A 72,089-nucleotide genomic window follows, 5' to 3' on the forward strand; every position below is an offset into this window, starting at 1 on the left:
TACAGCAGCTCAACAGCCCTGGGTCTTCTTTGTGACACTAATGCACCAAATATTTTCAGTTCGTGAAAGCTCTGGAGAGCCCTGGAGAAGCTATGCTATTGTAATAGGTGCATCACGCAGTGGCTACAGCTGTATATTCTATAAGAAACATGTCCTGTTTAAAAACTACTCAGTCTTTCTCCCCGCCTGCTTCCTAATTCACCAATCCCTTTGTGCCAAGGAAGCTTCTCTGCTTCATATTAGTCCAAGGTTCATGTAAGCCTCTTCTGACACAGCTCTGCCCCTGCTAACCTCCCAGCAGCAGCAGGTTGAAGGAAGGGCTTAGGAGACAAGCTTGATGATATAAGATGGCTTCTGTTTTGTGAGAAGGATAACCCTTCTGAAATGACACGAACACTGCAGAACTCTTTGATTTACAGGATAAATATGTGCTGGTGATGTGCCTCACTTCGCAGGAACAGGACAGAGGCAGAAGGCCAATTAACTTTAAGTCACGGATAACTATAAGAAATATGCACTTCACTGTATTTCTGCATTCTCAACGCACAAAGAGCCCAAGCAGCACTAGACTGAACATCTGCACTGGGGTTTTTTAGCAGCGACCACACCAGACGGATTCCATCAAGCTGGTCAATGATTCTGAAGAAAGAGAAAGACATGAAAGTGTTGTGAGAAAAGAGGGAATGAAAGAAAAGAATGAACAAGCAAATATAGAAAATCTTAAAAAGTGTTACATTGTGATTTCATTTAGATCTTTCACTAAAGCTAATTCTCTGCTTGAAAGATATATGATAATATCTTTTTAATCATGTTTATTTCTCAGAGCCCCTGCTGTATCAGCCCAGCCAGCACCAGGCTCAATCCAAATACAACCAAACAGGATCAAAGCGTCAATCGATTTCAGCAGTGGCTTTTCATCGCAACTTGCCTTCAGTTTATCTAGGTTTCTTTCCAGGGTCTGAAACCCTTCTACTGTGTGCTCACTCAAATCATTCTCCATGGAAAAAGATCAGTGATGCTAGGGCCAGAGGTTAACTCACATACATCTATGTGTAGTGTTTCATACATGGATTTATAAATAGAACCCGAGACAAATTTACACTTTACATTGGTGGCTTGTTTTTAAACCAGAACCAAAAAGAGGAGCACTTTCCAAATCAAACAGAGCCAGAGACAGGTCGTTCTATATTTCATTCAGTCTGAGTGAAGTTTACTTAAGCGTGAGCTGTATTTCATGTAGTATACATGCCTGTTTTCAAAACTGCAGTCAAGGTCTGAGAACTCAAAGAATTACGCCACAGTGCACCCGTTGTCTGGTATAAATAACATGTAACGTGTTCCCCATGTGTGCTTCCACCAACAAGGCCGACATTGAATGTTGTCATAATTACTTAAACACTCCCTAATCACAGTATCTCCGTGACTGGCAACGAGTGAACACTCATCAGGGACGTCCCTTGCGCCATCTGTCTTCCGTTTGCACATAAATCAGTCTAGAGGGATCATAACATCAGATTCGAGTCTGCTGGGCCTCTTAAATCCGGCCCCAAAACAAAAGTGAAGCGTCATATCGACCGCCAAAACTGCTCCGTCTTCCCATGAAGCAGGTATGAAATAGATTAGCAATGAAGTTGCAGCCGACAGTGATGGATTAGAGGAGAAGACCACAAACCTTGGAGGCATTAAAACAACGTGTGTTCGCTCTTGTAGCTACACAAGATTCAGGAAGTGTTATGTCATTAACCACACATTGCCTACTGGTTGAGAATGAAAACAAACATGTGAGTATTTCATGGAAAACTTGAAAGTAATCAATGTTTGTTCTGGGTCTTCTGTAGTTATGGATGACCTAAACGACAATGATGATGAGAAAATGATTGTGATGATCAACCAAAGGGGGGTTTAGAGAAAAAGTTTCTTTAGTTATAATGAATTCATGTTAACTGACAGGATTGTTGTAGCTAACTGTGTGGTATCATTCATATATCATCGTAAGTGTTAGCTAGCCAAACACTGTTTATCATTGGTAATCTGAAAAACAGTGCTAGCTGTGTTGGGTTGAAGCAAGAAATGGCCAAATGTGAGTTATGTTAATTGCTCAGCAAACTGCCGTACACATTCACACATGTCTCAAAATAAACTATAGCTGCAGAACATAAAAAGGTGGCTGCTGAAATAAAGAAATGTCTGTTTACAGCTAAGTGTGAAGGCAGAAAGGTTCCACACTTTGGCCTAAATATGATCATCGTGAGAAAACATGGAGAGCGTGATGAACAAATGTAACACATTTTTCCCCATTGTGTGAGACTTATCACAGTAACTGGCTATATTTTATCGTGCTGACAATTTTTTTATTGAGCTCCTTGGTTTTTGACTCCAAACAAATGTAATAGGTTCACACAACAGCATTAACAGCCAACTAACAATGGGAATTCTGACATTAGGCTGCATTTGTGTCCACTGCTAATTAAGACGGGTATTGTAGTCCTTAACAGCCTCGTAAAAGCAATGAGGCACAGATGGAAGCTCCGCAAAGCTCGGCGGTATTGAGGGTGAGGTTAAATGAGCAGAGAATAAAGAGTGCTCTGGCCTCTGCTTCACTGTGTTTTCTCACTCATGTAGTCTTGGACAGGGCAGGGTTTAGGTATGTTAGTCTGACCAGCTCAGCTCCTAACAGTGACCGCAGGCCTATAGTAAAACACTAGGAATTAAACCGCAACCATATTTAACACAGCAGGTACAATAAACAAAGCTTTTAAAATCTGTCATTAAGCCGGGGATAAAAGGGTAACCTACCTGCATAATTACAAATTTTAAAAACAGGAGATTTCTTGAAGCATCAATGCATGACCAGTTAATGATACCGTGTTTAGATCCTAGACTTGATGTCATTCTTTTGTAAAACCGTATGACATCGATGCAAGGTTGGGAATATGTATGTTTGGACCTAATTTAGTAATAACAGTGAGTCAGACATATCACATTTTAAGAGACACCTCATATGAGGCTGTTTGTCTTGTCTGTAAATTATACTGCAAACTTTAAAGATCATGTTAGCTAATTGGATGTACAGAGAGAGACATAGCCTTACAACATATTATCCTAACCAATCACAGTGGCTGGTGAGATTGCCTAAAGTGGATGCATAAATCAGTATGTCATGTTTAAAACATGGCATCACCCTTAAGATAAAAAGGAAGACCAGTTCATGTGATGTTATCGAAGTCACGTATTGGGGACCTTGTTTTCTCTGCCAAGAGCCATGTCTTTTTCTCTTTTTCTCCTTTGTGGTTGACAAGCAGCAGCTGTGGTGAAACAGGTCTGAGTTGGAGCAGCAATGAGCAGATGGTCAGCTGCAGTGAGAAAGAGAAACTGTGGTTCTGCAGTCACAGAGCAGCGCTTGACTGTAGGAGGACGTAAATCAGAGTTGCAGTATTGGGTAATGCCAGCAGCCAAGATTTGATGAAATGTAATCATGCAAAAAAGCAAACTTAAATATCTTTTAATAAGGGTTGCAGGCTTCCTTCGGACCCAATGAGTATTTCTAAAGCTGGGTACTCCTTCCTCAGACATCTCAAGAGTAAAATTTTAATCTGTGCTGGTGCATGATCCAATTGTGCTTAAGCTTCGGGAATGAAATCATGGCCAGACATTCTCCTTAACGATTTTCTGATAGGGAGCAGAATTCATGGTTTCACTGAGTATAGCAAGTCGCCCAGGTGCTGAAGGAGCAAAGCAGGCCCTGACATTACACTATCATCTTCTCTGTTCTGTTGGTTGTTATGAGTTTCTTTGGATGGTGGCATGATGTGTTGTTGTTGGGTTTTTTTTAGATTTTTTAGACTACTTCACTTTATTTGACAGGCTTGATTCTTCAATCACCTTCTAATACGTTTAATAGTTGCTGAGAAATTTCTAGACCACAGTGTGAAGTGGTTTAACCAACGGGGTGGCTGTAGCTCAGGTGGCAGAGCAGCTCAGCCACTAATCAGAAGATCGGTAGTTCGATCCCACGCTGCCTCCTGGCTGCATGCCAAATATCCTTGGGCAAGATACTAACCCCATGTTTGCCTACTGGTGGTGGTCAGAGGGCCTGGTGGCGCCAGTGCCCGGCAGCCTCGCCTCTGTCAGTGCGCCCCAGGGCAGCTGTGGCTACAATGTAGCTTGCCATTGCCAGTGCGTGAATGTGTGTGTGTGAATGGGTGAATGACTGAATATAGTGTAAAGTGCTTTGGGGTCCTTAAGGACTGAGTAAAGTGTTACCCCACACAAGGCATGCATGCCTAGGCTTAATTGCATCTGCAAACCACATTGCAACCCACCTCATCTTTGCTCCTTTGTAACTGCTGTTTTTGACTAAATCAACATAAAGAGCTCTCAGCCACACTACGTCCTATATCTTACTGTAACTCAGCAGTACAGACAGCTTTCCCATGGTTCCTCACAGTTGTCCCTTGTACATTATTTGCATAACCAAAGCTTTGCTGCGGCTTGGAAACACTTCCTCCCTCTTTTGCTGTGATTTTTCCTGTTTGCCACTGCTATAGAGTGGTAAACTATAGTAAACATTTAAAAGGGATATAATGCGGTTGCAAAAACCTCAACAAACCTCTGATGTACAGTTAAGTTCTACGACTGTTTTTATTCACAGTTACGGTTGCTGGCATCGTGGCCTGTAAGCTATTGTAGATGGCCAAGGTCATTTGGTTTTGGTCAGGGTCCACTGACAGACAGCCTATTCCTGCAAGTGAAAACACAGCTAATGAACAGAAGAGCTGCCAAAGATAACTTCAGTGAAATTCACCATAACAAAAAACAATGGTTTTCCTGTGCCATTGCTGAAGTGTCTTCTGCACTTGACTACAGTAGAATTGTCTTGTAATCACAGACATAGCTTTTGATAAATGAACAGTAGGCTGTGTCTGTTTCTGTTAACCCAATCCCAGCTGAAGTAATCACGTGATGGCAAGAGCAACATTACACAAAACTGCCCGAAGCGGCTTTTACTGCAAGGACTGGAAGTTTATCTGAAGACGCAGGAATCACAGTGGAGCTTCTGTGGAGCAGATTTTCTTTTTTTATGATTGATTGTTTGCCTTTTCCTGTTTTCATTCATTTGTTCTAGTCATAACCAAGTGACCAAGTCTAACCAAGTGGAGAAAGATGAAATTGTGCTTTATAGATGTTTTATAGAGTTTTTAGGCAGGCTGAAGTGAAAGTAAGATATTACAGGAATGATGAACTTAGAAAGAGAAAGTTATCTGCTGAGATTGAAATTAACAGATAAATCAATCTATTTTTTAAAAAAAATGTTGTAGAGCATTGAATGACTTAGGTGAGCATAGAGTGTCTGTGAGGTAAGGAGAAGAATCATTTAGCCAGGCAATTATGGTCTGCTCATCACAGGGCTGGAACAGAGGTAAGATGGAGGGGTAGTCAGTAATTGGAAGCGAACCCCACAATCTTGACCCCGAGCATTACTGCTCTGGCAAACACAGTCCGCAACTTGGCAGTTGTGACTTTCCATTGCAAAGTTATTCCCTCACCCTTTTGTTGAGGCTTTTTACAGGATTTTTGTGTGTCCATAACACCTCAGCATACAGACTCAAGGAGCCACATCTGGATGCATCCATAAATCTGCACAAAATAATGTTGCAGTGTTTCCAAGCAGGCTTTCTACTAAGGTTTTCCTCATACATATAGCTTTGACCCAGGCATCGTGGTACTCCTATGAATAACATGAGGTTATGGCAATGTGGCTTTTTTCCAAACGCACTTACATTATGAACTTAATTATATTTCAGGACATCAATCATCTTTCATTTTGATCCATCATTAATCAAGAAAATGGCTAATAAGTGCTGCTCCTTGTCTTGATTGCAAGTCCTCCCTGCCTCATTCTCTACTGTCCAGAGCATGCAAAGCATCAGTCACAGTGTTGTATCCAGGTGTGTGGCAGACGGCGTGAGAACCCCATCTCAAGACTCTGGAGACAGACGTGCACTGGAGTGTAGCTTTATTGCTGAGTTACATATGCTTAGAATCCTACACAAACTGGGGCATTACTACGAACAGAACACAGAGAGTGACAGGAAGACCAACAACAATGTGACAAAGAACTAAGTAAACTGAGGGCTTAAATAAACACAATGGGCAATCAGGGAGACACAAGGTAACACAGGTGAACCAAATCAGACTAACGAGAAAGGGAAATAGAACTGAACATAATGCACACAGTACAAGAGACTGTCACAATAAAACAGGAAGCTTATGGCTCAGGCACAGGAAGATGGGGAAAGAAACATTGAGACGAGACTGACTAAATATCGAGAGCAAGGGACGCAGAGAGCAGAGAGAGAGACAGAGGGTGACATAACACAGACGAGACCAAGACAACCAGGAGGCAAAAGGGAGCTGACTTAATGAAAAAGTAGCTAAGAGTGCTGTTGTTTGCAGTGGGCCACAGGCTCTGTTTCCTCTGACTATGAACTTAATGAAAGAAAAGAGAAGAAAACAGACTCTGCCTCTCATTATTGCTGTAACAAAACATATTCCAAAATGATTTTCATTTCAGTACGCCACTCAGCCTCTGATTGATTCTGAAATGAGCAAATGCCCCTAAAACCCTGTTACCATTAACAGCCTTTCCTTTTTGACAGTAATGGCTTTGTCGCTTCATTCCAAGCTTTTGCCTGACCTAGACATTTTAAGTGATTCAAATAAGCCTGAGAGAGTACGAAAAAACAGATCCACTTACAGATTCAAGTGGGCATTAAAAACATTTGCTGTGCATCACGCTGGTTTCCTCCCGAAGAGGTGGCCAATTTCACCTTCATTCATATCCAACTGTGCATGTCATCCAAAAAACAAAATATAACACAACACACACGGGAACCAAACCACAAAATGAGAGAACTCTATTCATATTACGGCCTGTTGATACTCTTACTAAGATACCTTTGTGACATGTTAAATTTAGAGTGAGGGCAACCAAAGTGTTTTTTAGTGTTTGTAAATGAAGTGTCACTAAATGTGCTTTACATAAGATTAATGGCATCATTATAATTACTTCTATTATTGTTATTATCAGTAGCGGGATAACTGTTTTACATAGTAACAGTGTGACAAGTCATTAAGTATGGCAGAGAGCCTGTACTGGCAGCAAGTGTATTAAGCTGCCACATTACTCATGGCAGTTAGGATGTTTTATCACCATGCCAAGCTGCAGTTAGCCTGGTTCCCAATTTTAGTTGTTTTTTTAAAGCCTTATTTGTTAAGAAATGACTAAGACGTCCGGTGAAAGCCTTATTTTGTTCCATGAAGAGGGAACTTCTCTCTTTAGCAGTTATGCTTCTATCATTAAGTATAAAGTGTGTGTTAAGGAGATACTGATTTGTCCATCTTGTTCTAAAAGGATAATATTCTCGTAGTTTTGCTTCAAGTGAAGGTATTCATGCTAACTCAGTGTGGCAGCAGACACTCCAGTTTCAGTTGGGAGGACTTAACCTAGACTTTAAATGCAGGATATCATTGTGTCAGTTATGATATATGAAGTGCAGAAAGCCTTGTGAGTGCTACTGAACCCTTTTTCTTGTTATTTTTAGAATTCCACTGAAATCGGAACTACACATAAGAAAAAAGGGATTTTCACATAATCTTACCTCTGGAAAAAGACTTCAACTTCGTATAGTACTTTTTTTTTATCATAGCAATTATTAAAACAGACTAGTTTATCAGCTCCTTTGCTAAACTGAAAGGACTTGATTCTGAATTGATTAATGTGGTAGCAAGGTGTTAAGTCACTGCTTGCTGTATATTATAGTCCCACACTCACAGTGACTAAGAGAATAAATAAAACTAAATTGTTCTTTTAAGAGAGTACTAGTGGAAATGTGTTGAGCTGCCAGGGCATGCTCTGAGGACATTGTTTATTTAAGAGGGAAAATTACTGATTTAAAAATCATCTGACACTAAAGTGCAAGTCCAAAACCATCGCACAAATGTCATTACTATAGGAACCAGGCTAGATGACAATTAAACAAACCCCTGCCTATCAAGACAAATGATTAAAGGCCCTGTCAGCCTGCATCTACTGACATTAGAAAATCAGAGAAAGTCAGTCTGCAGCTGATTCTTTCAGTATGCCCATTTTTGGTTCATTTCTAAAAGGCCCTAACCAACACATCACTTATGTCTATAAAATCAGCACGCACGCTTGATCCTTTGTTAGCAGCGGAAAAGACTGAAATCTAAACGCAAAGACTTACATAAAAGATCAGAGCGGATAGAATCCATACAAAAACTTTACATTTTATACAAATAATGACTTCAAGGAGAGACAATAGTAAAGGAGAGATATGACAACAGCATGCGAGTGGAAAAAGTGACACAGCTAGTCGTGAATGAGTGAAAGCCCCCATAAAAATAACATGTGGTGATGGTATAACATCCTTGATGCACGCAAGTTGGTGCTCTATATCCATCGCTGCTATTGATGTATTCACAGACTGCTGTTAATAACATCTTCCTGGCAAACATATGATCCAAAAGTAATGGGCACATGTGGATAATGCAATGGTTTACTGCTATCAACCAGCTTTTCCACTGAGGGTCATCAAGTGATTTGTCAAAGTCATACTAATTGTTGTCACTGCTTAGGTTTCCTTGATCATGCCTAAAGTCTGAATGTCAGTCCTGTAGCTCTCCTGTAGTTAGACAAAAATAAACAGATCACATAACCATGAATGATACCACCGGTCTTAAGTTTTGAACTTAATCTTGACTTTTATTATCATTATCGCAGCTCAGCTCATATATATTTGTTAATCTTATATCACTGGTTGTTTTAGTTTCACTGTCTAGACTGTTAGATGTGTAGCATTTAATAGAAGAAAAGTGTACAAGCATAATGAAATCACAATAGTTTAAACTTTTAAGGTGCCAAAAGGCACCTTATCTGATTGTAATGTGAAAACTTGAAACATCCATCACACACTGGGAGCACTTTTCAATTAACTTTACATATAAGCAGAATTAATGAAATAAAAAACAAAACGGGGATTTCTTGTGAAATAACCTGTCAGACAGGAGTTATTATTTAAAGCCGAGTATTTTAATATGTCTCAAAAATGTGTTTAGATGGGGATCAATAAAACTTCATGGAAAGACCGTATCCAACAATCATGGAATCATCGTCTCTTAATACTGCCTGCACTTACTAATTCAAGCAAAGACAGAAATGGAAGATTCCAGATCTGTGCTCTCCTTCCGGGAGTCAGAGCTATTATACACAAGCTGCTGACTCATGCTTCTGATGTACTTGATGTCAGAAGCATGTCCGTCTGACAGACAATTTCACCACTTAATACATACTTAATCTGAACATTGAGTGTGTTTGTATCTTTATCTTTTTCTTTTCTTTCTTATAAAGTGTCTTATTGTGTGCTCTGTTCAATCATCTCAAAGAAAGTCAATGAACAAAACAGCAAACGCAATGTCAGATGAAATTCTGTCAAACTACCACTGGAGAACAGAATTTACAGGAGATGCACCAAGTTTTGTTTTCAGAGTCGCGCTTGTTGCTGCACCTGCTGCACTACCCCCAAATCAGCTAATACCAGAGTGATGGCCTAGTCTCTACAGCAAGCCAGGACTATGAAGATTCTCAGCATGTCATCATCCAAGTTAGCTGACTGATGCTATAGTAGTGTTTGCTGATGGTAGGTTCAAACAATGCCATGCTCCATACAAGTTAATGATAGGCAGGCAAAGAAGCAAAAGTATTGCTTTTGATGTGGAACTGCTACTGACTGCAAAAGAAAAACAACCTCTTCTAGAGTAGGTCATGATTACACCTGCACTTTGGTCCAAAGTGAAATTCAGACAGATTTACTTGGGGCACATTGGTTCACATCTAAATTATTGAGCACTTGAGTCGTACAGAGATTCTGTTAAATGTTAAAGTCACACATGCAGCTTAGGTCTTTACATTATTTTTTGATGACACTGCAACTCAGGAGTATAAAGGGATTAGGAACATTAAGTTCTGGGCATAGAATCCATGTCAGTAGGATCAGCTCATTGTTGGTTCTGGACTTTCAATAAATGTATGTGCAATAAAAAAATCAAGGGAAATGGTTAGCCTTCTCATTTCCTTTGCAGTATATGTTTTAACACTTTTAATAGATGGTTAATTCAATATAGAATCACACTATTGTGCAGAGTATGACTTGACAAATTGTTATCAATCATAGGCCCCTCTCACCTCTGATGCATATTCCTGTAGGTTGCCAGTCACTGGAATAAGCATTTTCTGAAGTGGAGACTTGAGCTGGGGTCCCAGCAGAGGGATACCCCCAGCCTTGCAAATGGTTCATAATGCTAAAGCCCCACAACAGGCCACCTCTATATCGTCCTCCTGGTTGGGAATCAGGCTGGCTAAATTAGGAAGGCAGTCCACCTGATTGGAGATATAGACGCCCCTAAACTTACATGTAGATAGACAGTTAAAGCCGAGTAAGATCTCTACATGGAAACTCAGTGAGACTGATATAAATTCAGGAACTAAACTGAAAAGTTTGTCTGCAAGATTTGGGTAATAATTGATGGTTCCAGATGGAAATAGCAAGTTTTTGGCCCTGATTACAGGTGTAATTAAAGTTCTATTACCACTGGGTCTGAGAGGATGAAAACACCAGAGATGCTAGGAGTGGAAAACTGTCAGGATAGATGTTGATGTTAGGTCTGAAAAGCCCAGTGTGACCATTTATGGCCATCATTCTGTGTTCTAATCCATAGTTCCTGGCCAGCAAGACAGACCAGGCAAAGCTATTACGGACTGCACAGTTCAAAGGTGGTCTTGTAGCATAGCGTGAAATTAATCTGCCTCCGTGAGCAACTTGCACATGAGAACATCCGATTTGGGGCTGAGGAAAATATACAAGGCATGGTGGCTTTAATCAAAGGTCCCTCCATCAACAAACATAAATGCAGGTTAGAGGATGTAGGAGACATTCTATCTGGTACCCAGCACCCACTTTCTAATTTAAAAAAACTGGATGACCACTATCGGGCATTTACTATGTGAAAAGGGAACATAATTCTTTGATTCAAGGAAGCTAAAACAACAACAAAATTTTTTTACCCTTTGAACTATGTTAATATATAGATTTCATCAGAATAAAACACATATTTTCACAAAAGTGTCCAAGTTTTCTGAAGTTAGTACAAAAAAGTACTACATCATAAATAAGCTGACCTGTGTTTTCAAGGAAAATCTGCCACTGTTGGACATTTTTCGTTATTACCAGTACAGAAAGATCAGGCTCAAATCTGCAGTGTTTTTTCCTGCTGCATTCCTCACCATGGGATTGTAGAGCTTGAGCCATGTCACACTCTGAACTTACATTTTACTCTGCTTACACTCACCAGTTTATTGATACCACCATATAACCTGACATTTCTTCTTGCTCTGCGGAACTTGGCCACGTTAGCGATGGTCTCGGCAGCTAAGGCCTTCAGTTCCTTGACTGGTGAGTCCAGGATCTTCACTATGCTCTGCACGCCTCTCATGTCAACAATAACCCGATGGATTAGAGATCCAATCTAATCACAAGAACACACATTAATATTAAATATGACTAGTTAAAAGTTAGGCAGCACGGTGGCACAGTGGTTAGCACTGTTGCCGCACAGCAAGAAGGTCCTGAGTTCAATTCCACCATCAGGCCGGGGTCTTTCTGTGTGGAGTTTGCATGTTCTCCCCGTGTTTGCATGGGTTCCCTCCGGGTACTCCGGCTTCTTCCCACCGTCCAAAGACATGCAGTTTGTGGGGATAGGTTAATTGGATAATCCAAATTGTCACTAGGTGTGAATGGTTGTCTGTCCCTGTGTGTTGGCCCTGCGACAGACTGGCGACCTGTCCAGGGTGTACCCCGCCTCTCGCCCTATGACAGCTGGGATAGGCTCCAGCGCCCCAGCGAAAAGGATAAGCGGAAGCGAATGGATGGATAGTTAAAAATTAAATTTGTTTTATGACAGAGAAACTTTTTAAGCAGCCAAATATTCATTTCCACTAAAAGTAGATAAAATGTTGCAGTACAACCCAGTTGAAAAGCACCAACCCACACATCTCATTAGGAATGCTATAGAATAATTGCTACCCCATTTTTTAAACAGCATGCTTTCTACCTTGCACTCATGTTTCTGAAACTAAAACACAGGCTGGCACACATGGCCAGCTCTGTTCATGCCAGCAGGCCATGCAGGTCCAACTTTGCCATGGCAACTCACTTTGCATTTGTGTTCATCTGTATCCAGCAAGTTAAGGAGGACTTTAAGGCCACCTGTGTCCTGGATAGCCATTTAGATTAGATTAGATTAGATTAGATAGAACTTTATTAATCCCTCGGGTGGGTTCCTCTGGGAAATTCGATTTCCAAAAAAAGCACAGCACCGACAGAAGTTTGGCATGACTCCTGCATCAAATTAGTCCATCATGGCACAAAGAGTGTCAACAGTCTGGTCACCATCCTGAAACAATAATTTCAAACACAAATGAATTAAAAAGTAGGAGAGGAGGAAATAACTGAACATTAAGAAAAGCCTCCCTCCATTCCCTCGGACTTCTCCTTCCTCTTACACTCATTGTGTTGTTTCTCTTTATAATGCTACTCCTGCTGTTTTGTTTATGCCATGGTCTTGTTCTGTATGTGTTTAGCGTTGTCGTGGTTAACACTGATGGAATGAAATAATTTGCTAACAAAGAGCACGGTGCTTTGGTTTCATGCAAAAAAGGACAGTATTAACACTGAAACCCTGACACTAATTTTAAGTTAGAATTCAAAAGTTGTGTGTTTTGTCAGTTGCTATATACACACAAATCAATTTAGACCAGTGATTAGCAACTTAGTAACTACAACACTACTCAGTCAACAAGTGGTTTGAGGGAGGAAAGTCTGGTCTTTGATTTAAATTCAAGCCCCTCGACAAATATGGGAGAGGAAATGGAACTGATTAGATTTTATTGCCACTTAACTTCAATGTGTTCACAAAAAACAGAAAAAAAGAAAAAAGAAGAAAGAAACAATACGGACTTAAAATAGTGCATGTGTGGTCAAATGCTGTCATGCGCCGCAGTTGCAGAACCTTAATTTTATTTTATTGTTTTTTCCTTAAATTTAGAGTCCAAATACTAGTTTTTGTTGGTTTTTTCATATACTCTTTACATAAATCCACATAATGTCCTAGCTGTGGATGGATGATGACAGCATTACAGCACTTGAAATACCAGCGTTACAGTTCTTGCTTTGTGATGGTTAAATGCAGGCAGTGGTGGTGTTTTTGCTTGTTTATGACTGTGTTTAGTCTGAATCACATGCAGTTATGTAACAAACTTGGTTCACATACGTTTCCCATCATGACATTGAGTGTTCACAGCAAAAAATGCAAAAGTTTTATTCAGCTTTGACATTCATTTCAATTCAGCTTTATTTATATATCATCAAATCACATCAACAGTTGCCTCAAGGCGCTTTATATTGTAAGGTAAAGACCCTACAACAATGCAGAGAAAACCCCAGCAGCCAGATGAGCCCGAGTGGGAATAAACAATCCCTTTTAACCAAAAGAAACCTCTGACAGAACCAGGCTCAGGGAGGCTTAGGGTTGGGGGTCAGGCATGTCACTGAAACGTCCAGTCTAAAATATTCTGGCAAGTGAACCATCAAATATTGCTCCCTTTATTGCACTGATTAAAACATGGCACTGATAGATTCTCCTATAGTAACTTCAAGGCTGCCTCTATGATTCCAAGGCAAACTTTGCACAAACAACTGTGAGACTTCACGAGTTATTTCACACAAAAACAGGACATGAATCTATCATGTTCTGCTAACAGCTACCCATATATGTAGAAAACAGCCAGCGAGTTTTAAGCAGCTGTTGGAGGGGCTGGCTGATCTGGTCAGGCCTATAGCATGGTCTCAAGTAGTGTTTGATCATATCTCGCTCACAAAGCAGTACTCAGCAGGATAACAGGCACATGTGTTCCCCATATCATGACGCGAGCCTAAATGTGAACCATTTGTCCATTAACAGCAGTGGATCTACTGCTTCCTTTGTCTCCTTCACTCTCACTCTTCAAAGGGTTCGGCGGGCGAGTTTCGTACCTTGTAAAAACAACAAAAAAAGCTGTGTTTAGGAGTGATAGCTGGGAGAAAAACAGATCATGTGCTTTCAGTCTTGGTAGCTTTGGTCTTGAAGTTTTGTCGACATTCTTTAAAATACCGACAACATCTGACAATCTTTTATGGTGAAAGATCTTTGACTTTCTCCAAGCGTGATACAGGCAGATGCTCAAGATGGAACAAATTCAACCACCATTCGACCTCAGAACAAGAAATTCAAAGTAGTTCCAGCAAGTTTAATATCTGTTTCATGAGGCCTGGTGAGTGTTTGCATGTTTGGAGGGGGCAAAGACAAGTGAGTCAACAATGTGTAACAACAGCCGTCACGCAAATTCTGCTACATGATTCACCAGTAGGCTGCAAAGGTCTTTAATATCAAAGACTAGAAGCCATAGGCGATTTAAGACCCTTTTTTTTTTTTTTTTTTATCAGAGCACCCCTAAAGATAACTATTAAGAGTATTAACAATAGTTTATTTTAGTATTATTTTCTGTAATTATCTTCAAATGTTAGACTTTCCTAATTTTCCTATTAACGACAGTACAGGATAGATTGATATCATGTTAAAGTCTCTCACACAAAAGGTGTTGGTGTTTTAGCAGCATCTTTTATCATTACCCTAATAACTTTCATTGTTGCTGCAGAAAGAAGATGCTGAGGTAATTTCATGACACACATCAGTGGTGCTTATTTAAAATTATAAAGCTGTAGCTTCCATTTTACCCACATTCATTGATGATGAGGATTTCACAAATGTAAGAAGTGTGTTGTCCTGTGGTCAACTTTCTCTTATAAAAATTATTATAACATTATATTTTTACTTATACTTCTTCTAAATATAGCATATTGATATGGATGCTATCATTTTATAGGATTCCTACCACTCTGAACATGGCTCAAAGAGGCTGGCTGCCACTACATTGATGTGTCCGACTACAAATCTGTTTACATGATGCTCTGTGCTGAGTCTGCATAATAATGGGAGAGGTTGTATGAATTCCAAAACAGTTTGTGTTGTGGAAGGGTGATTTTCCAGTGTCTATACTGAATAATGTTACTTTAAGTGCTTAATGATTTGGTGGACTGCCTCTATGTGATTACCAGACTGAAATAACATTGTGCATGTTTCTCAGCTGCTTTGCTACAAATAGTTATTTAACTTCTTTAAGGACTGAGCCTTTGAGTAAACACAAAATTGCAGTTTTTAAATGATGATTTCATTTATAAAGAGAAAAAAGCTATCCAAACCTACCTGGCATTATGTAAGTAATCAACATCTAATACTAACAAGAGGTTGTGCCACCCTTGGCAGTAAGAACTGCAATCAAACATTTGTGATAAATGGCAAACCGGCAAGTCTTTCACATCGCTGTGGAGGAATTTTGGTCCACTCTTCTTTGCAGACTAGATTTAATTCAGTCATGTAGAGTTTTCAGGCATGAACGACCTGTTTACGGCTATGCCAAAGCATTTCTATTGGATTCAAGTCTGGATTGGACCACTCCAAAACCTTCAATTTGTGTTTTGAGCCATTCAGAGATGGACTTGCGGGTGTATTGTTGGGTCATTGTTCGGCTGCATAACCCAAATTCTCTTGAGCTTTGAGACACAAACCGATGATCCAACGTTTTCCTTCATAATTTTCTGGTAGAGAGGAGAATTCATGGTTCCATCAATAGCGTAAAATTGTACAGGTCCTGAAGCAGCAAAGCAGCCCCAGACTATCATGCTACCACTTCCATGTTTGAATGTTGGTATGATGTAGTTTTTATGAAGTGCTGTTAGTTTTATGCCACATGTCACGGGACATAAACCATTCAAAAAGTTCTGTCTGATCAGACCACAGAATATTTTCCCAGAAGTCTCAAGATGTTTTTGTTAAATGTGAGATGAGCCTTTCAGCTGTTTTGGCTTGGAACATTTTGCCCAGTGTCTTTGTCTTTGCTGAATCATGAATGCTGATCTTGACTGAAACCAGTGAGGCCTGAAGTTTTTCACATGCCGTTCTGTTTTTTTTTTTTTTTTTTTTTTGTATTAGTCATCAATGCACTCTTACAGCAATGTTGTGTGAAATACTTTGTCAGATAGGCCTGGGTCCCTTTAAACTTTTTTTTCCCTTAATAAATTAAATCTTTATTTAAAAACTGTATTTTGTATTTAGACAGGTTACGTGTTTGTAATATGCAAATATGCAAAGAAGAAAATAAAATCCCCCCCCCCCCCCCCCCCCAAAAAAAAAAAAAAAACAAACTCAGAGAGCGGCAAACACTTTATCAAAGCACGATATCATGTGAATTACTTCTGATAGTATCATTACTGTGAATCCTTTTAGCTGCATTAATTATGGAAAAGAAAGAAAAAAGTGCCTTTTTTAGTTTGCACAGCTCTTTGGTCAACCTGGCAATGAACTTGCCTTGACATTGAGTTGTTTAAAGCCATACAGTGAGGCTAGGGAAAAATCATTAAAAAAAAATCATAAATCAAATAAATTCATACTACATATACTGTACAGCTTAGTTAATGTATTAAAATACCAGGGACAGATACATCCCAACCACTTTCCTATTAAGAACACTTTGGATTTGTCACCATGTAATTAATAAGCTTCATTAATAATCATATAGCAATAATTGTAATAATAATAATAATGTCTGATGAATTGCAGTAGAAAATGGGTTAAGAAGGGATTAAGCAGTAGAGGATCCAATTGCATTCACAAGCTCCAATGGTGAACTTGATATCAGCCACATAAAGATGCTTTACACATTTTTTCTCTTCCTTTACTGCAGGTGTCTCGGCCTTGAGCTACTAAATAGCTGCAGCCTCCACAGTACTGAATGGAGGTCTTATTCTAGTCTGGTTTCCTCTGGAGCAGCAGACTAGATACTGCAGACACAGACTGCCCTGGCTGAGCCTCTCTCGGTCTATAAATCACAGCACTGAGTATGTGGGAGCTGGGATGGGGTTAACAGTGCTGTCAATGATAGCCTGTTGACCTCAGGCATTTAGACATTTTGTGTATGTGTGTATGTTTGTGTACTAGTGTGTGTGTGTGTGTGTGTGTGTGGGGGGGGGGCTCAGTGGGATATTTCCTTTCAGCAGGGGTTAACATGCATATTAAGCATGGTGCTCAAATACATAGGAATGTTTCAGCAATGCCTGATTGGAGACAGGGGGACTTGGGCCACTCAGAGTGTTTCATACCAATTATTGTAACACAAAATGATTCAGACTTAGCAGTTTTCATACCTCTGTGCAGTCTACAGCAGACATAGAGAGAACAAACCCATCCCTTTCATGGGAAGAGTACTAAAAGGACAGAATGACTGATTACACGTTGTTTCTTGACTCATATTTGATCTCCTGTAATATTAAACCTGATCACTTAATAGGGTTGGCAGTCATAAAATGAGCACAGTACATGTTGGGCAAAGACTCGAGTCTTTGCAACCCAAAGACTCGGGTCTTTGGGTTGCAAAGACTCGGGTCTTTGCCCAGTTGAGCTGAACAGTTGCTTGACTCAGGAACCAATGCAATGTTTTTTGTAAAAATAAATCTCCACATTAGGCATGCTATAAATGCATTACAGGCACTAAAAGCACAATTGTTTTAACTGAGTGCTGCAGTTATTAAAAGCAGCATCAGGAACAGATAATTATTCACAGTACAACATAATTAACTCCAAATTCACTGCTGTTGAGAAAATGACATGACATTGGGATTTTGCACACTGGAGATGAATTTCAGTGCAGCCATTAGCAGGACGGCCGTCATTAGAGGAGCACAGGGCAGTAGTGCTGGTAGTACTGGGACTGCCCAGCAGAGGGGGAGAAACCATAATGAGGGCTGAGCACAATGTTGTGTGTGTGTGTGTGTGTGCGTGTGTGTGTGTGTGTGTGTGTGATGTGATGTATTTTAAAGCTAAGGAGAAAGTCTGCTCTAACAGTGACACCTTAGAAACTTTAAAAATCTGATGACAAAAAACATTTAGTTAAGAAAAAACGAAAAAGCAAATTTTCTTGTTTTAAAATGACAATTATTAAAATCTTTACAGCACAAAGTTTATGTGTGAACTGGTAACATATTTTACATGAGACAAAATATTTTGTGAGAGTGTGTTTGTTTTGTTGTTGTTTTGTGTTTAGAAAGCCACATGTCTAACATCACTGATAGCAGCTAGTGTATTTGTATTTGTTTAACATTGCTTAGTCCCGATAAGTAAAGCAGCTCTTCTTTTGACTCCTCTGCATTTTTTCCATAGCCTGTGCGTTTATAATAATTCGCAGAATTCTTGTCCTAGCATGCACAGCCTTTATAAGCATAAACACATTATGATACAGGTAGTTTACAACTAATGAATAAGGAGCGTAAATTAAAGTTTTCATCTATACACACTTACAATCATGTTACCATAGCATAGCCACAGGTCACCGTTATGCGGGTACAAAAACAAACACGTCGGCAAATATTCTTACATAGATATCATTAAAACACAAAACAGAACATCCATGTGTCACTTTATGAACGTGTTAAACATCCTAGAGTACAAATGGCTGTCTATAGTGCGAAGGAGAAGGAGAAAAAAGATCTCCTCCTAAAATAAAACAGATATTTAACTTGGCTCATGGTAGCTTTCAGTGTCTGATGGTAATGATATTATAAAATGACGACTAGACAAACCCCATAAATAACTGTGCTGTGTGGCGTCCAGACAGATAGAAAGCTGGGACATGTTGGTTACGGCATTGTTGCATTGTATTGAAGCAGGATTGCACACACAACCCTAAAGCTCGTGCCACAATCCCACTGAAAAGCACAAAATCTAAAAACCAGAGAGTTTTTTGTTTTTCTTTTTTTAAATCTGAATTTCGTATCGTTTACATCTTTTTTTTTCTTTTTTCTGGAACGGAGCAACAGCCTGCTTTTAGAGTGGGAATTTCCTTCCATTATATTCTGTTTAGCTAAGCTAAAAATATTCACCAGGGCTTGTACTTTATGGCAGTGTTTTCTATAAAAGTTTTACTTGCACTGTGAATGATCTTATTTAGCACCAAGCTATGGGCTTCGGAAGCCAAATCAGCAACATCAGGAAATCCCACACTGTGTAAAAATATGAAATCTAGACTAATGTTACACACTGAAATAACACTCATTTTCTTTCAACTGAAACAGCATTTGAGGTATTGTTACGGCTAAATACCAAAGGACAGGCATGCAGCAAAATACGTTCCTTGAATATCATCTGTCTGAATGATGCTGTGCACATAAACAGATAACTGGGCCCACTGAGTGAGGCAGGGTAATTGCTCAAGTCAAGCGGTCGGAGGTATTCACAGCCAGTCTGGGCCATTGTCATTCTGTCCTCTTTTTCTTTTCCTTCCATGTTTTGACACATTAATATTCACCATATGCCCCGTCAGACCTATCACGAGTGCATTTCATTTTTATGCTTCTGCGGTGTGGGCAAACGATGCATGCAGCTGCTGCCGTCAGACAGCTCTTTCCCCCTGTGCACTTGGCTCGCATGTGCAACCAAACAGGCCTGTGTCAGAAACCAGGAATCCACGAGCTGAGTCTACCACTTCAATAAACATCTCCCTGCAAAGCACCATTTTAAATGGGAGCGACCTACACTTCATTTCATCTGACATCCCTTTTGTCGCTGAGTGTGCCTTGATGTGATTGAACAAAACAGACAGGTGGAATTATGTGAAAGGAAAATATCCCATTATAAGTTCTGGTGCACATCCATGGCTAAATATTATTTTCCTTGAAATGCAATTGTGGAGAGTTTGTGGAAATTTGTATGCTGATTCAGGTCAACATCAAGATTCTTGTACAGACAGCAGGAAAAGATCTAGTATGTCTGTGGCTCAGTTCAATTCACTGTTTTTGGATGAAATCCATGAGAGGAAGGAAACACTGTTGTGCAGAGTGAACTTCTCATACCTTGAGATACTTGACCAGTTGAATACTGGACTTGCCAGTATTCATAGGGCAGGTCTGTGTTAGTCTCTGGATGGCGATATGCCTGCTCTTCTTCCTCTTCACTCTCAGTGGAGCTCTCACTGGAAAGTTCCAGCTTCGGACTAAAGATTACAACACCAAACGTTTGGGACAGACAATAGAGATAAATAGAGGGATGGAATATAAGATCATAAAATCTCTTGTCTGGTGTTTTAAGCAGGAAATAAAGCTGGTTATCCCACACAAGAAGATCCATTAAAGACCGAAATTCAAGTCTTCACAGAATTTAAGTAGCAGGAAAATAAAATTGGAGTCAATATCATGAGGGGAATGGAGCCGTTATCATACAGAGTCAAAGTTCTTGCTGTATACTGATGCAAACAGAAATGCAGATGGTGTTTTAAAGCTGCATGGGCCACTTGGATGAATGTATCATGAAAATACGGCACTGTAGAGCAATGAAATCTGGTACACATTCAAATGGGCCCACTGAGAGGCAGTTCCCAGGTACATGCAAATAGCATTTCCAGGGGAGCGTATTATCAGACGGGGCTGGCTGATAGATGGGGTTTTTTCCACTACACAGTATGATAAAGACTGAACAAGACCTTCCTGTGGCTGTCAGGCCTACACTGATGTGAGGTGATGAGTGTGACTGAGTGAACGCACCCCGGAGTCTTTATTGCATGTATAGAAAATGATGATCAGCAAAGATTGATGTCAGTGACTTAATGATTTATTACACTTGCAGTTTGTATACAGACAACATTCAAGTATGGAGATGGCTTATGTGCTGTACCTGCCAAAAGCCAAACAAGGAAAAACCTTTTACTTAGCTTCTTGTTCAGAACAATTTTAGCAGCTGACAGTTTTTAAAGCAGAAGTCACAAATGGTGAAAAACATCCAGTTAATTCAGTTTTCACTGGGGGGGTGGGGAGGGGGGATATGACTATATAACAAACTGTGTCAATATTGAAATAGCAAACGGATGGTTAATAAGTCAAAATTCTTTAACTTAGACCACATGTAATATTAATGCATTTAAGTGTAGAATGAAGTCACAATAAAAATTCAGCCAAGATTTTAGATTTTTAAAAGAATCTCATCTTTACCAATTTGGGCCAAGCTTTAGTGTTTTCAACTTAGAGAGAAATGCCCTTCTCTTGCAGCCTGTTATCTAAGAAATGTTATCTAAGACCTGCAGAGTCAGAGATGTAACTCTTGGGTAGTCACCTGCCGTTGTTGTTGCATCAAGGATGGCAGTCTGGTTTCTTACTTGGTAAGTCACGTTGCATTAGACAATTATAAGAGAGCTGTGCTGTTCATGGGTCACTTTATAACTCCATTCGTAATTGTAATTACCCTCAATCAGAAATTACATGTGTTATTCCTTTTTGTTACCATGGCAACAGGTGTACTTACATTTGTTTCATTTTGTTGCCTGTACTTCTGACCTATTTGGTTTTAATTAGACGTACAATCAGAACTTCTACGGTTCTAACCTTTACTGAGTTTAATTTGCCCCAGCTGCAGAGCAAAAACGAATCCTTATAGTTTCAGAAAAAAGGAAGTTTCTGGTGTCCAGGTAAAGAAGATGCAGAAAACTCTGCTTTCATTTTGGTCATGGCTTTTCTGTCTCAGAATGTTCTTCTCCTCTCCAGAACTCTTATGGCATTTACTTTCCTGTGTTTTACTGTAATGCTGTGAAATAAGAGACATTATGGCTGCTTCTATTTTAGCAATGGTTAGTTTTCAACATAATCTTTATTTAACAATTCAAAAAAGACCTCAGCAGATTTTTTTTTTTAGCCAGTGAGACACGTTTATCTTGGTTGTATTTTCAAACTAATCTCTAAGCTCTTTGTTTTTAATTAGACATACAATCAGATTCCTTGCACTTCTAACCTCTACTGAGTTTAATTTACCACAGCTGCAGTGCAAGAAGGAACCTCTATAGGTTCTGACAAAACAGAACTATCTTACCATGTCTGGGAGGACATGTGTGCAGGTGAAGAAGATACAGAGAATTTTGTTTTCATCTTGTTCTTGGCCCCTTGTCCTAGACTCTTTTATCCTCTTCAGAGCTCTTACGGCCTTTATTTTCCTCTGTTTTACTGTAATGATGTAAAATAAGAGTCATTATGCCTGCTTCTATTTTGAAAATGGTTATTTTTCTAACATAATCATTATTTAACAATTCGAGACAGGGCTCAGCAGACTTTTTTTTTCTTTTTCTTTTTTTTTTTTAGCAATTGAGATACTTTTATCTTGAGCCAGTTTCTCCTCAAATGGGTACAGTTATCACAAGGTACAGCTGCAACAGCTCAGCCCTTGCTAGATCTATTTATCAATCAAAGACCATATGTGATAGATCTTTTGGGGATATTTTTTCTCATACTTTTTCCCAAGTTTTGCATCTGTAATTGAGCAGAAAGGGTTTCTATTATATGGAGAATTTATTAACTCTGACTATTGTGTAATGAGGAATATTTGCACTTGCCCTTAAATTTATAAACCATATAACCATCTCTTTATAATGTGTGACTGCTGGCAGATGCACTAAACACATGTGTTGAAGGCCTGGCATCACAGTCATCTAAAGTTCATCTGCTATTCAAGAAGAATCTCTGCAATGCAACAAAAATTCAGGACACTTCTTACGTGAGGAATTATCACATACCCACATGTAGAAAAGACACTAAGTCCACTCCATCGTGGACATGGTTCATATATCTTCTCGCGGTCTACCCTGTAGAGTGTACGCTGTAGTTTCTCATGCACATTCTTTTCCTGTTGCTCGTAAGACCTCTGGGGTTGGCCTTGTTCCTCTCCATCAACCGATTCCACATGCTGAATCTTTTGTGTTGATAGTTCTTGAACTGCAGAATCCTGCTGGTAAGGGGGAAAGCCAGAAGCTGAAGACTGAGTGTAAATACCTCTTCCAATTTGCAACAGAATGAGCAAAATCTGATTGTGAAGTGCTTTGTAATCTGGCTGTAAATTTGTCAAGTTTATGCTTATTAAAACAAAAATAGCTATTCTGATTAATCTGTTTCGCATTTATTTCACTTTTTATCAGTCAATGTGGTGTATTTTCCACTTACGCTTTGCAATGATTTGTCTCATTATCGGAAAGTCATCGCATATCTATGTCAGACAAAGAATTGCTCATGCTACTCAGAAGGCGAATACTAGAAAACCCTACATGTGGCAAATAAAAACATGAAATTCACATAAAAGCCCCTTCTCAATCCTATGCAGACTTGAAAAAATCTTTATTTTCTCAATATTATTCTTTATTGAGGTATTGAAATAAAATAACAAACTCTCATTGCTTTGCACAGAAGAGGTCTCTCTTGGTTAAATGGCTGAACAATGTCAAGAAGTTCATTGTTTCTCGACATTCACCTAAAACCTTACAGCTTGGCTCAGGCTAAGTAACGCCTTTGTGTCACTGTTATTCAGGTAAAGTTTTCAAGGTCTTTATACCAAACTTTACAACCTACACACAAACGCCAGTAAGACACATATGAAAGGTTTGCAGGCATGAGAGTTTTTAATCACAGACACCTGCTTTTGCAGAAGTAGCTCAGTCTGTCATTGGCTGTTAGGAGCTTGAGATTTTTAAGGGCAGGGGAAAAGAATTAAAACGTATTTCTTTGGGTTGTGTTCATGCACAAACTGGAGCCAAGTTGCCTGATCACTTTTCCAAAGACTTGTTTTTCATAAAACACAAAGTGACCTTCTATTGGAAACATAAGTCAATACACCCAACCACAGACCCACATCCTGACTTTATTAGACTAACCAACTTTCTTTAATTCCATTATATGTGAAATGGACAAAGTCCATTTGCTTACACAGAAGGGAACACTCGACATTTCTTAACATGCTGCAGTAAAAAAAAAACCTTAAACCAGTACAGGTCCAGAGACAAATGCTAAGCAGGGCTGACGCCTGAAATCTGAAGTTAAAAAAATATTTTTATAGCATGTAACATTACACCATTAGGACTTTTCAAGTTTCTTCATTTGTCGTTTTCATAAAGCAATCGACTACTAAAACCTAAACCCCAAATGTTTACATGTGTTTGGGGCAGATTTGTATCTAATTACTTTATCCATACTGATGGAAAATCAGCAGGGCAACAAATTGTGAAGCCAGTGGCCATAAAACATCTGTCAGTGTGAGAATTCCAGCAGCTGCTGGTGAATGGTTATGGCAGTGAGGCAGTCTGTATTAATTTCAGGATGTGAATAACAAAAACAATTGACAACCCAGGGATTTTGTGTTTTTCAGTAAGCATCTTGTGCATGCATACACACAGCATGTTCCATTTCCAATCACGCTGTGATGTCAAAATGAATCCGCAACACTGAACAGAGAAGGCTAGTCTGCTTCCTCCCTGCGTTGCAGCCACCATCTCCGTTGGCTGCTTTGATTGAGGCTGTCCAATCTAATAGAACTGTTAAAAAAGACCTGCTTCCTCAGACTGAAAATGAGCAGATATGTTTGGAGATTAGGTGTTGTTATCTTTGGCTATCGTCTTTTGGGTTTGGGCTCCATTCTGCAATCAGGGAACTGAGGCGGAGCAGTGGAAGACTGTGTTCCTGACTGTTGCTTTCTCAAATTAAAACTGCAATGGGCCAGACTGACAAGAAGGACTACAATTATTCACTATCTTGTATGGATGATATAGATTTGATTGATGTTGTCAGCAATAAGTCAAATGGATTTCAATGTGATGCATTCTAGCCGCATCACATGAAAAGGTTTAGCTGAAGTAGTTACAGGACACTGCATGCTGCACATATCAAAGGAGTTAAAGAATCCAAGAGAAAAAAGACCTTGACAGTGATTTGTGCCTCCACACACTTATTCACAGCTATTTATACGGCTGTTGTCCATCATTTTTAGATCGTTCAGACTAAAGGCATCATTCTTCACAGAGCACTCATGAAACATAAAAGCCTGAATATGTGTATATAACTTTCTTTGTTATAGATTTTTTTTCTTTCACACAGGTCAGCCCCATACTTCTTATTGGTTTATTGTAGTCATCATAAACCCTATGATGGGTTTCGTAGAACACTTTAGATCTTTACATTGCCTACTGTATGAAAACATACAGACATCACCACTATGCCACAAATATGAAGAAACTACTTTTAAAGGGAAAGCTATGAAGACTAAAACTATCTAAATGATTGATATTTTGAGTCTTACCTAATACGTGTAGAATTTAACTTATATTTTCATTTCAACACAAAAGAAAGTATGACTGTTCAGAAAAGTGACTGGTACACTGAATATATAGTTCTTCTCTTAAAGGCAAAAATGCACTTTAGCCCCCCAAAATATCACACTTTGACAATCAGCTAAAATAGCTGAGAGAACACCACGCTGGTGTAAACTGAGAGTAAGTGCAGATCCTAGACTGATTAGCAAAGTCTGGTTTTGAGACCTCAGAGAGGAGTCAAGCATTGTCACATCACTGTCTTTGTGACTTCAAAAAACTGAATGTGGCAAACCCTGGTGGGATGTGACAAACTAAGGGACACTGCAGGCTCATGCCATAACCACCCAAACACACTGTAGTCATATCCAAAAGCAGACCCTGCTTTGTCGTTTATTTGGACTCTAACAATAATTGTAATTTACAAAATGAACATCATATTTTATTCAGTAAGAGGTGAAACTACCAGTTAAGACCATAAATACATCAGGAAAGTGTTCGGTGAGGTCATAAATTGAGAAAGCAAAAGAATGTTTTCCCATAGATTTCCTGGCTTGTAGAAGAGCTGCCTCCTGCTGGCTGCTAGAAACAATGCAGATCTAAGACACTTCCACATTAGATCACTTTTCAAACTTGTGTTTAAAACTGTGTCCATTTTTTGCGATACTGCGCCGATGTAGCCTAGAAATCTACAAACATGAACAGCTCTTTAATGGTAATGGAAATGCAGTGTATCAGAGTAACCATCTGCTTCCAGTGCTAATATTTACGATAATGTTGGAAATTTAAAGAATTTGGCAGGTATTTGTTCTTGAAACAAAGTACTGAAAAAGAGAAGAATTTTGACGTGAATGTGATGCAAGATGAAAACCAAAGAGAATGAGAAAGTGAGCTTAGCCTGATGGGACTTTGTTCCAGTCCAACAAATACATCTTTTCACTGGATAAATAAAAGGCTGAAGGTTCTGATGCGCGTTGCCTTCTTTCACCATAGTTTGTGTTTTTCTTCATCTCCTTGTTCACCTTATTTCCCCTCACAGTTTCACAGTAGATTGTTGCCCTGGGTGTGGTTTTGTCTCTTCCTGTTAAACGGTAGTTCTTTCTCCCCACTATCACCGACTTCTTGTTTATGGGGGATTTTTTGATTGTTGGACTTTCCTCTCTAGTATTGTAGGCTTTTTGTCATAAATATAATGTACCTTGAAAAGCCTGTTGTTAGTTTTATATAAATAATATTGAACAGAATTGTGCTAAAGTCAGTGCAGATATTTGGATTATCCATATGAATACCATTAATGTCTGTAAAGTGTTTTGAGGGAATCCGTCCAACAGTCGTTGGGAAATTTAGAAAGAGGTGGCGGACAACAAACATCCACCACATCCGCAGAGCCATGCTGTCAGTGTGTAGTATTTCTATGAAGCAATACTAATATTAGTATTAATACCTGGTAATGACAGTTCGAAGCATGAGATGTAAAGCAAACATCCAAATAAATCCTGACATTAAAAATTAAAAATTATTCAAAGAAACATTTTGTTTTGTTAAAATGACTTCAGCTTTCATCTCAAATGTAGTTTATATGTATCACAGTGCTGCAAAACCACACTGTAAATACATTTACATGTCAATTCTGTTTGATCTTTTGTAAATGCTATTACTCATACTGATCTACTTTTGATTCTTGCTTTGAAAAGCTGTGCAAATACTATTGTTCTTAATTACACTCATACTTTATTTGGATAAGAATGACAGCCAACAAACAAAAAACTAGACAGTGATGAAATACCTCAAACAGACCTGATATCCATGCAAAGCAGACAGTAAGCAGTAAGTGCTTTTCAAAGGACCTGATGAGCTTGTGATGATGCCACATTTTCCAACAAACATCAGCTCAAGCAAGAAAAAAATATGTTTTTAAATGATTAACAGATTTTCGAGAGCAGATGGAGTCCATTATTGAGGCGATTTGTTATGTCGTCAAATTTCTAAAGCAGGAAATAGCACTACTGAATAAATCACACAGATTTCAATGTCTGGAAATGAGCAAGTGTGTGTGCGTGTGTGTGTGTGTGTGTGTGTGTGTGTGTGTGTGTGTGTGTGTGTGTGTGTGTGTGTGTGTGTGTGTGAGTGTGAAGGGGGTAGGTGGTGGGAGGGATGTGGCTCTGCTGTTTTGATGTTGGAACAGGGAGGAGGTCAATTCAGAAATTTTTCAACACAGTGACAACCAGACACTAGCTCACTAGCGTGGAAGAGCACAGACGCTGATTACACAATCTGTTTACGAATATGAGTCACACAGCATCAGAAATCAAATCGAAGTATTAGAGAGAAGGAGCTTGTTCATAAGACAAAGAGGCGTTTCAGCACCCACACATTTTTGCTTTGAGAGTTATTATTCACAGCTAAAATAAAAAGACAAGCCTTAATGTGTTGATGTTAATTGCTTATATTCCACTCCACCTGGTTGTTTGTGTTCTCAGCAAAGTGTGGAGATCTGCTCTTCAGAAGTGTTACCAGGTCTTTGTAAGTATCACTTGTTCACTCATATCCATGCTCCTGCCCCTGCTGTTTTATGCCCTGTGAAAACAAAGTGAAAAACAGCTTCATTAATTCTAAAAACCACAATTTTAATGTGGCCCACATGTCAGCTGGAATAGCTAAGGCTAGAAGCTCCAAGTATCTGAAAGCAGAGGAAGTGTAAAATCATACAAGTTGCTGAATTCGGTTATGACAAAGCTCCTCTTTGAGGTTTCATTTGCATCAATGTCACCTTTTCAGTTTCAGAGTGGACTTTTTTCAACTTGTGTGAACCATTTTCAGTTGAAGAAACAGTAATAGGAGTCTTAAAGTTTGTCAGCTAAGTCACTGGTGGAGTGAAAGGTGTTGCGGCATGTAAAATCCTCAAATAGAAAAGAGTGCAAAGCATGAAAGAAGCTCTCTTTACAATAACGGGATAAGAGGGAGTTGCATTGTGGGAGGCCAATAAGTCAATATTTTCACCAGACAGGGTACTGTGCAAGACTCCTGTGTGCGAGAGTCTCCAGTTTCTTCATATTTTGCTAGGACATAGGAAATCTATGTAACTTGTGCAAACATACATGGAAGTACATTATTTAAGATGTCTATACACTCACTTTTATACCTCTCTGCCTCCATAATGACATCTCTCACCTTCCTAACTTTTCTGAATGTGGTGTGTCGAGCTGCCTACCAATACACAAAACAAAACACAATTACTCAAAAATGGCCAGGGATAAGAACTAGACTAAAATGACCAAAGAAGCAGCCAATGTCCAAAGAAAAACTTTAAAAGGGCTGGAGAAGTACTCCTCAAGGCCACTCTAAACAAACACAAGTCTGACTTCTTGGTAATAATAATGAAAATTTTAAAAAGTCAGGGATGGAGCAAGACTTTGCACATTGATGTGTTTATAACAGATATAGTTCCAGCATCCAAATACAGTGGTAAGTTTTTTTGTTGTCTTGAGCAATTCAATATATTTTAAAATGTCTTAATTCTGTCTTAATCAGTTCTTACAGAATAGCCTTGTCTGAAGATGCAGCATAGCACAGTGCTTCATATCTGATTATACTTTTGCACTGTGCTTTATTGCAATATGCTGCCTCTTCCAGCTGGAACAATGTACAGAGGGACTTAAAAATGTCAGAAGAGATTACTGGTGGTGTCAGTTTTTAATGGTGTGGAAAATAGCACTTGTGTTGAATGCATCTGCTTCTTTATTGTCTTTGCTTTGTTCTGGTAGTTTTAGAAACTGCTTATACATCCCAACTTAATATTGTCTAAGCTCTTTTGCTATGTGTCACACACATTGTTTGTTTGTTGCTATAATAATGTACTTTCTGCAGTCTTGTCTTAAACTCACTAAAATATTTTTGCTTAGATCAAAGGAAAGTCTAATAATAATAGAGCATTAAAGTTTGTGGACAATTTCTGTTTAAATGCAACCCAATCACAGAATTTTTACTTGACTTCTAAAATGAGTTAAATAGAAGACAACTGAAGAACTGAGACAAAGATTTTATAAATTACAGTTTTTTTAAATCCAGAAAAAAAATCCAGTGTTTGCAGAAGGAAAATTAGCAAATTTAAAGATAAAATTTGAATTATCAATTGCAATAAATGGGATGACAAACAGGTGTCAGTGATCACCCTGTTTTGATGATGACAGTCTGTGTATGAATGGAAGAAACTGAAGCCCATCTTCTATTGCACAGAAGTGGTTAACAGACCAAGGTTATTTAAACAGTGGGGGTTTTGGTAGACTGGGAGGTAAAAATGGAAGCCAGAGTAACTTCTAAATGGCTAAAGATCTCTTTAACTCTGGCCAGTGTCCATGTGTCCATAATCAGGAGAACACTAAACAACAATGCTTTGTATTTCATGACCACAAGAAGAAAGCGACTTCACCCCAATGAGAAACTGTAGTTTCTGAAAGGTCACATGGACAAGCCAGAAGACATCTGGAACAATGCAAAGCCAAAATAGATCCTGCTGGTTTAAATGAAAATCATTCTGTTCCATGAAAGGAAAACACTGCACTGCAATGAATGACTTTCACTGTAACTGTGAAATATGGTGGAAGTATCAAAGTTTGGATCTTCTGAATTGCATCAGTGATTTCTAATGGAAAATTTTAAGACAGTTCTCCTTGAATTACACATAAAGAGAAAGTGGGTCAAGCATCTAGGCACTAATCCCATCTTGCCAGAGAATAGTCAAAGAAGGATGAAGAAAATGTTTTGTATTTTGTCAAAGTATTGATCTTTAACCAACAGAAATGATGTGGAAACACTTCAAGAAGTTGATTTTTTTTTTCTTTAGGTCACGAGCAGTTGTCTAAGCATTTCACTGCATATCGTACTGTGTATGACTGTGTACGTGACAAATAAAATTTGAATTTGATATAACACCCCCCACCCCGCACCACCCCCCAATCAACATCCTGGAGTTACAGCTGCACTTTCATTCCTCCAAGCTGATGTGAAAGACTGACCAACAGTCACTGAAGGCAAATAATTTAAAGGTTTTGTGTTATTTGTGTAATTGGTTTCCTTGCTTTCTGGCTTTGTGTGAAAATGTGACTATGTTGTAGGTTTGGATAGAAATATAAAAGATCAAAATGTGGATCACAATGCCTTTAAACATAGTTTTAGCACATTGTGCCAGCTGTGCTGCACTGTCACAGGGCTCAATCACAAGGTAGCAAATCTCACCCTGCACCTGTCAAGATGGTGCACCACAGCCCCACCCCCACCAAAAATAAATAAATAAATAAATAGATGAATAAAAATAAACAGGAAAATAACTCCTACTACTCCTACTAAATTGTTTAAGTTATGAAGGGCAGCATGATATCATTTCACAACAGATTTGTCCCCAAGGAAGGAAGGAAAAGGAAAAGGTGAAATCATCACGTGTTTGGTCTGCTAAAGAGGAGAAGGAGAACAGCATGAGCCCAAGGCTGAGCCATGGTTTTACTTGTAATATAAATCATTCACTAAAAAACTAAGCCACGTAGTGACAACATCATCTTTCAACGCTGATTTGGAGAGTACTTTTTTTTGGAAGTAGAGGGTGTCACTTTAACCAGAGAACACAGGACATAGACTGCATTTATCACTTGGTGATAAATGCTGCTGAATGCTTTTATGAGCATGATAAATCCGCTGCAATGAAGCAAATAGCGTGACTGAAAAATGACTTCCAAAACTGGAATCTAACAGATACACCTATACACCTATATTGCCTAACAGATACACCTATTCTGTCCACTCTTTGGAACAACAACAGATTCAGTTCTTCTGAGAAGGCCTTCCACAAAGCTTAGGAGTTTTTATGAGAATTTTTGGCCATTCTTCCAGAAGTGTATTTGTGAGATCAGACATTGATGGCCTGACTGAGAGTTTATGCTCTAATTTCTTCCAAAGGTGTTCTGTCAGATTGAGGTCAGCACTCTGTGCAGGCCAGTCAAGTTCTTCCACACCAAACTCACTCATCCATGTCTTTATGGAGCTTGCTTTGTGCACAGGTAGCCATGTTGGAACAGGAATGGGCCAACCCCAAACTGTACCCACAAAATTGGGAGCATGAAATTGTCCAAAATGTTTTGGTATACTGAAGCATAAGAGTTCCTTTTAAGAATCCTCCCTTCCCCCAAACTGTACACTTGGCACAATTCAGTAAGACAAGTACTGATCTCCCAGTGACCGCTGAACCCAGACTTATCTATCAAATCGCCAGTCACTTGATTTGTGCCAGATATTGCATTTTCACTGTTCTAGAGTCCAGTGGGGAAATTCTTTACACCACTGCATCAACATGTGCTTGGATGCATCTGTTCAGCCATAGAAACCCATTCCATGTCGCTCTCTACGCACTGTTCTTGAAGTAAATGGAAGACCACATATGGTTTTGGAGGTCTTTAGTGATTGACTCTGCAGAAAGTTGGTGACTTTTGCGCATTATGTGCCTCAGCATTCTCTGACCATACTCTGGGATTTTACATGCCCTGCAACTTCATGGGTGAGTTGTTGTCATTCCCAATCGCTTCCAGTTTGTTATAATACCAATCACAGTTGACTATCCACATATAGCATCCAGTAGCATGCTGGAAAAGACTGAGCAACACATTCTTTCACAGACTGCTTTGCAGAAGCAGTCTGCATGCCTAGGTGCTTTATTCTTACCCTTTGTAAAACGCAGATGGGAAAAAAAATCTGAGGTATTGTCATCACCCCATCAGACCAGTGGTTGGGCTAAGCGGACACCCAATTTTGTGGATGTGATAACTCAAGAACGAAGCCATGTAGGTGTTTGAAATTGATACCACAAATGTATCTATTAAAAATCTTGGATGAGTTTGAATCTCAATGATGAATTAATATAATGAAAAACTGAATGAATTAGAGGAAGTGGCTGACATCCAGAAATCCTACCAGTGGCTGGACAAAGCTGGACTGAAAGACAGCACAGAGGCAAAGCTTGGGGAGTGGCTCCAGCAGATCCCAGGAACAACATCTGAGATCTCTCTCCAGAAGAGCACAGTCCTAGGAACAGCAAAGATACTGCATGGGAACTTCAAGCTCCCAGGCTGCCGGCAGAAGACCCAAGCTTGAAGCATAAAAGACTGCACGCAGGGGTGAGAGGGTAATTTATATATTTAAAAATGTTTTTACATAGTCTGTGTAATAACTGATTACTGAATACAAATAAATATCAAATATTTCTTTAAGAAGGTTTTCAAGGATCTGTTTGTCCACGTTTTGGAACAACAGAAACTGTTTGACCTTGACCCCCAAGTCGTTGGCTAGGCCTTCCTCCTTTCTGTCTACCACACTTACTGCATCAGCACGGGCTTCTCTCTCCAGGCCAAAGGCAAAGCTCCTACCAAGAATCCTAACCACGAGCTCTCTGTTTTCTGACAACACAAGAGGTGAGTTGGATTCATTTTAATCTATCAAAACAGCTGGTCTTGAATGTACTCTGTTTTTTCTTACAAGCTAAGCTAATATTATCTCTCCATAACAAATCCACTGGCAGTATGAAATAAGTATTACTATATTCATCATGTATCCATCTGTCAAAGAAATATATATTACTTTATCTCTTCTTGGCAGTGGCCCTAAAGTAAATGCATATCTGTAAAGAATTACCAATGGCGGCATAATTGGATGGCTGTACAGAGTAACAAGGAGGACAAACAAATTAAGTCTGTGGGTTATGGAGGAATGCTGGTGGTTGGACTGCTTAGGATGCAAATTGGACTCAAATTTACCTTCTAGACATGCCCGAACCTCCGCCAACTTCTTATCATCTGCCAGATGAAGCAGTTTAGAGAGCTGGCTGAAGCTGCGTACATAAACAGTCGGTGGAGAGAGCTGCAGGAGTGGATGGCCCTCACTATCTCTTTCGTGGGACTGAACATCTGAGTCACTGAGTAGGAAATAAAACAAAAAAGAAACTTTAATTGCCTGAAATGCTTAATGGAGATCTGAGTCTTTGTTTTTGTACTTTTCCAGGTTCATACTATGAGACACAAAGGAAACCACACACTTAAAGTAGAGCAGACATTCTGATGAAATACAGTGGAACGTTCTCAATCTTACTGAAGCTGAAAAACAAATTAATTACAGTCCACATGCAGCTTTGAGTATGTCTAAGGTAAAAACATTTGGACACCATGGTGACAGAAAATCCTGCACAGACACATAATACTGAGAGCCAGCCAGCTGCCCGCTTCATGATTAGACCAACCTGATGTCGTAGTCTGTTTTGAAATCAGACGCCACTAAAGTGGTACTCCACTGGAGTGGCTCCTCAAACACATGTTCAGCTTCCTGTGGGTGTTGGGAACTAAAGCGCTCCACAAAGTGCAGGATTTCTTTCAACAAGGACTCATTCATTGGTGTGGATGCCAGTTTGCCAGTACTAAAGCTGGCCATGGTCCACTGGGCAGCCCTGGTCAATGATATCCCCATCGCTGTGTCTGGGATACTCTAAAACTTAACATTAACAGCATGTGGTTCTTAAAGATTCAGCATGGCTCTTCGTTTCCGAGTTTGGAGCCCCATGTGGACCTTCATTAAAAAAAACATAAAGGTCAGCTGTTTCATATTCAAACCTTTACTGTCAATCGGTGTTCTTGGACTTTTAATACACACTTTAATTTTCTCCTGCCTCACTTTTCATGAGCATCTCAAAGTCCTCCATAGCTTGTTAGTTCAGGACAAAGCAGCAAGGCTGCTAACGGAAATATCCGGCGGTCACATATTAAACCTTGCTTCCCTTCACTGTGAAATTCAGAATCTACTTTAAAATTCTACTATTAGCATAAAAACATAGAGCTCTACATGGACAGGCTTATATAGCAGAGCTTTTAAGACCTCGTGGATGCAGGCAGCCTCGCCAACCAGGGTCTTTTCGCTCTAAACAATTAATCTGATTAGAAATATATCATGTGAACTGTCATATTGGGGGTGATTGTGGCTCAAGAGTTGGGCGTTCGCCTTGTAATTGGAAGGTTGCCGGTTCGAACCCCAGCTTGGACAGTCTCGGTCGCTGTGTCCTTGGGCAAGACACTTCACCCGTTGCCTACTGGTGGTGGTCAGAGGGCCCGGTGGCGCCAGTGTCCAGCAGCCTCGCCTCTGTCAGTGCGCCCCAGGGTGGCTGTGGCTACAATGTAGCTTGCCATCACCAGTGTGTGAATGTGTGTGTGAATGGGTGGATGACTGAATGTAGTGTGAAGCGCTTTGGGGTCTTTAGGGACTAGTAAGACGCTATACAAATACAGGCCATTTACCATATTTAAAAGGGAACTGAAGTCTTTACATGTTCAGACTGTGTGGATTTTGGTTCCTTTCAAGCCATCTTTCTCCTGATTGACGTTCCCCTATAAAGGTTTGATCTTTATGTGCATAGTCAACTGTGCTTGGTATCATAACAGCTTCATTTAGATGTCCATATTAGGAATGTGGCCTTTGATATTTAGAAAGCCAAGAGTAGAAAAATGTCCTAACCTGGGTATTTAGTGCAGTTTGAAGTCTGAGTTTTTGCCTTACATACATTGACGTCGTTATTTGAAACTTTGCTGGTGATAATAGACTGGCCATGAGGACTCATTCAAAACAAATAAAGGCATGTTTTTGTTTTGACACAGTTTACTCTGCCTCTTTTTTTAATTTTTTTTTGCACTATACTGGTAAACATGATGGCAAACGAGCTAAGTCAAAACTTACCAAATCCAAACTAAGGACAGCTTTGCATATCTGTGTGTGTGTGTGTGTGTGTGTGTGTGTGTGTGTGTGTGTGTGTGTGTGTGTGTGTGTGTGTGTGTGTGTGTGTGTGTGTGCGTGTGCGTGTGTACACTATCAGCAGTGGTACTTTACCTGTGTCAAGTCTAACTTTACAGTTAGACTTACAATTGTGAGAGACTCTAAAATGTCAAGTCAAATGTTGTCACAATAATAAAAAAAACCCTGTATGCTTTCCTTTTTAGAGTGTCCACATGACCGCATATTTGAGAGCCTATTTCCTCTCTCAGTACTGGTTTGGCACTGTACTGCAGGCAAACACTGGGTAGTGAAAACATTCTATTTGAGAGGATATGCTGTATTTAGGCACAGCAAATAAGTTCACGCAATTCACTCAAAGTTATTAATATGCCTGTCAATGCAGGTATGTGAACTCTGATAAAATACTACCTTTGTATGTGTAGACTGACAGTACCTCTGCTGTTCTTGTCAAATTTTAAAGCACCCCAGGCATTTTTTTCCATTGCCTGGGGTGCTTTATTTGTGATTCATAGGTGGGCAATTATCCGTCTTTGGGAACAAATTGTGTCTTCATTGTCAGACAGGTAGCCAACCAGCATGTCTACAGCCTTGGTGCAATGCCTACCTAAATAAAGTGGAATTATTTTTACACCATTGGGGTGAGTTGAATTGAACAAATCACTCTGAGTCTCTCAGGAGAAGAGAGCCTCAGAGTGCATCGAGAGAGAGGATTCTCACTGTTGTTGTTGTTGTGGATTTATGATTTGCTGCCCTCCAGGTATCACATTTGGAAGTGTTTTTAATTTAGACAGCTTGTACATTAAAAACACTTCCAATGTTGCTTGAGTTAGAGAGTTGGTTCAGGCAATGAAGCTCAGACACCAACTCTGACATTAACCACATGCAACTGTGTGTAAGGCAGTAAGAAGAAAAAAATCTAGTGAAGACGGATGGAAGACTAAAAGAAAACAGTGAAGGAAAAAGAAGGATAAATGAGGGTCTTAATACTCAGGGTCTCATTAACTTGCCTAATTGCTGTTCCTTAAAGGGGATTAAATGAAATGTTCCCCACAGCCTGGGTCTTTTACAAAGTAAAACAAATATACACTGTGCTCAGAAGCACCTGCTCACTCTTAGATCTTCTCAGACTAAAACCTAATACAGCACAATAAACACAACTGCTCTCTGTGCTTTTTCTTTGCAGAGTGAGTTGAGTTACTGATTGGACTGCATGGAAACACACTGACGACACACTAAGAAAGTCAAAGTTGTGTCTGACATCGTGATTGCATCCGCTCACTGTTCGTCCAGCCGCCACAACACTCCATTAACACCCAGATTAAACATACACTAAGGTTGTGCATGCGTAACAAGAGTGATGATGTGGAGGTGCGCAGACTCCTTCCTGCTCCTGCTCCTGGTTTGAAAAGAGCTGGAAAAGCGTGTCTCCTGTATTTCTTTCTTTCTTTGTTTTTCAGGCAAGAGCTCTGATGTTTTTACAGGCATCTTGTCAAATCCAGTTGAGCGCAGCTTATAGCTGTGCGGTTAAAGCAGGAAAGGAAAAGGGTGACACTGGTCATTGTAATGAGCACCTGCGAGATGTGTCTCACTAATTCATGTGAGTTTCTGAAATAGAAAACAGTTTAAGGGACTCTAAGAAGAGGCTGTGACCACATCCCCAACTTGTAAAAAGCTCCAGAAGCCTGTCTGTTTTTTCCCATAATCCTCTGTGTTTTTAGGCATGGAGAACAGCGGGCAAGTGCTTTTAAATTGGATTCAGCATGGGTGACTTATGATTGATAGGAAGCTTGAAGACATGTCATATAATTTTTTTCCCCAAGGAACAGTTCATGGCACATATGTACTACTCTATTGAGCAGCCTTGCTCTGGTTATCTTGTTTGAATATGACAGACAATGGTGAGGTCATTTGGTGGCTATAAGAACTGCCTGACTTATTGACTGTTTAAATAGGCACTAGTGCAAGAGGCCAATGGAAAGATGCATTAGTCCCCCATTACATTGTAAAGAACAGTGATAGAAGCAAACAGAGCACTGCCAAAGAAAATTGAACATAATTATGCCTCAGCACACACAGAGATTTTACCCGCATTAAACAATCATATTGTGATGTTACAATAGACTGAAATAAAGGTAATTCAGGCAAAACCAACCAACACAGGCCTACGATGGGAAGGACTTTAGTTGCCTTCCCATAAATATGCACAGACAGTGCATATTTATCTTGTGCTATTTATAGATGAGAAACAATGCATTTTAGAAGTTTTGAAAAACCAACTCCTGTTATATTTTTCACAGTGGTTGTCTCAACTGCCTATAGTATAGTAATAGTATAGTTATAATCTGCTTTTTTCCCTTTATTTTCCAAGCTCCATTACTTCCATGTTAATTTTGTTTTTTATTGTGGCAGTGCAGCCATATTGCCCAATGAATAAATGGAACCAGTATATTTGCTGAAACATCAAATAATTGTATCTCACCAAATATTCAAATAAATTTAATAGGCCCCCTTTGACTGCCCCCTATCCCTGTGAATTCCCATTTTCAGAAATCCTGGAAACGGCCCTGAACCATGTGAGGTAAGCGTTGGAGTCATAACAATCACTACATGAAAATGATCAAAAATCTGTTCCAAACGAATCTCAGCAAACATAATCCGATACTGCTGAGAAATTGTATTTTTTTGAAACTATGTCATTGCTTGAGCTTCTTATGGACATAAACCTGCAATTGTGGCTTCCAAATACTGTGTACAGTATGTATTTCAAGTGGCTATCGCTTAGTGCCAGTGCTTTCTTTGGAATGAACAGACTCTTGTCAAATATAGAAGTAATACAAGATTTATGACCATAGGCTTTATGGGGAAAACCAATGACAAAGTCTACATCTACATGACTTAAAGCATATATTGTATATTTAGGTTGCAATTCTGCAAGGCGACACTTGGCTCCTCTAGGAATTCATTGAGGGACTTTACTCGAACTTTTATGTATTTCCAAAGAGGCTGAATGAGCGCATGCAACCACAAAACATATCTTTGAGAAAATCATATCACCCTGAACTAGAATATTCTCAGACCCACTGACTGGCTGATGGGTATGTAGTGTTTGCTTTAAATGTGCACGTTGTCATTTAATGTAAAAATAGTAGGACAAATATGAGGCCATGTTAACATCATGGATGTCATGAGCATAGTTTTGTGCTGTGCAAAACAGATCACGAGTATTGTTTGGATTTCAATTTTATAATTATAGAATTTCAATCATTTTCTTATATATGTGACCTATATTAAACACTACTGGACATACTTAACATTTAGTCTTGCACGTTGTAAGCTTGTAAGCATGTTGTAAAATACATATCCATGGTATTTTCTGTGAACTATCCATATATGAAGTGTTTCATGCCAAGTAGCTAGGTGAAGCTCCAAGCAAACTCCCTGCAGCAGATTTTGGGTATCCTGGGCGAATACTGCAACCTTATCTGCTCTCACATTTCTCTCATGTTCCTGAAAAGTGAGTCAATTTACAATGCATCTGAAAAATATTTACATTTTCCACATTTTGTCATGTTACAGCCTCATTCGAAACGGGATTAAATTCATTTTCACATCAAAATTCTGCACACAACACCCCATAATAATAATTAAAAATAATAATGTTTTCCAGAAATAAACTGTATTTTAACTGCAGTTAGTACAATCCACATAACCGGCCAACGCAAAACACTTTCACCTTCTAGCTGGAAAACTGGCTGTGTTTCTCAAAGATCCAGCGTTGCCCGTAGCTCAGCTACTCTGTTAAGTAGCACACTATTGGTTGATCAGCAACAGGTGAGTGTGATTGCTCTACAGGTGTATGGCTCCAAGATGGGAAACACTCTCTGGCTTGATGTTGCAGAGAAACGCGAATGCCACCACAGACACATACAAACATGTACAGTAGGAAACGAGATGCCAAGAGAGAAGGACATCAAACACAACATAGACATGGCAGGTCGACCGCCGAGGACTAGCGGACTTGGTCTTCTGCTACTGTAGTTCATCTGCTTTAAGTTCCAGTGTTTCTGAGCAACTGGACATATAGCCATTCTCTTCTGACATCAGACAACAGCATTTTTTCAACTGATATTAAGTTAAGTTATATTAAATTATAATCCCAAAACCCTATTCCAGTAAACTAAAACAATTAACATTGAATTATGAGCCTCTCTGCCAGAGTACCACTAATTAGTTTATGTTATAATTAAGTTGTATAAATTCACAGAAAAAAATGCAGTTAATCAAATGTCCAGATCAGTGGGCTAATTGCAGCTATCTGATTCAGCCAGTTATTAATCTGGTCTCGGCAGTGGTGGCTATGTGTGCTATATACTAATCACTTGGAGATTAAGCTGTCCCAGTCCAAGTTTGTCTGGTTATCTTTGTTGCATGCCTTTTTTCCTCTACCTTGTTTCTGTCTGTCTGCTAAGGTAATAGCCAAAATGCTCCAAAAAAGGCCTTTTTTAAATTAAGTTAAAAAAAAACAAAACAAAAAACAAACAAACTGAAAAACGAACAAAAAAACTAATATAATGGTTTTCTTTTGTGTAGTTCATGTGAGGTTATGTTGCCCCCACCTTGACCTGTTCATAAAGTCCTATGAGTAACCTTGAGCTGCCAAAATCCATTTTGTTGGACTGATTGCCTCTTTTTGCCTGCAGATAGCAGCTGCTTCTACTCTTTTAAAATGTTCAGAACACTTAAATAGAAACACAGATCTTCACTCTTCCTTTCCTACTCCCTTTGCCTCCTTGCTCCTCTGTTCCCCTCACTTCATCTTTTATACTATAATTATCATTTTGAGACAGCAGTCTAAGAGACCATCATTGTTTGGCATTGCCACACTTGTTAATGCTTGGGGATCTAATCATTATACAATTTGACTTTTGCATTATAGACATCAGAGGACATTTGTTCTGTCCCTCTGCTGTGTTTGAAAGATGGGAAGTTTGAGGTGTTGAAAAAGAGAAAATAGGCTAGGCAAGAGGTAATAAAATGACCGAAGGGTAGAGTGAAGGAGTGGTCGGCTTGTTTTTGGGAAGAAGAACACGTTGAGGAAAACTTAGACGTGAACTGAGATGAAGATAGATGTTGAATGGAAAATGTAAACGGAAAAGGTGAGGAGAGGAATAAAAGGAGCGACAACAGACAAAGAGGGCAACTTATTTAACATTGGTCTCCTGTCCTCCCATCATTAGAGGAGGTGCTGCTTGAGACCTTTATGTTGGTGCGCTTCCAGTGTTGGCGCCGCCAGGCCACGAAAAGAAAAATATGAACTTCTTGTGAACAGATAGAATTTAAAGAAGACTTTGCCTGGAGACAACTCTGTTGTTCATCACATCATTTATTCTGAGCCCAGAATAAATGTTGGCCTTTGTAATTTTCCTTCTAGCTTTTATTTAATTTTTCTGAAACTATCCATCTGATCTAACTTAAAACTTTCAATTCTGACCCCTTAGTACAAATCAGCATTGACTTCCATACAGTCTGATCAAAGGGTAGTCTATGGGTTTTTTTTGTTTGAATACAATTATTTTTAGACGGTGAGCCACTTCTGGATTGTGTGGACTGCTTTGGTTACATTAAAAAGTGAACCAGTGCACTAATTTCGGGTGGGTGCACTTTGATTTAGGTTTTCTTCAATGAAATTGCTGTTTTTGTCCATCTAGATCAGTAGTGACTAGTAAGCATGACTAGTCGGATCATAAGCATCGACTGTCGTTCCATAGAAATAGTGCTTAGATTTCTGCCCTAATTGTTACGGTTTCAACTTCTCAGATCAAAGAATCCACTTTCATGGCTGCAGCTGCAATGTTAAGCCAGAAAAACCACACTCAGGGAGGGGCAGGCATTCGCCATGACCAGTTGAGGGAGAGGGGAAAGAGAAAAGAGCAGAGAGCGAGAGAGAGAATAAAAGACACACTATGGGAGGAAAAGCCTGAATTTGATAATTACTATTGATAAAATACAGTGATCTACAGTGCACTAACGTTGTGAAGAAGAACAGCTCAGTGCATCACGGGAGGCCCAAGGCAGTCCAAGCCTATTCCAAAATGACAAAGGTGTCCCTTTGCTGTAGTAACATGGACATAGCAGCAGGTCAGCCTGGGAATGGGGAGAGTCTCAGTGAGCTGACTCTTATCTCTGTGGACGGTGGAGGGAAAGCCGAGGCGGTGGATATGAAGTCCCTTACCAGGGGGTGTACCGACTCCATCAACCAGGGAAAACCTAAGATACATCCATGCAACTGGCAATTCACTTCCTTCCGGTCGTGAAGGGTAGCTCCAACCACTCACTGCATAGTGATTCCACAGTCTGGATTATTTCCTCTAGGAGCTCATCGGAGGGATTGAGTGTCACTGGGTCACTCAACCCCATGGTCAGACTGACACACTGAAGACACAACACTAACCTACATAGTAGGGAAGACACCGACATGGGAGGAACATAAATAGGGAAACATAGACTTAAACAGAACTAACTGAAGTCTTTCAACATAATAATAACCCAAAACATACGTCACTCCTGGCAAAGAACTATCTCCAGACTGAGATGCACAAAGCCCTGAGTTAAATTTCATTGAAAATCTGTGGGGTGAACTGAAGACCAAGGTCCATCAAATCAGGAGGAGCTTGACATTTTGTCAAAGAAGAATGGATTGGGAATGCTCAGGAGGCATGTGTGACTCTTGTTGAAAACTGCAACAAATGACTGCAGGCTATCATTTAGCAAAAGGGATACACAGTTATTTCCATCAGGGTGATTGAGTCTGGTTGTTTTTATCTTTTATGATTTTTCTAATACTCTATTGCTATTATACTACAGGGTGGGCCATTTATATGGATACACCGTAATAACATGGGAACGGTTGGTGATATTTAAGTCCTGTTTGTGGCACATTAGTATATGTGAGGGAGCAAACTCCTCAAGATGGGTGGTGACCATGGTGGCCATTTAGAAGTCGGCCATCTGGATACAACTTTTGTTTTTTTCAATAGGAAGAGGGCCATGTGACACATCAAACTTATTGGTAATGTCACAAGAAAAACAATGGTGTGCTTGGTTTCAATGTAACTTTATTCTTTCATGAGTTATTTACAAGTTTTTCTTTGTTCACAGCCATTGACATGTCGAAGAGGTTAACACGTGAGGAGCGGATCGAAATTGTGTTGATATCTGGTGAACGCAGTAACCGGGTCATTGCAGCAGATTTCAATGCAAGACACCCTACGAGACCACCCATCTCCCATGCTACAGTTAGCAAACTGCTTGCTAAGTTTCGTGAAACTGGTTCAGTGTTGGATTTGCCAAAATGTGGACGCAAGAAAACTGCCACTAATGAAGAAACATCAGTGGCTGTCCTAGCTTCATTCAGCAAGAGCCCACAGCGCCACTCGCATGTCACTGGAGAGCAGTGTTGGGAAGGTTACTTTTAAAATGTATTCCATTACAGAATACAGAATACATGCCCCAAAATGTATTCTGTAACGTATTCCGTTACGTTACTCAATGACAGTAACGTATTCTGAATACTTTGGATTACTTAATATATTATCATGCTTTTTACAACAACGTGAATGTACTATTGCTGTGTGATTTATTACTATTACTGAAGGTCCGCGACTCCGAACTGTAGTAAAGGGACCTCTGACTAATACGGCGGGGTCCCTGTCGGCTCGTAGCCGAAAAATAGCTTTACTTTGTTGTGTGGGTCAACTTTTCTTGACAGAGAGAGGTGTTGAAAGGCTGCTCCAATGGAACTTATTGTTTTCGGAGGAAAACACGAACACGGTGTACAGTCGAGTCTTAATAGCTTACTTACAACTGGGCTCGTCAGGCACTCTTCTTGGCTGAAGTGGTTATTATTATATTTACATGCTTCCAGCTCCCGTTTTTGCTCGATGACAACTCGTACCTTTCCACTCCCCTTTTTCTCCCTCCTCGCGCTCACAGACCCATAACGTGTATGGCAGTCCATTCTCCCTGCAACACGGACTACACTGCCCATGATGCTACATTCTTTAGAGCTATGCTTGTAGCATTCTGCCTGTTAGCTTAGCACAACAACAACAACAACGAAAAGGCGCTCTCTCACCCAGGAAACACACAGTCGCAGAGAGAGAGAGAGAGAGCGTCGCCCTGTAACCATGGCAACCATAAGGCTGCCGCCTGGAACAACAGAACATAGCTGTCAAACAAAACCCAAACAGTCCTGACCCGCGACAAAATGAAACAGGAAAGTACCGCAGTGTAATCCATTTAATTCAACAAAGTAACTGTATTCTGAATACCACCTTTTTAAACGGTAACTGTAACGGAATACAGTTACTCATATTTTGTATTTTAAATACGTAACGGCGGTACATGTATTCCGTTACTCCCCAACACTGCTGGAGAGTGGCATTAGTCGAACATCCCTTCGGCGGATATTAGCTACTCACAAATGGCACCCTTACAAACTCCAGCTACTGCAGCATCTCAACGAGGATGACCCAGATCGGCGCAAAGAATTTGCAGAATGGGCAAAACAAAAATTGGAACAGGACCCTCAGTTCACACAGAAGATTTTGTTCAGTGATGAGGCAAACTTTTATGTGAATGGTGAAGTTAACAAACAAAACCACCGCTATTGGTCTGATGCTAACCCACATTGGATGGATCCCTCCAAGACTGTTGGAACAACAAAAGTGAGGGTTTGGTGTGGTATATGGGGTACAACGATAATGGGTCCATTCTTCATCAATGGAAACCTCAAGGCCACTGAATATTTGAAATTGCTACATGATGATGTGTTTCCCTCTTTATGCAGTGAAGCTGGCACGTTCCCTGAGTTTTTCCAGCAAGATGGTGCACCACCACATTATGGGTGCCAGGTCCAAGCATTCCTAGATGAACAGTTTCCTGGAAAGTGGATTGGTCGTCGTGGGCCAGTTGAATGGCCCCCAAGGTCTCCCGACCTGACCCCCTTAGACTTTTATCTTTGGGGTCATCTGAAGGCAATTGTCTATGGTGTGAAGATACGAGATGTGCAGCACCTGAAACTACGGATACTGGATGCCTGTGCTGGCATTTCTCCTGCGTTGCTATCAGTGTGTGAAGAGTGGGAGAAGAGGGTTGCATTGACAATCCAACACAATGGGCAGCACACTGAACACATTTTATAAGTGGTCAGAAACTTGTAAATAACTCATGAAAGAATAAAGTTATGTTGAAACCAAGCACACCATTGTTTTTCTTGTGACATTACCAATAAGTTTGATGTGTCACATGGCCCTCTTCCTATTGAAAAAACAAAAGTTGTATCCAAGATACAACTTCTAAATGGCCACCATGGTCACCACTCATCTTGAGGAGTTTGCCCCCTCACATATACTAATGTGCCACAAACAGGACTTAAATATCACCAACCGTTCCCATGTTATTACGGTGTATCCATATAAATGGCCCACCCTGTACTTATAAGATTGTTAATAGGTATATCTTATTGTAGCATTCTGTATTTCTACTGCTAAAGTGCTCAAAGAAAAGGACCACTGTATTTAGGAAGTATTCCACTAGCTACTGAGGTTGAAGAATTCTGAAAATAAATATTGCTCTTTACAAGTTGTCAACAAGCCAAGAAAGGGTAGTCAAAGCCAGTGCTGTTCCAGTGCTAACAATGTAGGCTGATCACAAACCTCTGAGGACTAATCAGTCTGTCTGTGGCCTGCGTGTGAGCCCTTCTACACAGACTGGAGAGGGGGTTGAGTTCAGCCTCGAAGGCAGGATACTCTCCCGTGGGAGATCTCTTAGCAGAGTCGTCTGAGTGCCAGGCAGCCAGACTTTGGACCGTGGGCATTTCCTCCTTTCAGATGGATTCAGTTAAAAGGGTGCTTCATTCTCTCAACTTCTGGCTGCTGTAAAACAGCCTCTCTGAAGAATCACTCATTACGGTATGTTGTCCACAGCCAAACCTCAATCACTCCCCAAGCCACTGCAGCACCACTCCCCGCCATCAACACCTGCTAACACATGACACATATGCTCCAGCTGACTGCTGCAAGGAACTCCCTTCTGATCTCCCGCCTTTGCCTAACAAGACCCAAAGCATCTTTTTCTGTTCCTGGCGCCTCTACACGTCATTAGATCCACTTTTGATTTTTTGACCCCATGCTATATTTCCATAGACTCGCCTTAGAGTTCCGAAAGTCATCACACTGGAGTGTAAAACTAACTATTATTAGTTGCCAAAGGTGAACTGCTTTAGGCTTTGTTTGTCCTAAGACCCCGCCACATGGTTTCTTTCATATGAGTCATGACTGCTTTGACAGTTTAACATGTCATGCGGAAAAGACGTTTTTACATTTTTGTCATCTGTCCACTAGATCTAGCCTGCACGAGAATTGGTAGCCCAGTCTCCTGTCTGCTCAACACATAATATACTGGCATCCTCACTGGACCAATGGCTCTTTATTGGAAATTACATCACGTCGTAAAGGGACATGACCCATTACAAAATCACACAACTTGTCGTTATTTTTCCTTTACAAAAAAGAAAGTCTCTCATCCTATTTTCATTTGGTCCCCTTTTAATTGTTTGTTTGTTTGTTTTTTATAAATATTTTTATTGAGAGACAAATGTGCATTAGTTTACAATGACAATACAATCTGTTCCCCTCACATATTTGTTAGTTTTTCTTACATGAACAGATACAATAACAGACACACACACACACAGGCACACCCACACACACGCTTATATAAAATTGAGAAAAAACAAAATAAAAATAAAACAAAAACAAAAACTAAGAAGAAACCCAAAACCAAAACAAACAACAAACCCCAAAACACACACAAAAAAAGGGGGGGGGGGGGGGAGATGATATTAATCAGCTGGTAGAACATTTAATGACTTGCAATAGTTTACGAAGGGGCCCCAGATACGATAAAAGTCTCTGTATTTGCCCTTCGCCACAAGGCCTATCTTTTGCAATTTAAGAAATGACATCACATCTCTAAACCAAAAAGAAACTGAAGGTGGCTTTGAAGATTTCCAAAGGAGTAAGATGCAACGTCTAGCCAAAAATTATGTAAAGGCTAATATTTTGAAGTGTGTAGGGTCGGTTAGACCAGTGTTGACTGGAAGCCCAAAAACAGCTAGAAAAGGGTCCATGCAGATTTGGGTCCCAAGAGCCTTGGAAAGAATAACTGAATACTGACTCCAGAAGCCATGGAGTCTTGGGTACAGAAAGAACATATGACCTAGGTCCCATGGGGTGGCATGACATCTCTCACACTGATCCATCACTTGTGGGTAAACCTCAGAAAGACAAGACATTTTGAATAGTAAACCCTGTACAATACCTTGAACTGGATAAGTTGTAACCTGGCACAGGACATACTATAACGGACATTGGATACTGCTTTCTCCCATTGCTGATCCGAAAAAATTACTCCTAACTCCCGCTCCAAAGCCCTGCTAATTTTAACAACTGAATGGACATTTAAATCCATAAGTTGTTCATATATTAAAGATATAATTGACTTCTTATTCAGTTTAAGGGATAAGAATTCCTCCCACGGTTGGACATTTGGAAGAAGAGGGTAGGAGGGGAAGAGAGCAGAAGTGCAATGCCGTGCCTGAAAATAACAGAATAGATTGGTAGCCAGAAGATTTGTTTCTGAACACAGGTCTAAAAAAGTTAAGAAAGTGCCATCTTTATAGAGATCCTTAAAGGTATTAATACCATGATGCTTCCACTGTACATAGGTACCATCAATGACACCAGGAGTAAACAGATGATTCTGTGTGATGGGCATCTGTACTGATGCAGAGATGTACTTAAAATGACTCCTGAATTGTGACCAGATCCTTAGACTACACTGTACCACGGGGTTTTTCGTGAAATGAGAAGGCTTAAGTGGTAGTGGAGAGAACAATAAAGCTTCTAAGGATGAGGAAGTGCACAACAGGCGTTCCAGTTTACACCACAGCAGTTCTTGAGATTGAAGCTAATGGGTCAATTTGTGAATATGAGAGGACCAATAGTAAAATAAAAAGTTAGGCAAGGCAAGACCACCATCAAACGTCAGTCTCTGTAATAATGATTTCCTCACCCTGGGATGTTTCCCTCCCCACAAACGATACAACTAGCTGGTCCAACGAAAAAAGCTTTAGGTAAAAATATAGGAATACTCTGAAACAGCAATAACAATCGAGGCAAAATGTTCATCTTTACAGCATTGATCTGACCAATTAGTGACAAAGGTAGTGAATTCCATCTCTGAAAATCTGATTGAATTTGAGTCATTAAAGGGGAGAAATTGGAAGAGTATAAAGAAGACAAAGTACGAGTCACGTTAACTCCCAAATATTTAAAGCCGGCAGGGCTAAGTCTAAAAGGAATGTCAGATTGTTTAAGTGTAAGACTTAAAGAATTTATGGGGAAACATTCACTTTTAAGAAGATTTATTTTGTAACTTGACAGAGAGCCGAACTTGTTTAATAGAGACACAATCGATGGTATGCTAGATAAGGGATCAGAAACATATAGAAGCAGGTCATCTGCATACAAAGACAATTTTAAGACAAGGCCTGACCGGGAAATACCACGAAAATGAGGAAGGGCCTTCAAAGCTATAGATAGGGGTTCAATTACAATAGCAAAAAGTAGGTGGGACAGGGGGCAACCCTGTCTCGTGCCGCGTGACAATGAGAAGTAGCCAGAGGAAACACCATTTGTCTATACACTGGCTTGGGGTGCCTTGTACAACAGTCAGCCTTGAAACCAAATCTTTGTAAGACCGCAAAGAGAAAGCTCCACTCTACACGATCGAAAGCTTTCTCAGCGTCAAGTTAGATATCTGCTTCTGGATTAGTGGTCGAGTGTTGGGAAAGAATGACATTCAAAAGCGTGCGAACATTAAAGAACAGCTGGCGGCCTTTAATAAAGCCATTCTGTTCATCTGAAATAATAGTAGGAAGAACCTTTTCAAGGCGAATTGCTAAAATTTTAGCCAAGACTTTAACATCCACATTCAGCAGGAAATAGGCCTATACGAGGTGCAAGACGTAGGATCCTTACCCTTCTTTAAGAGAACAGTAATTAGTGCTTGCGACAATGTAGGGGGCAATAGACCACGTTCAAAAGATTCATTATACACTGAAAGAAGTAGTGGGGCTAACTTGTCTATAAATGTTTTAAAAAATTCAACTGAAAACCCGTCATGTCCTGGTGCCTTACTATTGTGCATGGTCTTGATGGCATGCACTATTTCATCCAACCTAAAAGGGGCATCTAATTATTCAGACATAACAGGATCAACATTATAAGACCGTTAAAAAAAGAATCCACCTCAGAGGCGTCAGCAGCAGATTCAGATTCATATAGGGAGGAATAATACGTCTTAAACACCTCATTTACTTCCTTTGAATCAGAGACCAAGTTGCCTGCCGCATCTTTAATTTGAGAAATTAATCGAGAAGAGGCCTTCGGGGCTTATCACCATGTTCATAATATGCGCACGAAGTAAAAGGCTTTCAGCATCTGCCGTAGAAAGTACCTGATGTACCTGAGAAAAGAAAGAGTACGCTCTGGTAGTATGGTTAGAAAACCTCCAGGGATCTTCAAAATCATCCTGGAACATAAACTCTGAAATAGACTTGGACATAGAGGATTGGGTCAGGGTCCGAGGATTCGAGCGATCTAAGGCAGGATCAATAACACAGTTCAAGTCACCACCCAATATTAAAAGATGAGTATCAAGGGAAGGGAGACTACTCAAAAGTGCATCTGTAAAACCTGGATTATCAAAATTCGGCGCATACACATTGACTAAGAGGACGGGTACATTGTACATGGTGCCTACAACAACCAAATATCTCCCGTTTTTGTCAGCTTTAATCTCAGAGGCTGTAAACTGTACTCTTCTGCCGACTACAAAACGACCGTGTCAAACTAAAGCTCCAACAGAGTCATTTCTCAATGGATTAAAAGGCACAAATAAAATAAAAATAACACAATTATATTTTACTATTAGACAGGTAAAACAAAACAAGTGTTTGGCAGAGTAACAAACTTAACTTACCACAATGACGTTTGGATTTGGATCATTCGCTATTTCAAACAAACAAACAAAATAAACATTGTCCCGCTATGTCTTTATCGCGTGGTTATTGCCTTAATATATTCCTTGGCCTCTTCTGGCGAGACGAAGTCGCGCTGCATTCCTTGATAAGTGATTCGTAGCCTTGCCGGATAGAGGATCCCAAATCGGACTTCCTGGATGCCACGAAGCTGGCGACGGACCTCATTGAAAGCCGCACGGGCCCGCGCTGTCTTAGCGGTGTCGTCGGGGACGTTCACCGGTGTTAGGTTTGGGGGCCAAAGTTCGGTGGGCTCTGTCTACAAGCGGCTCCTTCCCAAGCTGAAATGTCTCCATCAACAGCACGGACACATCTGTAGCAGACAGGATGTTCTCTTCTGGCAAACCAACAATGCGTATGTTATTGCGGCGAGACCTGGACTCCAAATGCTTGCATTTATTCTCCAATTTGGCCAACTCCTTTGACATCGCATTCACTTTGGCTTGGAGGTGGACAATATCATCCGTGCATGTAGAGAGAGACTGCTCCATCTCCGTAACTGTGCTTCTGAGGCCAGCGAATTCCTGCCGCATGGACGTTATGCCTGATAGACCTGAGATTCTCCTCAAACGCTGCTGTCAGTTCCTTTTTAAACAGTGCTGAAATTTCTTCACGAAGTTCAGAGAGGAGTTCAGCCTTCGTGAACTTCTCCGTATCGACGAGCAGCGTGTCGGGCGACCCAGGCAGTGGCGAAGTTTTACCACGAGGTGGGGATGCAGTGTTAGCAGCAGGCCGCAAGTTCGGCTGAGAGGTGTTTGCGCTCTTATTAACCTTACGCGACATTCTAAACGCAAAAAGCAAAAACTGTTTTGTCTCAGAACTATACAAAACAGTTGATATATTTTAAAAAAACGTCAAAATGTGCCTGGAAACACTCGATAATAACTAGACACTGTAGGAGCTGCATTCGGTGCGACCTACGCCATGTTCACATAAACCGGAAGTCCCTTTGTTTGTTTTTTTATCATTTGCGTTCGCACCAAATGATATAAAATAGAATAAATTAAAACAGAATTCAACTTTATTGTCATTGCACATGTCACAGGTACAGGGCAACGAAATGCAGTTTGCAAAAAAAAAAGACCAGCAAGCCAGGGCAGTTACTTGATTAGAAACACACAAAGTAAGCACAAAGGAAGTGTGTGCAGCCATCACGTGCTCTTCTTCATGCCTAACTATCCATAAACAAGGACGACAATATGTCAAAACATGATGTGTAGAGTGCATGGCCTCGAGGTCAAAGGCTTTGAGAACATGATGAAGGATACATGTGTGATTGTCATGAGTCCATGTTGGGCCTGCACCATGTTGATATAAAGATGCCAAAAGCTTCTGACATGTCCCCATGTTTCCCAGAACAATGTAATAACAACTTGACGTCTGACTGACTGTTACAAGGTCTTTGAGTGCAGCAAGAATTCACACTGGTGAAAAGAAATACGTTTTTTCAATCTCTAGGGGTTCACAAGAAGGCTTGTTACATCTGTGGATATGTTTCAGTACGTGTACCTCTCTTTTCGTAAAGGCACGTGGGGTTTTAAAACAAGCAGTATATTAAAAACAAACATGTCTACAAAATTCTATGGGAAATCCTAAACTGTCATACTATTAGCTCAAATATTTCCTCTAACACTAACACTATATTGCTAACACTATCATGTTAGCAATAAATAAATATTCTGAGAAGGTCAAGTGGACTATTTAAGAGAATGATTACACCCGAATTGGTAGTCATTACATTAGCCATCATCAACTGCTAACAGCTACTGGTTAACATGTTAGCAACTAGCAAGACAAGTCATGCCCTGTGAGCCAAACATTTACTGCATTATTTTTTAATTTAGTAATCAAAAAGGTCATGATGCTTAAGGTAAACTGAAAATTGATAAACATGTACCAAATAATATTTGTCTTTAGTGACTTTTGCAAGTAAATAAAAATCTCCTATCAGTTACAAAAGGTTCACGATTCAGCCTGAGGAAGGTTGTTGTTGTTAACAAATTAGATAACTATAAAAATGACTGTAGGAGAGTATACATGTGTGTGTGGTGCATGAATTATTGTGCCACATGTGCACATGCACACAACTCTCACAACTGAGGAAAAACTCAATTGGATGTGAAAAACATAAATCCAGTTTTACTTAATGTTTGTCAAACCCAAATCAAGCTACATTCATTGATAAGTCTTCTTCACAAACTACGACTCAGTTTGACTTCTAATCATTTCATTTTCTATCTCCTAGTGGAGTCAGACTGCAGTACCTCATCTAGGCTTCATGCTACATTTTCTCTTGCTTGACAGCGAGAGATGAGGAAGAGAACGGCGGTGAAATCTTTAGTGGTTCATACATCAGCGTCACCACATGTATCTTCCACTGCATGCAGGAAAGTCAAGTGTGAATAGGTTTTGCAGTCTTACGTCTTCCATTGCCATGGTGTAAAATTTCTTCTTTTGGATCCAGAGAAAGAAAATACAGCAGCAGAGAGCTGCAGACTGTGGGTGGTGAGTGACCGAGTCGCAAACCAGAGGAACCAGATTGAGTCCAACATTGTTGCAAATAACAAGAAACCTGAAATGCTCTGAATTCACCTTGAGAGACCAGGTTTGTAAAGTATGTATATAGATTTAATAATATTTGTCCATGTTGTATGGATCAATTTGAGCATGGGGTTGAACAGGAACATATAATAACATTTCCACCATGTTGGATATAAATATCCCATACAAAACACCACAGGCTTGCAAAATTCATCAGTAAAATTACATCCTGTTCGTATACCAGCAGTTTCCATTTCCATTACCATCTATAAACATATAAACAAACTTGGAATTTTACCTATAATTGTTTGCCTTTGGAGAACTGTATTTGTGGCCTTCATGTAGTTTACAGGCAGTGACCTGTCAGGATATAAGTATTTGTGCCTGTGAAAATTGCTGTGACGCAATGGGCAAATAAGCACTTAGCTCTAAGAATTGTGTTTTGCTCAAAGGATTCAGTGCACAATCTCCACCCTAAGATCTAATCACTAAAATGTTTCTATATTGTAACTACATTAATAGGTCACTAGTGATACCATGCATCATGGCCCTTATGGACTGGACAATTTGACAATATTGATTGTAAAATGTCAGATGAAGACATCGTTGGCCTTTTTCACATGTGACATACAGCTTGTCTGCTTCAGATGTGGGCTCACTAATGAAAATTCTCTTTTAGACTGAATGTTGAGTTCTTTAGCAGCCTTTGTTAAAGGTTTTGACTGTCAGGTTCTGATTTTTGTTAAAATTTTAAAATAAAAAGCTGTTTGAATCATTATTCCATCACTGTAAACTGAAACATGAAAATCTAAAATATTCCACACAGCTTTCTGTGAACCTGTAACCTCATCTGAGGCGCCTACATGGAACAACACATCTTGGAGGTCCTGAGCTCCATCCCTGTGGTATAGCTGCTGCCACATGGATGTAACTCTAGAAGACTTAGTATTAATGACCAGTGTCCGTGGCCTTCTTGTAATCCACTTAACATCGTCACACAGGGTCGGCATGGCTACTGCTGCAGGGCTCTCATACCCTAGCTGGACACGGTGCTACATTCCATTTGAGTGATGTATTGCTGGAAGATGGAAAACCAGTTTTGCTACTTAAATTTATATTTGGTTCTACAAACTTGTTCAAAAGAGGACGCTGCTAGAAACCCAACAGAATAACACAGACTACTAAAAGAATGCTTCATTGTGACACTGTGACCAATTTGTAGCAAACACAAGATAGTTCCTGACCCAAAGAGCACTCTAACCTTAAAGATTACGTTTCCAAATCAGTGCAATTAAAACTGCTTTAACAGAGGCCAGTAAAAGACTTGGGGGAGGGCCACAGCAAAAGTTTAAGAAAATACAAGTGGACAGCTCTAACATAGACAGTGCCTTGGTCCCTTGACCCTTCTATCGCACCGCATGTGTAGCAGGAATTCTTCATCTGCAAGAACCCTCATGATGAACTTTTACCCCTTATTCTAATTTTCAAACATGCGCAGAGTTAATTTAACCTGCTCAGCTCCATCATCAGTGTATACATACACTGCCCTGTGTTAATGAATGGCCGACTGCACAATGACTGAGACATGTTGTTATGATTTCCACACATTCTCACATTTTCATGCCAAAAGAGAATGAAGAGCATCCCCTGTTCACGTCTTACTCTCCACCCTCAGGTTCCTAAAGCACTGCGACTGAGAAATACGTCTAACGGTAGCATGCCCCAAAGACCCTTTGCCCACAGACATGAGGTAATGGTGAGGCTAATTAGGTTGAGGAGACAGTGTTGGCGGAAGCTCCTGGCCTGAAGCACCATTAGTCTAGAGTACAGTCTCCCAATGGTCAAGGGCATTTACTTTGGGATGAGGAAAACAGAGCAGCGTCCCAGGCTGGCTGCTATGGTAAAGCTGCGGTGATGGACTGAGTCACCACATGAAAGACTGGGCACGGGGACGATAGTGGAACGAAAGAGAAAAAGGAGACCCAGAGAGAAAGGCTCATTCAGGAAAAGGATGGAGACTCTCAGCGGGACTCCTCTTCCTTCTTACGCACACGGCATTCTTCTGATGCTCATGATGTACAGTTTGTTATGTTACAGAGGCAGGACGTATCTCATTGAGCCGCTTTTAGGATATTGGCCTCAACACAGTCATTTTAAGGCAGTAAATCAAAATGATTGCAGCACATATCGTAAAGCGAGGCAGAAAAATTTTGCTTTAACAGTTTCAGAATCAGGGACATTCAAGGAACCTCTGTGACACATCGCTGGGCTCAGGATGGGATGGGCTTTCTGACTTTTACAATGTTACTCCTCCTTGCGCTGGCCATAATCTGCTAAACAGTGGGTTCAGTTAATGCATGGATTTATGGACATGAAAATAAATACATCAAGTACATCAAAAGATTTGTGAGATATTACTGCACTGCAACAGAGCAACATTAATCTTACGGATTTAAGGTAAAAGCAGAACTTTGCTTCCTATAAATCCTCAGATTCATTACAAGTTCTGTTTAAATGGGGAATAGAGAGGGAGCAAGTTCATGTGAGAGCTGGAGAAGGCACTGCTTGGCTTTTTACTCACATGGCAGCTCACTTCTCAAGGAATATCAAAGAAAGATGATTAAAGAGGAAGAAGAAGATTTGTTACCATAAATCAGTCAGGGACTACAGGCAGACTTTTATAATTTTTATATGAAGATTTATGAGCTCAAATCATTCTTTGCTACTACTTACAGAACTGCACTGCCACTTACCTTCATCATATATGCAGACCCGTATGTATATACATAGTATTGTTCAGTATTACATCATCGCTCTTCTAAAGTACCTTGGCATATGTGGCTGTTTCTCCTCCCTTTGTTATCCACTTTCATGGGAAACCTAATCTGTGAACACGTTTCTGGCCTCCAGAGCTGGAAGTGAATAAAGCACAGCATCTGGGCAGATGTAACCCCTCATCACTCTGAAAATGGTGTGGGCTCCTTTAGGTTCATGCTAACTGCATCAAGGAACCAGGAAACAAAACAGTATGTCAGTCACTACCTCTCATGACACAGCATCAAGGAGCTCATCGTTTGTTACTGACAAATGTCTCGGGGGTGTGGGGAGCAACTTTCCTTTCTAGGAGAACTGTAGTGCTATCAAAACATAGCTTGTCAGCCTTAAGTCAGGCAGAGTCAAATAAACATTTGGAAAAACCTGCAGCAGATGAGATAGTAGGTGAATAAAGACATGAACTGGAGTATGCCGAGCAAAACCATGACGTGCAACAAGACCTTAGATAAAAGCTAGGTAGCAGCTAGGCTGCTTCAAGTCTGTGACAGTCTCTAGCCTAGAGATGGTTGCTAAAATGATGTAGAGCACTGGAGCGCTTTTCATATTACTTCCTTAACACCTCCAGAATAGCAAAAGCTATCACAGTTAAGTATTTGTACCCTGGACAACTTGATAGCTTTTGGAGAGAAAAACTTTGCTTATTTGCCCATTCATTCACTGAGACTGTGTTTAGCCTGGGGAGCATGGAGGGTTAGTGTCATATTACTGTATATAAAAGCAGCCTTAGAGTAGATATGTTTCTCTGTTATCCTAATTAGGAAGAAAAAGTAAGTGGAAGTCATTTAAAAGAAGCAATGTATGGACTAACTACTTCCTCCCTTTGGCCTGAGTAAGTACCATTACCTTCTCCTGACCTTCCCACTACCTCCTCCTCCTCCCTCACCTTGCTGTGTCCTTATCCGCCATGACCATAACAGCCCCCTTCTCTCCTTCTGCTCTGTTCTTTTCTCAAAGTGAGCACTGTGGAAAAGAGGAAACATTAAGGCTAGTGGAACCTGATTTGGATCTGTGAGGGATTTCTTTGGAACATCATCAAGCGGAGGCCTGCTGAATCCTCCAGTGAATTGCTAGCTGAACTTCTCAAGAGCTCCCCTTTACCACCCCCACCGACTCCACCTTTTCACAACCTTGGTTCTCAAAGGTCCAGTCACATCTGAGTTAGTAATTTGGCACACATCTATAGCTGGACGCTGGGGTGTAAATAGATTACACTTGCCTGGAGTTTTCCTGAATGAAATATGAGTGGATTTTTTCCTGAGACTTATATTCTAGAAAACAAAGAATATAGCTGAAATTTAGCTAAATGAGTCCACTTGATTTTAAAGACATAAAGGGCAATCAGCTCATACCAGAATTGAGAAGAAAGAAAAATCTGAAGCTACAAGAGTTGTAGCAATGTTGATAATAGAGTCAGACTAAGTGGCTAGCTATGTTGGAAATCAATATCCCAGATGTTAAAGTTATGTTAATCTATGAATCTTACAAAGTAAAGTGCTAGTTTAAAAATGAGGAAGGGAGGCCTAGAGAGAGTGACTCAAATTAACAATAAACTCCTAATAGTCATAAAATCAGATCCAGCTACTTAAGTTGAAGTCCTGGAAGAGTACTTGGAGTCAGTATTAGCAGCTTTGATCAAGCTTTTTTATGTAAGTAAAACTAAGGACTCCACCCTAATAAAACATAGTTGTGAATATTTTCTTCCACCTGACATCCAAGAGTGTCCAGTTTTGGAACTTCAAATGATAAAGATGCAATGCTGTTGAATGGACATTACAACACCAAATAACACAACTGTGTGTGCTCTGTAAGAAAAAGAAAAAAAAAACTAGACTGGAGTGATCAAAACACTAGATTGAAAAAAGAGATTCTTCTAGTGAAAGAACAGAATAATGTTAAAATCACAATAATTGTATATGAAATGTATTTTTTTTTAAAACTACTAGCAGATATTAGAAAATATATTAATTTATTTTAAATAAAATTACACTTATTGCCCTTTCTCAAGAGTGTACCTGACAGTGTTTTGCTTGAAATAACAGTCATGGAAGATTTTAGATGTACAAAAGTCTAATAAGACAGAAGGCAAGTATGTTTTCCTTTCTCCTCTTTCCCTGGTGCTGTGCTCTTTTACAGACAAACACATGTAAGCTGTCCACGAAGAAGAAATACATCAGTCATTGGGTTTCTAATGGTCTAATGTTATAAAACCACTAAAGAAGGAGTCCTGGTTGGCCGGATTACTGATGTGCTGGCAGGACAGCTGGTGCTACAATGGTCCAAACTTGTTCCACATTCCGGTTTGGACCAAGGCGCTCCAAGTTGTGGCCATGGATGTGTGACCCAGACTGAGACCCTGATCAATGTCAAAGTCTTAGATTCTGGAAAGAAGCCTGCAGCCACAACCCGATCACATCTGGTCAGACCTGGAGCTTCCAGACCACAGCTGAGGTCTAAATCCAACCTGATCCCAGGCAGAAGCTTATTTTTAGCTCGATGCAGTTCAGGTATGGCGACACAGCAGCCAGGCACTGTTTTATTCCTGATTTACTTCCCAACACCGTCCCTGGCAAATATTTTTTTAAAAAGATAGAAAACCTGCATATTTTTGTCAAAGCACTTCCCTTTTCTCCTTTTACAGTCAGTATGTCTCTCAGGAGTGAGTCCAGCTGACTGGAATCCAGTGTGTCTCTGTCTCCACTTTCTTTAGTGCCAACTGCAGCTCGCTGAAGGCAACATCGAGGTTGTCGTTGACTATAACCATCTCAAAGAGATGGCTGTACTGAGTCTCCATTGTCTGGGCCGTGTTCACCATCTCCTGAAAATCTTCCTCCTGGGAAAAGAGGGAAGAGACAAAATAGATGGAAGTTAAAAACACAAAACAGATAAAAGCAGAGACCCTGAAATGAGAATCCCATACAGTCTATCTGCTGCAAAAACAAAACACTTGCCATAGTAAACAAGATGGGGGATAAGTTCACATGCTGTAAACACAAATTGCACAACCTTGAACGCACAATAAACACAAAGCACCAGATATAAACTCCCAAAGACATGGCACCCACACATGAACCCTGGCACAGACCACGCACTAAAACCTCTCCATACAACTTGACCTCAAGGAATTTTCATTATTTCCTGCACCAAATACACATGGTCATCCAATTCACAAAGAAAAGAAAATATCTTAAAAATAAGCTAAGGACAAAACATAACCATCATTTTACAAAATGCAGACATGTAAAACATACATCATTGCCAGTCTGGATTTTATATGCACGATGGGGAAATGACAGCTTGTGGACAGCACTGAGTCTGGGCTGTATGAACTTCCTGCACAGCTCACCAACTCTACTGGAGTTCACACTGAAGTAAAAGCTGACAAAAATGGACATGGTACAGATTTGGTTTTCAGTCTGCAATTTTTTATTTTTGAAGGCATATGCCTGGAAGCGATAATGATATGGTTCAGAACTGTGGGTTCAGTACTGGATCTGACTTGATTTGATGTGAACATCAGATTTGACCTTGATGTTAACACCAGCGACTCTTGAATTCATGACCCCAAGTGAAAAATGAAAAATATGAAAAAATACACACTGGATCAAGTCTTTTATACATATATAATTGTTATGCTGTGTTGTGGTTTTATTCAGAATTCACTGACCTGTTACTCGAAAATGTCTAAAACAACATGTTAGCAACAACACAGCTCTGAACATTAGCCTCAGACAGAGCAGAATTCAACTTTAGCACCGGCTACAGCTATAGCTGTCGGACAGCGGATTGTCACCTTGAGGCATCAGGATCAGTCACTGTGTCTCAGTTCAGATCCTTTTGTAAGTTCAGCTTCATTACTTGGGAAATGTGTGGATTTTGTAGGGGTATCAGAAATTATGTTAGCAACTTTTGGCCATTAGCTTGAGTATTTTGCAAATAAAACTTGTTAGGACTCCGACTTCAAATCGAATACTAAATTATTTTACAAGACGACAATTCAAACCACACAGACACTAGACTCTTTGGTGTTTATGAATTATCTTCGATTTTCAGCATAAAAGATGGATGAATGGAAACGATGGAAAATGATGCAGTAGCCTTACATCCCTCACATTCAATATATTTATTTTACAAGAGCTGCTTGGTCATCAAATCCATGCCATGAAGCTCCCAGTGCACCAATTTCTGCTGATGTTAGTGCCGGAGGAGGTCTGGAACTCTGCAGTCACATACTCAGCAGAACATTGGTGAACTTTATGCACTATGCATTTCAACACCCAGAAACCCTGCTCTGAAACTTTTTACAGAGTTGCTGTGGTTCCTAAAGGTTTCCACTTTGCAATAATACCACTTACAGTTGATTGGTGGAGGGAAGAAATTTAAAAAAACTGTTATAGCAGCACCCTCTAATTCAGTGGTCTTGGTGGAACCACCTATTCTTTCACAAATCTTCGGAAAGGCAAATTACATGTCTATGTGCATGATTTTACAAACATGTGGAACTGAAAACACTTGGACTGAAAGATTTAGAGGTATAGCCCTATACTTCTGTCCGTGTAGTGTAGTAAAAACGTTATGCCAGTGTGACCTGCTTTAAACCCATGTTCTTCATATTCATACGATACTCCAACATCTTTATGAGAAACACCATCCAGGTACTCCTAGCGGTAACCAAGTAGTAGACCATTTGAAACACACCTAATAACTTTGCTCCAACTCAGGTACTCAGGCACTTTCCTGTTATTTTTTTAATCTTTAAAGAAAACGAATTTATGAGCAGTTGGCAACGGCCTGTTTTTTGCTTGGTGTTTTTTTTTGTTTTTTTTACCCCACATTAAAAAACTCTTATTTTGGTTGCTAAGAGTAGATACAAAGACTGTTAAGAGTCAACACTGCAACAAAAACTACATTAAATGACTTTATTGTAAGGTTGAGGGCACGTGACAACTTTAAAAAGCAAACAAAACACTGTAGGTATCGGTATTAAAATCTTTGCTTCCTAACATGGAGTCTTCCACAGAGGTCTTTAAGGGCATGTAGAGTTTTCCAAGTCAATATGCAAATCAGCTATGCAGTGTAAAGAATAAAACCACGTGCTAACTGTGTGGAACAGCAAAATAACATATTTTTATCTGGCTGGGAGTAAATATGGCCTACCAGGGGCTCCTGTATTCATAGATAGAGGGTTCTGAAAGAGCTCAGGTATCTCTCTGCGGTAGTCACTTGGAGACGTTTTGGTTTCAGCTGTGTGGGTCCTGGCTGATTCTGCTCTCAGTCTAAAGTGGCTGCACTGATTTAGCTTTATGTTTTTACTGGGAACACTCAACCTTAGATTTCAGGACAGATATGGGTTTTATAGTGAACCCCTTTGCCAAACAGACAATTATAAATACACAGATGCACATTCATGCTCAAAACCTCTCTCACACACACAAACGCGCGCTTGCAGGATCAAGCTGAGTGTGCACATGTGATGTGTACACACATAAACACGGGCTCGTAAAAGTTTCAAAATCCTAAATGGCTCAGTTTTTGGAGATGCTTCTTCCAGCCAGCAGTTCCTTCAGAATGTTTCTGGTGGTTTTCCGCTTCATAATGGATTAGCTGCGCAGCTAAATATAAACCCTCAGTCGCTGTGACATTCAGCAAAGCCTTGTCTGTTTTTTCTGCCCAGATGTCTACCATGTATCTACCTTACAAACACAAACCCACACACTATCCTACACTCTGTTGTCCTTGGTGAGAAAGATGTGATGGTTTTATCATCCCGCGTAGAAGATTTGTGGGCCTGTGGAGCAATGTGTTTCACAGTGCAGCTACGGTAATCTGTACTGAAGCATCCACAGGACTTTCACTGTTGAAGGGAGTCTTACAGATGACCACTGTGTCCAGTGCCAGAAATACAACCCCCTTGACCTGTCCTAAACAAACCTGGGAAACGGTGTGCAGGTTATATGCATTCCTGTCCCTGCCTCCAGGTAAAAAGAACATTAATCACAGCAGGAAGCTGTTTTAGGGACAGCAAGCTGAGTTTGAGAGATGGAAAGAAAATAGAGACCTTAACAAGAAAAGACTAGTTTGGGAAGAAAGGGGTGAAGAGATAAATAAAATGAGAGTGAACAGAAACTTCAGCGAGGTTATTGTCTGGCACTGAATTCCAGGTCACTCCTCAAAGAGGAGATTGAACTGATGCCTCTTCTGGGGGACCAAACTTGAGAAAAAGCACACCCGGGACTCGTTTATTTCCATTAGGTGGCCTAATTTCCACAAGAAGTTATGTAGCATCTTGTGCCTTTTTAAGTACTTTGTAACAGCATAGATAAATTTCATTGCACAGCAACTAAATACTGAGTCACAGTTTAGGTGAACGTTCCCTCTGTTTTTATTGTAATTCTTTTATTTGTAGCCTTTATACATTTGTTGCTTTTACCTTACAGGACTATAAATCTTTACGCATTTCAGTGGCATGAAGCAGCACGTGTCAGCCTCAGTATCCTCTTTTACAAGCAACCACGTTCTCTGCTGGACACCTGCTTTGTTGTGCCAATAAAACCCACCTGTCTTTGCGTTTTAAAAAAGTGTCAGAAACCAAAGAGATTTCCTCAAATCACTTTGAAATGCCTGTGGTTCTTTCAGATTGGGTGCCAGTTTCTATGCTAACCACATTACAGCTGGGATTTTGCATTACATCAGATTGTTTTGCTTGTATTCACATCACGCTTCCAGCCAGCTCGACTGAAACAATGAGACGACTGTTCCTCGGCCTTTATCATTAAAGCAGACCTGTCTCTTGCAAAGAAAAATACAGCTAGCGTTGGATTGAAAATGTCTGGGACGACTTGCCCAACAACAGCTTCCCTTCATTTAATAGTAAATATAAGATGGGTTTGGGTCTGTCAGTGTACATGAACATTTACACAGAGACTTTGTTTGTTAGCTGGTTGAAATACAGCCCGCTGTCACACAGCTTTATAGAAGTATATTTGTATTACATGAGAGAATAACAGAAGCTAATAAAGGGACGTTAAAACTGCAACAGACTGTTCACAACCAGATTGCTTCTGACAACTAAAGCTTATTGTTCTCAAGACCCAGCTGGGAAATAAGGAGCGGACTGAGACAGAATTATGTTTACCTGTGTGAATAATATAAGCTGATGCTGTGTCTGTATCAAGGTTTAACAAGCTGACCTTCAACCATAAATTCACTGCATGTTCTAGGTGAAAGTGTATTGTACTCTAGCATTTTCCTCAACACTTATTACCCATAAATGCACTAAATTATGCCTCAATAAGTCGGATCCTATTATATTTTGTGTTGATGTGACTTGACTAACTATCAGTACGTCAGTTTTAGCTTTTTATTAGCTTTCAAATTATTTCTACATTCCTAAACAATGACCCCTTTAGCTCAGATGTCTGCTGGTATATTTCGATTGTGCGTCCATCTTATCCTTTTCAGGGTCGCGGGGGGCGCTGGAGCCTATCCCAGCTGTCATAGAGCGAGAGGCGGGGTAGACCCTGGACAGGTTGCCAGTCGCAGGGCTAACACACAGAGACAGACAACCATTCGCGCTCACATTCACACCTATGGGCAATTTTGGATTAATCAATTAACCTTTCCCCACAAACTGCATGTCTTTGGACCGTGGGAGGAAGCCGGAGTACCCGGAGGGAACCCACGCAAACACGGGGAGAACATGCAAATTTCACACAGAAAGACCCCGGCCTGATGGTGGAACTGAACTGAGGACCTTCTTGCTGTGCGGCAACAGTGCTAACCACCGTGCCACTGTGCTGCCCTGCTTTATATATAGTCTAAAAAAAAAAAAACCCCAAAGTTTGATGCTACAGCTGCATAAAGTGTCATACTTCTGCAAGCTCTGGTTCACACCCCCAGTGTTGCCATCAGTCAGTCTCCATCTCTTTGCTGACCCTTTCTCTGCTCTCCTTGCTCCTTATGTTTCTCACCTCCTGTATCCCATCAGGCTGACCCGGGCGTGTTACCCGTGGTGAGTGAGACACGCGAGCAAGAAAACCCCAGGCCAATGCTGCTGGGAAAACCATCATCCACATTCACACCTCCACCCCCCAACCCGTCAACTTCACAGCAGCACCGAACACCAGCTAATTTATTACATGTGTCTTTCTACTGGGCAGTGATAAAGGCATATAAAGAATGACCTCATCTCCCTCTCTCTCTCTCCCTCTCTCTCTCTCACACACACTCACAAGAAGCACACAGACTGCATTCTTCTTATTTTTTTTAAATGATCTTATTGCAAATCCATTTGTTTTATATAGTATAACACCATCTCATTTCAAGCTGGCTCACTATGTACAAATGCCAACATCTTCTGTCATCTTCAGATTCAGCGTTCACACTTTTTTGGCCACAGAAACTACATTTAACCTCCACTGCATTCATGTTTGTATCCCTCTTTTCTAATTTAATTATATTCATCTAATCTGAATACCGATTAGAAACAATCCAGTATGAGATAATCAGCTTGAGTACCCGATGACTGTGGTTTCCTGCGATCGTCAAAATTAAAGCTGAAGCTATTCTGCTCATTTCCAGTTGCACATTTTTATTCTTGACTCTACCTGAGTAGCTTTGTACAAATTACAGTTCAATTAGGAGCGATCATTTGAAGCTAAAGATGATTTATTGAGATACAGAATCAAGTTGAGCAATTTAGTGATTAGGCTCTGATAACCAATCATGACTGCACAGTGAAAATGAACACAGAGGTTTGGATGCGGTTCTGTGTGACACCACAGCAGCAAAGACTACTGTGCTGCAGATAAAGCACCATGTGGTGACAAAATCCCAAAACCAAAAAGGCAGAATTACAGAAGAGCACTGTGATTTAAATGACACAGAATGGAGGCTGATCGACTTGGAGAAGGAGGACAAGAATAGGATTAGAAAGTGTGCAAAGGTGTAAGTGATTTAAAGATAACAGACTAGTAGCAAAGATCCAGGAAAACGTGCAGATGACTGAGGAGAAATCTTCCATACTGAATTTACACATAAGCTTTATTTCTAACTTTCTTCTGATTGGCTGGGGAGGGAGGGCTCAGGGTCACCTGATCCAGCCGTAACTATAAGCTTTATCAAAAAGGAACATTTTAAGCCTAAACCTAGGAGTAGCGAGGGTGTGTGTCTCCCAAATCCAAATTGGGAGCTGTTTCCCCAGAAGAGGGGCCTGAAAGCATCCCACTACTTTTAAATATCTTATCAACCACAAGTAAGCCTGCAATTGCATTGCATTTAACTGCAGGGGAATTATGCCCATAGTTATTATTATTTCCAACTGTTATAATTTACATACATTTGTGAATATAGAGTAGCTGGATTCCCAGCAGGAATAAAATGTGTATACAAAATGAATAAGACAGAAACAACCTTGAGTGGAGGTGGGTTGAAAAGCAGCTTGTAAATGTGCAACAATTCTAGGCAGGCTAAAGCAACTTAAATGGTGTGCATTTTATGAGATTTGTAGAGACATTTTTAGAAATGATTAGAAATCAGCAGAGCCATCAACTGATGTGGAATTAAGATCAGCTAATCTGCTGATCTGCTGGCATTGCAGCTGAGTTTGACTCCTGTCTGAAGTAATGTTATGCTTGATTTGACAACTTTAGGAAGGTTTAACTGTTATAACAGCCCAAATAGAACTGTTGAAACTGAAGAGAAATATTTCTATATCACAGTATCACGTGAGCTGTGATTGAATGAAATGTACAGGACTGCATTTGTTGCTTGTTGGTCTTCAGAGCTGTCATTTGACCAAAGGCGGCACTTTGAAAAACATTTGTTTGAATCAACCAAGCAGCATGATCATGCAGCGGCAGAACAAATCACACAACACTGGTCAAATGTTACTTATAAAGTAGTGGCCACATGTTATAAACACATTACTGATTAGCCACACAGTAGTATTTTCCTGTCATTGTCACCATAAGGACTCAAATCACTCTAAACTACACACTTTAATTATAAAAGTCTGACAGGAATTCTGTATGAAAAAACCCTGTTCTCTTTGTTGTCTTTGCCCATTATGACTTAGTTTTGCTTTTTTTTATTGTTAACTGTTAATTGTGCATGTTTTAAAAGCTAGTGGGGATATATATGTTTTCACATCTGCCTGTCTCTTCTTTGTGGTGACAATTTTCTGAAATAACATCACCAATCTGGTCCCCCAGAGGTAGGAGAGAGGCCAGATTTGATTAGCAGTGGCGTCAGGGCTCCTCTGGTTCTGGCACAATGATCCGGGCTTCTCACTGTGCTAATATCAGTGGGTCCAAACCCACAACTGATAACAAGACAGATAAAAACCCAATGGAGAGGCAGCAGAGGAACCACTGGAAGCATAGCTTTCATCAGTCACTCAGTAAGTCAACATGGGAGCAATAACATGCTTTGACACTGCTACTGATCTGATCTATGAGTCATGTTTAAGAAATGGCCTCACTGTGGAGGTTCATGGCACACACAATATCACAAATGAACGGCAAAAGACAAAAAAAACACGGAGCTAAATGTACCCACATGAGCTTTCACAGACTCCTTCCTCCGATTCTGCTCAGGCCTGGGTGGTTTGAGAACGTGCCAAACTAATCTACAGTATGTAATGCCGTATTTGTGCATGTGTGTCATTATCCACTGAGCAAAAACAAACAGAGAAGGTCTGTTGGGGCAGAGACTGGACGATATGGGTCCAAAGCTTTAATTTGACAGGAATCATGCTCAGGGCTTTGTTGGGGCTCCGCATCAGGCTGGCCATTTGTGCAGGCTCTGATTGCCACCATCCAAGTCACATAAGCCAAAGAGGAAATCTTCAAATAGAGGAAATTAGCGGTAATTGCTCCCCTGGAAATGACTTCTTTAGAAGGCCACTTTGGTAACTCAGCAAACAAACCAACCCTTTAGGTTAGCTGAGGAACAGGAAGATCGGCTTCTGAGATAGGTAGGTGCCAAAAAGCCTAAGAGTACAGTACAGGGATGGTGAAAAAGAATGGGATACAGAGGAAGAGTTTGTGTCACTAACACAAGACTGGACATCCAACAAGCACACTTTGTTCTTTGAGAGGATTGAGCATATCAATTCAATTCAATTCAATTCAATTTTATTTATATAGCGCCAAATCACAACAAAAGTCGCCTCAAGGCGCTTCATAGATACAGAGAAAAACCCAACAATCATATGACCCCCTATGAGCAAGCACTTTGGCGACAGTGGGAAGGAAAAACTCCCTTTTAACAGGAAGAAACCTCCAGCAGAACCAGGCTCAGGGAGGGGCGGCCATCTGCTGCGACCGGTTGGGGTGAGAGAAGGAAGACAGGATAAAAGACATGCTGTGGAAGAGAGACAGAGGTTAATAACAGATATGATTCAAAATATCACGTCCAGACTTCTCCTGCAGTGATTCCCTTTGTACTTGCAAGACTTAATGAAAGTGAGAAACAAAAAGAGGGGAAATGGGAAGATTATCAAGCGGGAAAACACATTTTTTGATCATTATTTTGTGGAGGGATTTGGTTCTAATGCAAAACTAACGTCCCTTGGGAGAAACATTAGAATCTTGCCCTAATCTGCTCGTCTGTGTCAGCACTCTCCAGAGATTCATCTAAGAAATAATGATATATAAAAACCCTACAAATCCACCGAGACAGAAGGATTACTCTTTCAACTGCTGACAGATCTGAAGATAGCATTCTTTAGCGAAACTTTGAAAACCAGACGCTTTGGCCAAGCGTGTTTTTATATAATCTTCTGCGCTACCCTTTCAATCAGTAACACCTGTTTGTTCCAGAAAGACCAAAAAGCTTTGCAATGCCAAAACCTTTCCCGCCTTAATTCTCGAGGATTTCAACTCAACGAACGACTGCATGCAAGCAAACACTTTTCCACCAGATAATCTTCTCCCTTTCACACCAATCAGCCACCAGAGTATTTTTAGCTGGAAACAAGGAGGAAAAAAAAGAGAGAGAGACATGAGAGTAACAACGTGGAAAGAATTTGGAGCTAATAGGACGAATGCTTGCAGTCTGCTCTTGACGAGTGTCGGACAGAATGACTGCCTCTGTGTGACTGATGCCATGTAAAAAAGAACGTTTTATGGTAATTGCCCATGTAAGAAAGTTTTACTCAGCTTTTTTTTTTTTTTTTTTTAAAGGGAAGCTTAAGACTCTAAAAACCTCATACATGGTTATGGGAAATTTATTTAAGAGCTTACAGTAGCCTGCATTGAAAAGCTCACACCTTGCAGCATTCTGTGCTCTTTGTCAGGCAGGACGTTATATAGATTACCGTAAAGCATGCCAGTGGAGGTTTGGCTATATTGAGAGGATGGACGGTTGCCATTTTAAAACAGAACAGGGCTTCCCTTGGGAAAGTTGTTCAAGCTAAACACACGTTGTTGTGGGCCCCGACGCACAGAGTCTCTTTCACTGCATTGTTTCTGCTGCATGCAATGAGGCATAACGCAAACAAGTTCATCTCATTCCTCCTCTACTTTGCTGCCTTGTAATTTCAGCGTGGAGTGTCCCACGCATCTACCCCACATCACAGCTCTGTCACTCACCCCTCCGACTCCCTGAAAAACATTGCATGCCTCGACCTACACCGCAACATGGCCTAAATATACAGCCCCCCTTTCCCTTCTTCTCTCTGCATGCTCTGACACTCTGTGTGCACTCGCCACCGCAGGCTTCCCTCTGTCATATCTCCTGTATGTGTGCGTTTGCGTGCATAAATGTTTTGTATGTGCACCCTACTGTGCTGCTTTTCTGTTTTTTTCCCCTCCAGTTCGTGTGAGACCAGCAGAAAGACATCAATCATTCCCGTGACTATTACAACTTGCATTTCAATTTGTTGGCCGCAAATGTCAAGGCGGGCCGTGGTGTGGCTAGATTCAGGGCGAGCGCCTCAGGGAAGGAGGAAGCAGAGACAGTAGACTTGGGGCCACTGTCTGGAGATCTGTTACCAGCACAGGACCCGACCCTGTCAACACCAGCTCACACTCGGTTACAGAGACACAGAGACGACGGCGGGCAGGGTGTGTTTGAACAGCGGCAGCAAGCATGGGACCGGTCAGAGTGCAGCTCTCACTGCTGCTCTGCCTCTAGTGGTTAAGAGCACACACTGAGCAGGACTGTTGTTTGCATTAGAACTCAATATCACGTATTTCAAACACAAAGTGTGTCAAACATTGTGATGACTGTGTCATGTAGTTAAGATATGCAACTACTGTACTGGTGGCACTATTATGGCTGGTGGGGCATTATTATGTCCAGAGTCAGCATTTGTGCAAGTAATGCCTCTGAGCTAAAACCTTAGGCCTTGAATATTTGTTTAGCTCTTGTTGATGTCAGCAAGCTTGCAGATCCTTCAAAAACCTTTTGTTTGTGAAGGGAAGCCAATCAGTAATGGACTGGTTCTTATATGGTGCTTTTCTACTCTATCACTAAAAGCGCTTTATACAACTGATTTATTCACCCATTCATACAAGCACATTTTCTATTCATGCACATTCACACTCCGATGGCTGCATCGGAGGACAACATGGGGTTAGTATGTTGCCCAAGGATATTTGGCATGCAGACTGGAGCAGACTGGGATCGAACCACAAACCTTCTAGTTAGTAGCTGACCTACTCTAATACCTGAGCTACAGCCACCAGAAAGCAAAGGTTGCCCTCAAAAGGAGAGCCACTAAAAGAGGTTAATTTCTGACTGTGGATGAACTGAGGGGCTACACATAGGCCCAGCATGGAATAAGGATTGAAATGAGCATTATAGGACCGTTTTAAAGAGGCCCATAAAAAGATTCTTAGAATTAAAAGTTTTATGTTCTTTTTCTGTATCTTCAAAATATACTTTTTTTAAGTCACTGAGGAGCACCAGATTTTTTATTTTTATTATTAAGTTTCTATGATTATCTAAAACATTAAGAATAAAGTTTTGAGAAATGGTGATGAACTAGAATACAATTTCAACAGAAAAATTCATAAAAGCTTTCTCCATTGTAATAAACTGGAAATAAGGTATGTTTAAAATAATAGACTTTTTCCTGCATTTGCATAATATTAGAAATTTTTCATATCCTCCAATTCATGCATCTGAAACTGATTTTTTTTATCCCAGTGACTATGATCCTTTATGTGAAAAAAATGTGCATTAGTCCACTTGTGGATGTAAACTTTTCTAATTATTATCAGTGATAATTTTCGGTGACTACTAAAAGAATATGTTTGAAATTTATTGGATGACAAACAGCAAATTAAAACCAACATAAAGTCTAAGGTGTTTGGCCAGAATATGAATATTAATTGTTGATTTCTGCTGTATAAAGTCTGAATGTGTGTTGTGATTGAATTCATCAGTTTTGCTTTCTTGTTGGTGTGGATGTCCGTCTCAAAGAGCTGCTTGGAGATGAAGTGGTAATCCACACCATCGGTCTCCTGGTTCTTCTTGGCCCGACTGGTGCTTGAGTGAAAGAAGATGAAGATGGAAAGAGAGGGAGTGATTTCCTCAAACCCAGACTGTCTGACTCACTGCTGGGGCAGAGACCATCTGAACTGAGCCCCTTATTACCAGCAGTGGAAGTCTGAAACACAGCACAATGGGTCATGCCAACCCTTGTATATATTGTTGTGTAATAACTGTAAATGACACAAGCTGTAGTGCTGCAGCCCCAAACTCAGACACTTAACTGACATTCAGCAGAGCTTTACTGTCTTAATAAATGTGTCTCTTGTAGCGTTGTTCGTGTTAGCCACCAGCACTCAGAGCTGTAGGGTAACTGAGTTGTGGAGCTCTCATTAACATCAGGTCTCTGAATTTACTTGGCCATAAACCATAAAGCCTTGCTGTAAAATGGGTGGTGCGGAGGCACGTGGCAGGAACGTGAGCTGGTGGGTTTGTAAGGGTCAAGGGTTGGTCTTATACTCTGGCTCTTTGCAGAGAAGGTCAGAGGGGAGAGGCTTACACCCGTCAGACACCCTGACCAGCTCCAAAACAAACCATTAAACTTTTATCACCTGCAACCAAAGCTGCCAAGTTGTTCTTTGCTCTCCTCTGAGCTGTTCATGTGTCGACGCTGTACCCTGGTTGTGGACCAGAGTCTTTCCTTTGCATGGTCCAGGCTGATCTACAGGGCTCATGGAAAATTAGAGGTGTGATTTAGGCAGCGTTGCTTGTTTGAGAAATTCAGCTGTGATGGAGAGGATGCTGAAGAAGTCCAAGATGGCACACACAGTAGTCTTGTAATAAGATAACATATTCTTATGGCACAGTGGCAAACAGTCTTTCAGTAGTTGCACCAAAACCATCCACTGCGCATTATTTAGGCATCTGTTTAGTGGTGCAGAAAACAATTGCAATACAACAAAAGAATGTGAAGCTGATCATTTGCCAATCGTGGAAAATATCTGTAAGCTTGGACTGGAATCAAAATGTTTAACCTCCAGCTCTAACGGCTTATTGCAATGCTCCTTGTGTTTCTTCCACAACTGGTTTGATTTTACAGTGACAAGCAGAGAGACCGAGAGAGAGACAAAAAAAAAACCCATGGCCACAGGGGCAACACTTTCAAGCTTAACCCGAAACAACAGCAAGTGTTAAACATATCCATGTGTCCACTGGCAGCAATCAAACATTCAAAAAGAGCGAGACGAGATACTTTCCGATTCTCTTTCCTCTCAATGAGAGCCAGGACCTGTGCCATACGTTTCCTATACGGGCCTGAATCAGACTGTCTGGGCTCTATTAAACAACAGCAGCACAGGTCACATTTGAGAACAATTAACAGGCTGTGTGGAAAAAAAAGGCCACGCCAATGGGATTTTAATACCGGGGACATTTCAAGTGTCAGACTTTGACTGGGACACATCCATTATGCCACACGGCGTGTAACAAACATTGCAATTAATATCAGTGGTCCTCATATTTCCTTACACTTATGTTGCAGTTTCCCTCCAAGCCCCAGATGGTGATTACGCAATTAATGCTGCCTTTGCCTTGCTTAAAGGTATAAATCAAAAAGATTTATTTGTCCCAACTTGCTGGCTTTGGGACATCCCTAAAAAGAAGAAAAAGCTTCTGGCAAAGTGTAGGGATCGAGTCGTTCACAGAATAGCTGGATGGTGTTCAGATTATGGAAAGCTGTTGTTGGGTCCTCAAAAGGAAAAAAGGGAGGAGGCAGTGGAGAAAAAACACAGAAAGAGAGTGAGAAATAAACTGTGAAAGAAGGGAGAGTGGGTAGCTCGGTGCCAGTTGGTGAAGCAGTGGAATGACAGGTCTTCACACAGTTTCCTCCATCATTTGGAGCTTTTCAAGCTGTCTGCGAAAACCTGACAATTACACAGGAGTAGAAGCAGCCGGCCCGGCTTTGACGAGAGCAGCCGTGTTGCCTGAGAGCAGCTCTGGGTGTTAATGCCAAACATCTCCCTCCGTATGTATGTGTTTATGTCTCTGACCTGCATTGCTTAAACACTATAAGCAAACCAAAGTGGAACAAGTAAACGAAACATCTTTCACCTAAAGTGATTATTGTGATTTGTAGCTGGGTGCCCTGGGGTGCTTTTACCGCACTTACATTTCTCCGAAAATGTGTTTCCAATGTGTTTGTTTCAGAGGAAAGACGTATAGAGGGAGATTTCTTGGACATAAATGGATTCTGAGGAGACGAGAAGGAGACAAATAATCTATATATTGTTCACTTACTTTTTTTTGGTTTTTGAGCAACTCGATGTTTATAGGAAAAACTGCTGCAAATCACATTATTTATACAGATAGCTCAGTTACCACCAGACCAAGACAACAAAGTCATAAAGCTTAGTAATAAAAGCTTTTTCTGGACAGAAATGTTTCATATAATGAGATTAATGTACAAAGATTTTTATTTGACTCTCATCCTCAATTTACAGAGAAGAAGAAAGAAAGATAAAAACTTTAGATTTTGGCACGAAAATGTTCTAATGTTTCTTTAAGTTGAAACAAAGGGTAAAGAGACACATTTCATGGTCAGCACGTTACCTCCGTAACCAGCAGGGTGCCCCTCCACAGTTGTTTGCAATTGGCCCGCAGGCCATCCAGCTCACTTGTAAACCTGTGCAAGAGCCAAACAGTGTCTTCATTCCACTTCAAATCTATTTGCCAGTAAATGGCAAAAACTGGTCTGGTAAAAGGTTTATGGTGGACGGGATGTATAAAACACACTTTCACACATAAGACACAGAGATAAGAACAAAGAAATATGCAGAGTGTGAGAAATGGAATCTACTCTTCAGCTCAAGTTGACGTGCTTCAGTCAAAAGAGTGAAGTGAACTTACGTGGAA

At 40.3% G+C, this 72,089-nt stretch overlaps 1 pseudogene; it reads right to left on the reverse strand.

Moving 5' to 3' along the window:
• Positions 1 to 8,654: 8,654 nt before the first annotated feature.
• On the reverse strand, positions 8,655 to 33,889 carry LOC147322735 (outer dynein arm-docking complex subunit 2-like; annotated as a pseudogene).
• Positions 33,890 to 72,089: the final 38,200 nt, after the last annotated feature.

This window comes from Aulonocara sp. 'chitande type north' Nkhata Bay, linkage group LG9 (assembly GCF_057382095.1).
Source record: "Aulonocara sp. 'chitande type north' Nkhata Bay isolate Kocher_YH1m ecotype deep benthic linkage group LG9, A_spYH_male_GT1.1, whole genome shotgun sequence".
NCBI classification, from domain to species: Eukaryota; Metazoa; Chordata; class Actinopteri; order Cichliformes; family Cichlidae; genus Aulonocara; species Aulonocara sp. 'chitande type north' Nkhata Bay.